The 61,855-nt window shown below is 42.7% G+C and overlaps 1 protein-coding gene across 1 annotated transcript; it reads right to left on the bottom strand.

Annotated features, from left to right (window-relative positions):
- Positions 1 to 2,132: 2,132 nt before the first annotated feature.
- Positions 2,133 to 37,239, bottom strand: Satl1 (spermidine/spermine N1-acetyl transferase like 1). Its single transcript, XM_075958511.1, has 8 exons — positions 36,261 to 37,239; positions 35,571 to 36,155; positions 35,200 to 35,525; positions 24,359 to 24,410; positions 4,264 to 4,344; positions 3,775 to 3,876; positions 3,071 to 3,111; positions 2,133 to 2,303 (listed from the first exon to the last, which is right to left on the bottom strand). The coding sequence occupies exons 1-8, from the start codon at positions 37,237 to 37,239 to the stop codon at positions 2,133 to 2,135; spliced, it is 2,337 nt and encodes a 778-aa protein (XP_075814626.1).
- Positions 37,240 to 61,855: the final 24,616 nt, after the last annotated feature.

The raw sequence follows: 61,855 nt of genomic DNA, 5'->3' as shown, positions 1-61,855 counted from the left end.
TATTCAGTAATAAGCATGAGCCATCAGCCAAGAAATTATAATTAATATTAAGCCTCTGAATTTTATAGATAGCAATGGGGACCAGCAGGTCAGAGAAAAACTGAACCAAGCTAGACAGATAAAAGCTTCTGGCTGCAGATGTAGGTATAATACAGTATTTCCTTAGTGACATCAAGACTTTCCACACTGATCTCCTTAGCATATTTCAGAGTCACAAGATAACTTGTACCTCCAGGGAGCATGTTACATATCCAAAATAGGAAGACATAGGACAGGTGTACAGTGTGCAAAGAGGACACCTGAGTCCTTTTCATCAGATTTCTGTGTATAACTAAACCAGAACCCATATAGTCACAGTCTTCACTATAAGAAGGTAGAAAATGAGTATTTTTACTCGTGGTGAGGAAGGCAGAATATCAAAGTTTAGAAGTGAATGAGTTTGATTTAAATGTATATTCCCTGATTCTTAAAGCTCATCTTTCATTTTGTGACAGTCATCTTTTGACTATTAAGTTGATGTGTCAATGAAAACTTCGGTAGCTTACCATTGCCTATAGAGTCAAATGAAAACTTACTACTATCTTATATTCTAATTCTAATCTTGCTTCTTAGACACCTTCCTTCATATGTACATTTATGACATTCCATTTGTTTAATGAACATGTTTGATCTTTCTGCCTGTGCTATTTTCTCTCAGTACGCCCCTTTGTCTTGTTTCACTCTACATTCTTACATCCTACCTAACTTTCAAGTATAATTTTACTGTCACCTTTTCCATCCTCCAAATAGAATTTATTAAATTCATTGCAACCCCGTGTCCTTGGTATATATAAATATGATAAACCACACAAATTTTTAAATAAGTATTTTCTAATAGGCAAATATCCTTTGTGGGTATGACTGATGTATATCAGGAACTCACCCATTTATGATAGTTCTAGATGGTTACATAATCCCAAAATACTTGGAGCTTTATAAAGCAACTGTACCAGGAAGGATGGAAACATATACAAATAAAAGTGTTGAATGTGATATCTTCTCTAACTATAACCAAAGAGCTCTAGATGTTCAGGTGTTGAAATAAGAGCGGCGGGGCTGCGTTCCCAGCACCCCGGCCACCTGCCAGGCTAGCTCAGTTGGTAGAGCATGAGACTCTTAATCTCAGGGTCGTGGGTTCAAGCCCCACGTTGGGCGCCACTCTGTTGTAGTAGGAGCGGCGGGGCTGCGTCCCCAGCACCCCGCCGCCCACACGGCTAGCTTTACCCGAAATAATTACACGGAAACTGTATTCTTTTAAACAGCGCTTGACCCATTTCTATCTAGCCTCTTCTAGGCTAGCTCTCGCACCTGGATTAGCCCATATCTAATAATCTGCTGTAGCCCATGAGCTGGCTTACCAGGAATGATCTTAACCTGCATCTGCCTGGACTGGGAGAACCATGGCGACTCACTGACTCAGCTCCTTTCTCCCAGCCTTCTGTTCTGTTTACTCCACCCACCTAAGGGTGGGCCTATCAAATGGGCCTAGCAGTTTCTTTATTGCTTAACCAGTGAAATCAACAGATTGATATATGACACTCCCACATCATTCAGGGATGGAATTACTTATGGAACAGTAGCAAAGAGGCAATGGTACTGAATGCTCAAGATAAAGAATCATGCGTTTTTCACAAGTAATGTCTTCAGAACTTAGCATCACTATAGGAAATGAATTGTAAACCTCATACCTACCTATTTCTATTTACATATACCCATACTTCATCACATATAAAACCTAAATCCTTAAGAAAATTCCATTTGAGAATTGTGCTTACCTTAATTTCAATTATGTTAAAATATGAAAATAACACCATTGTACATTTCATGAAATATAGTTACTAAAAACTTCAAGTCCAGTGTAAGTGGTTTTTGAATGATGAAATCAATTAGATTGTTAGAACTTTTACTAGACTTTAGTGTTTAGTTTGGATAATGAAGAATTGAGTGTATCTTGAAAAATCTGTAAAGCCAAATATCTACAAGAGTATTTTGCTCACTTGCTTTATTTCACAACATTTGATGTCAAAGCGATGTTTCTAAGGTGACATTCAAATGTTGAGGCCTATCTTTGGATGAGTTGTTACTAGGTGTTTTCATTCTTCCTCTGCAAGTCCCAGGAGATCCTCGATGTTAAATCTGAACAAATGCCAGCCTTCCTCACACGAAAGGTCTAAAGCCCCTAGGCGACTGTAGTACTCAACAGAATCCTGATTCCAAATGACGACAAGAAATTGCATGGCACTGCAGTGGGTGTTGATGGCTATCTGTTTTAAAACAAATAAATATTGTCCTTATTTGACAATATAGTCATTGTCTACAATATATAATACTATATGTATATAATAATTCAAAATACTATGGGTATTTTAGGACAAGAAGAATCTTTTATACCATTGTGAGTCACATTGTGGGTCTATTTTATGAGTAAAATTGCTTTCTACTCTCCTTCATGCTTACTTCTCCTTGATGGTAAAAAACACATATAGTGTGCACATTATATAGGAATAAAATTTTCCTAAATATAACTTACAGAATCTGATTTTTCAACTTGAAGATCCACTTTAATAAATATTTGAAATGCATCTTGCAAAAATGTTTTGTGTATGTGAATGCACATGTTCATATGGGTTTGGGATGCGTGTGTGTGCATGCATGTGGTGAACGGAGGGCAACTCCAGCTGTTATTCCTCAGGTGCTCTCCACTTTCTGATAGAGGCAAAGTCTCTAACTGGCCTGATATTTCATTAAGTAGCTTAGGGTGGCAGCCAGTGAGCACAAAAGTTCCAAGTCTCTACCTTTCCCCTTGCCATTGCCGACATAAAAGTGTGTATCACCACTCCTGACTTTTTATGTGGGTTCTGAGAATTGAATTCAGATTCTCATGTTTACACGGCAAGCACTTTACCAAATGAACAAGTCCTGGTGTTATACTTAATTAGTTAGATTAGTTACATAATCTTTGCCCTGTTAAAGAACGCTTGATGAAGAAAAGGATAACATGTAGACTATTAATACTAACTATAATACATACCTGACTTAGTTTCTTCAGCATGTCACCCCCAATACCCAGACCTATGAAATAGACATTGTTAAATAAGGCTGTAAATTGAAGTTTTTCACATAAGTAGTCATTTAATTTTAAAGCAATAAAAGATCAAACTCTGTTTATGCTTGCCATATATTGTGCTATATACATAATATCATGTGTTGGAACTGAACTCGTGAATGCTTTAAATTATCTTTTATTTTATTGGAACATGGCGACAATGGTAATACAGAAGAGATTAGCTTTATCTTAAAATCCATGGTGAATAAATAAATCTTTGTCTTTGTATTCTTTCTTCTTCTTGAGAAATGGTTTCACCATCTATTGTTGGATGACTTGGAACTTGAATTCACAGAGATCTACCTTCCTCTACATCTTCTAAATACTGGAATAAAAGGTTTATGTCACCAGGCTGGCCATCACTGCTTTCATAGAACGGGGTATATTTCTTAACTATATCTATTATTACAGATAAAAATAGCAGTTGGAGATAGCATAGCTTACTCGATGAATACTATTGAAGTGCTTTCTAACTTGTAGTTGAGTCTTCACTGTACTAGGATCCTGATCCAGTTCATGAAATAGAAGTTAGTTATCTGAATATCTTAAAATCCTATCTATAGTCTTTATATTAAAATGGAACATAGAAACTTTTAAATGTTTGTAAATACTACTGATTGTAGTCTTACCTTGGTAATCTTCACTGATGTAAAAATCCTCTAGGTGAAGCGTTTTACCAACCCAGGGGTCATATGTGTAGTAGTACATGGCAAATCCAATAGTATTTACTTCTGGGGAGAAGAAAGGGGCAAAAAGGCTAATGCTTTCATTCACAAAAATTTATATGTCTTCAAATAAAATTTAAAAATTTATTTGCTGTTTTAACTATTAAAGCAATAAGTGGTTGCTGGACAAATTATCAGTACATAAATTTATAATGTAGAAAATACTTTTCATATAAAATAGCATTTAAAAGAAAGTATGATTAGATATGCATTCTTATAATTTTTAATGCTTTTATAAGCAGAGTGGCATAACAGTTATTTAAAAGTATACCAGGTTTGCATATTGTACTCCTGTGCTTAATACTATTTACACATTTTGTATTTATTAGCTGTTAATTCTGCTTTCAGATACAGAAAATATATTTTAGATTAAACTGGAGAAAAAATATTTACCCAATTCTGTCTGTTGACTGGGTGCTTCAGCAATTAGGCAGTAGAAAAGTGGATTTTCTCCAAAACCATCCCTGAATAAATCTGAAATATCAATTCACATACAATATGTCAACGTTTATAAGCAAACAAAGATGGGCTGCAAGATAAGAAGCAGCAGGAACATGTCTTCTAGCTGCATAGTAGTTATGTAGCAAAAACCATCTGAAGTGAGTATTTCAATCTTTACAACTTCAGGAGAGTCTGACTAGAATCTGCTGTTAATTTTGGCTAAATGTAGCTATGCATGTGGTGTCAACTAGCTACCTATCTCCCTTTGAGTTTTATAGCAGGCATCTAGAAATTACAGCTTGATTACAGCTTGTGTTTGTTGAAGTAGTTTATTGAAGCCTGGTTGATCAATAACTGTTTTGTCCGTAATGTACTGTGGCTTTATGTTTTAAGTAGACTTCGACTCAGATTGTTGAAATGAAGACATGGAGACTGATTGTTGTTATTCCAACCTCCACCAACTGAAGTGACTTCTTGGAATTTAAGTGAATTTAATTTCCTGTTTTGTGTTTCTATGGGAATATTCTCTCTCTCTCTCTCTCTCTCTCTCTCTCTCTCTCTCTCTCTCTCTCTCTCTCTGTGTGTGTGTGTGTATCCCTCCCTCCCTCCACCCTCTCTTTTTGTGTTTTGAAGGAAAGAGAGAATTTTATTAAATTTCAACTCAGTCTCATAATCCCTGATACAAAGAACCTACAATAATAATATACACTAAATGTTTTTTAGAAAATTAACAAAGTGCAAAAGAAATTAATGAAGGATAAAGAAAGGACATACAAATCCAGAAGTGACTCTTTTGAGTAATTATAAAAAGATTACTCCATTAAAATACAATGTTGAACATAATGGATACTTTTTTTTACATTTTTGCCTTTAGTGTGTGTGTAGAGGGTGGTAGTCAGAGGACACCTGGCAAGAGTCAGTTCTTTCCTTCCACCATGTGGGTCCTAGGAATCAAACTCAAGTTAGGTCTTTACTCACAGCTCCATCTTCCAGACCCGAATACACTAAAAAAAATTAGTTATAATTTTTACAAGAAATACTTTGGATTTAAAGAAACAAGAAGGTTAAAAAAATGAAGTGTTAGAAAAGATTCCATGTCAATGTAGGTAAAAGAAAGCTTGGTTAGCTATACTATTGTAAAATTATATATTACTTAAGGAGATAGAGGAATTGTGTAATTATAACAATTTAAATCACTTAGAAGATAGAGCAGGCAATATACAGCAAGCCAACAGCCAACATCAAACTAAATGGAGAGAAACTCCTAACGATTCCACTGAAATCAGGAACAAGACAAGTTTGTCCACTCTCTCCATATCTATTCAATATAGTGTCTGAGGTCCTAGCTAGAGCAACAAGACCACAAAATAAGATCAAGGGGATACAAATCAGAAAAGAAGTCAAACTCTCACTGTTTGCTGATGATATGGTAGTTTACGTAAGCAATCCCAAAAATTCTACCAAGAAACTTCTACAACTCATATACACTTTCAGTAATGTAGCAGGATACAATATTAACTCAAAAATATCAGTAGCTCTCCTGTATAAAATAGATGATAAAAGGGCTGGGAAAGAATCAGACAAATAACACCCTTCACAATAGCCACAAATAGCATAAAATATCTCGGAGTAACTTTAACCAAACAAGTGGAAGACTTGTATGACCAGAATTTTAAATCTTTGAAGAAAGAAATTGAAGAAGACACTAGAAAGTGGAAAGATCTTCCATGCTCTTGGGTAGGCAGAAGTAACAGAATAAAAATGGCAGTTTTACCAAAAGCAATCTACAGATTGAATGCAATGCCCATCAAAATCCTAGCAAAACTCTTCACAGACCTTGAAATAACAGTACGCAACTTCATATGGGAAGTGGCAGCAGCGTGGCAGGAGCATGGCAGGGAGCATGACAGAAGTGTGGCAGGAGGATGGCAGGAGGACGGAAAGAGCATGGCAGGGAGCATGGCAGTAGTGTGGCAGAAACATGGCAGGAGGACGGAAAGAGCATGGCAAGGAGCATGACAGAAGTGTGGCAGGAGGATGGCAGGAGGATGGAAAGAGCATGGCAGGGAGCATGACAGAAGTGTGGCAGAAACATGGCAGGAGGATGGAAAGAGCATGGCAGGGAGCATGACAGAAGTGTGGCAGAAACATGGCAGGAGGACGGAAAGAGCATGGCAGGGAGCATGACAGAAGTGTGGCAGGAGGATGGCAGGAGGACGGAAAGAGCATGGCAGGGAGCATGGCAGTAGTGTGGCAGAAACATGGCAGGAGGACGGAAAGAGCATGGCAGGGAGCATGACAGAAGTGTGGCAGGAGGATGGCAGGAGGACGGAAAGAGCATGGCAGGGAGCATGGCAGTAGTGTGGCAGAAACATGGCAGGAGGACGGAAAGAGCATGGCAGGGAGCATGACAGAAGTGTGGCAGGAGGATGGCAGGAGGACGGAAAGAGCATGGCAGGGAGCATGGCAGTAGTGTGGCAGAAACATGGCAGGAGGATGGAAAGAGCATGGCAGGGAGCATGACAGAAGTGTGGCAGAAACATGGCAGGAGGATGGAAAGAGCATGGCAGGGAGCATGACAGAAGTGTGGCAGAAACATGGCAGGAGGATGGAAAGAGCATGGCAGGGAGCATGACAGAAGTGTGGCAGGAGGATGGCAGGAGGATGGAAAGAGCATGGCAGGGAGCATGACAGAAGTGTGGCAGAAACATGGCAGGAGGATGGAAAGAGCATGGCAGGGAGCATGACAGAAGTGTGGCAGAAACATGGCAGGAGGACGGAAAGAGCATGGCAGGGAGCATGACAGAAGTGTGGCAGGAGGATGGCAGGAGGATGGAAAGAGCATGGCAGGGAGCATGGCAGTAGTGTGGCAGGAGGATGGCAGGAGGATGGAAAGAGCATGGCAGGGAGCATGACAGAAGTGTGGCAGAAACATGGCAGGAGGACGGAAAGAGCATGGCAGGGAGCATGACAGAAGTGTGGCAGAAACATGGCAGGAGGATGGAAAGAGCATGGCAGGGAGCATGACAGAAGTGTGGCAGAAACATGGCAGGAGGACGGAAAGAGCATGGCAGGGAGCATGACAGAAGTGTGGCAGAAACATGGCAGGAGGATGGAAAGAGCATGGCAGGGAGCATGACAGAAGTGTGGCAGAAACATGGCAGGAGGATGGAAAGAGCATGGCAAGGAGCATGGCAGTAGTGTGGCAGGAGGATGGCAAGAGTATGGCAGGAGAGGGGTGGGAGAGTGGCAATAGCATGGCAGGGAATGTGGCAGGGAAAGTGGCCGGAGTATAGCAAGTGCATGGCAAGAGTGTGGCCGGGAGCATGTCAAGATCGTGTTAAGATCGTGGCAGGAAACATGGCAGGAGTATACTAAGAGCATGACAGGGAATGTGGCAAGACTGTGGCAGGGAATGTGGTAAGGAGCATGGCAGGAGTATACCAGGAGCATGGAAGATACTGTGGCAGAGAACATGGCAAGAGCATGGAGGGGGCCATGGCAAGATGATGGCAAGATTGTGGCAGGGGCATGGCAAGAGCATGGCAGGGAGTGTGGCAGGACTATAGCAAGTTAGTGGCAGGAAGCATAGCAAGATCATGGCAGGGAGCTTGGTAGGGAACGTGGCAGGGAACATGGCAAGAACATGGCAGGGAATATGGCAAGATCGTGGCCAGTTCGTGTCAAGATCATGGCAGGGAGCTTGGTAGGGAACGTGGCAGGGAACATGGCAAGAGCATGGCAGGGAATATGGCAAGATCGTGGCCAGTTAGTGTCAAGAGAGTGGCAGGGACATGGAAGCTGAGTGGCAGGTATCATGGCAAGAGCATGGTAGGAAGCATGGCAAGGAGTGTAGCAGAAGAATAGCAAGAGCACAGTGGGAGCATGGCAGGACAATAGCTAGTGCGTGGCAGGTAGCATGGCTGGAAATGTGGCAAGGGTATACCAAGAGCATGGCAGGAAACATGGCAAGAGTGTGCCTGGGAGTATGTCAAGATTATGGCAGGAGTATGGCAAGATCATGGCAAGATCATGGCAGGAGCATGGCAGGAGCATGGCAGGAGCGAGGCAGGAGTATTGCAAGACTGTGGCAAGAGCATAGCAGAGTGTGACAGTATAGTAAGAGCATGGCAGTATTATAGCAAGTATGTGGCATGGAATGTGGCAAAAGCATGGCAGGGAACGTGGTAAGGAGTGTGGATAGAGTACAGTAAGAATATAGTGGAAGCATGGCAGGGAACGTGGGAAGGAGTGTGGATAGAGTACAGTAAGAATATAGTGGAAGCATGGCAGGGAACGTGGGAAGGAGTGTGGATAGAGTATAGCAAGAATATAGTGGAAGCATGGCAGGGAACGTGGTAAGGAGTGTGGATAGAGTACAGTAAGAATATAGTGGAAGCATGGCAGGGAACGTGGGAAGGAGTGTGGATAGAGTACAGTAAGAATATAGTGGAAGCATGGCAGGGAACGTGGTAAGGAGTGTGGATAGAGTATAGCAAGAATATAGTGGAAGCATGGCAGGGAACGTGGGAAGGAGTGTGGATAGAGTACAGTAAGAATATAGTGGAAGCATGGCAGGGAACGTGGTAAGGAGTGTGGATAGAGTACAGTAAGAATATAGTGGAAGCATGGCAGGGAACGTGGGAAGGAGTGTGGATAGAGTACAGTAAGAATATAGTGGAAGCATGGCAGGGAACGTGGGAAGGAGTGTGGATAGAGTACAGCAAGAATATAGTGGAAGCATGGCAGGGAACGTGGGAAGGAGTGTGGATAGAGTACAGTAAGAATATAGTGGAAGCATGGCAGGGAACGTGGTAAGGAGTGTGGATAGAGTACAGTAAGAATATAGTGGAAGCATGGCAGGGAACGTGGGAAGGAGTGTGGATAGAGTACAGTAAGAATATAGTGGAAGCATGGCAGGGAACGTGGTAAGGAGTGTGGATAGAGTACAGTAAGAATATAGTGGAAGCATGGCAGGGAACGTGGGAAGGAGTGTGGATAGAGTACAGTAAGAATATAGTGGAAGCATGGCAGGGAACGTGGGAAGGAGTGTGGATAGAGTACAGTAAGAATATAGTGGAAGCATGGCAGGGAACGTGGGAAGGAGTGTGGATAGAGTACAGTAAGAATATAGTGGAAGCATGGCAGGGAACGTGGGAAGGAGTGTGGATAGAGTACAGTAAGAATATAGTGGAAGCATGGCAGGGAACGTGGGAAGGAGTGTGGATAGAGTACAGTAAGAATATAGTGGAAGCATGGCAGGGAACGTGGGAAGGAGTGTGGATAGAGTACAGTAAGAATATAGTGGAAGCATGGCAGGGAACGTGGCAAAGAGCATGGCAGGGAAAGTGGCAGGGAACGTGGCAAAGAGCATGACAAGATCATGAAAAGGAATGTTTCCAGAGCATGGCAGGGAACGTGGTAAGGAGCACGGCAGGAGTATAGCAAGAGCGTGGAAGAGAACATTTTGAAGAATGTGGCAGGAGCATAGAAAGAGCCTGGCAGGGAACGTGGTGAGGAGCGTGGCAGTAGTATAGCAAGGGTGTGGCAGGGAACGTGGTAAGAATTGTGGCAAGAGTATAGCAAGAGTGTGGCAGGAAACGTGGCAGGGAGCATGATGAGGAGCGTGGCAGTAGTATAGCAAGAGCGTGGCAGGGCCCATGGCAGGGAAAGTGGTATGGAGAGTGGCAAGAGTATAGCAAGAGCGTGGCAGGGAATGTGGAAGGGAATTTGGTCTGGATTGTGGCAGGAGTATAGCAAGATTGTGGCAGGAAACATGGCAAAGAGCGTGGCAGTAATATAGCAAGTACGTGGCATGGAACGTGGCAAAAGCATGGCAGGGAACATGGTAAGGAGCATGACTAGTGTATGGCAAGAGCATGGTGGGAGCTTGGCAGGGAACATGGCAAAGAGTGTGCCAGGGAACGTGGCAAGGAGCATGAAAGTAGCATACTAATTGTGTGTCAGGGAATGTTGAAAGGAGCATATCAGGAGTATACCAAGAATTTGGGAGGGAACGTAGTAGGGAATGTGTGTGTGTGTGACAGGGAATGTGTCAGGGATCACGGCAAGGAGTGTGGCAGGAGTATACCAAATCATGGCAGGGAAGGTGGCAGGAATCGTGGTAACAAGCATGGCAGGAGTATAGCAAGAGGGTGGCGGGAGTGTGGCCTGGAACATGGTAAAGAGCACGGCAGGGAATGTGGTAAGGAATATAACAGAAGTATAGCAAGTGTGTGGCAGGGAACATATCAAGAGCTTGGTAGGGAACATGGTGAGGAGCATGGCAGGATTATAGCAAGAGTGTGGCCAGGAATGTGGCAAACAGCATGGCAGGGAATGTGGCAGGAATGTGTGTGTGGCAGGGAATGTGGCAAACAGCATGGCAGGGAATGTGGCAGGGAATGTGGCAAGGAACGTGGAAGGAGTATACCAAGAGCTTGGCAGGGACGTGGCAGAGAGCATGGCAAGATCGTGAAAAGGAGTGTGGTGGGAGCGTGGTAATAGCATGGCAAGAAATGTGGCAAAGAACACGGCAGGGAATGTGTGCATGGCAGGGAACGTGGTAGGGAATGTGGCTAGAACCGTAGCAGTAGTATACCAAGAACATGGCAGGGAAAGTGGCAAAGAGCATGGCAGGGAACATAGTAAGGAGCATGGCAGGAGTATAGAAAGAGGGTGGTGGGAGTGTGGCAGAGAGAGTAGAAGGGAACGTGGCAAGGAGCATGGCAGGGAATGTGGCAAGAGTATAGCTGGGAGCATGGCAGAGAGCGTGTAAAGATCGTGAAAAGGAGTGTGGCAGAAGCATGGCAAGAGCATGACAGGGAACGTGGCAAGGAGCATGGCAAGCACGGTGGCGGGGAACGTGGTAAGTAGCATTGGAGGAGTATAGCAAGAGCATGGCAGGGAACATGGCAGTGATTGTGGTAAGGAGTGTGGCAGAATAGCAAGAGCATGGCAGGGAAAGTGGCAAGAGTGTTGCAGGAAACATGGTAAAAAACATGGCAGGAGTATAGCAAGAGCATGGCAGAAGCCTGACAGGGAACGTGGCAAAGAGTGTGGCAGGGAACATGGCAAGAGAATAGCAGGGAGCATGGCAGAGAACATGACAAGATCATTTTTATTGCCACAACTCTATAAAGTTTCTAGGTCCATACTATCACTAGACAAAAAGGCAACCCACTGACTGGGAGAAGATCTTCACCAACCCCGCAACAGACAAAGGTCTGATCTCCAAAATATATAAAGAACTCAAGAAACTAGACTTTAAAATGCTAATTAACCCAATTAAAAAATGGGGCAATGAGCTGGGGAGATAAGTGGGATCTTGGGGGTGGGGTGGGATGAGGGTTAGGGGAGATGGGGAGAGAAAAGGTAGAAGGGAAGGAGGGGGGACTTGGGGTAACAGGAGGATCGGGATAAAGGAAGGTTGGATAGGGGAGCACGGAACCACAATTCTTAGTTAAGGGACCCACTTTAGGGTGGGCAGGAGACTTGACTCTAGAGGGGCTCCCAGGTGCCCAAGCTGAGGTCCCCAGTTAGTTCCCTGGGCAGCTGAGGATAGGGAACCTGAAATGACCCTACCCTAGAGCAATACTGACGAATATATTGCATATCATCCTAGAACTCGCATCTGGCGATGGATGGAGATAGAGACAGAGACCCACACTGGAGCACTGGACTGAGCTCCCAAGGTCCCAATGAGGAGCAGAAGGAGTGAGAACATGAGCAAAGAAGTCGGGACCACGAGGGGTGCACCCACCCACTGAGACAGTGGAGATGATCTACTGGGAGCTCACCAAGGCCAGCTGGACTGTTACCAGTAAAAGCATGGGATAAAACTGGACTCTCGGAACATGGCGAACAATGAGGGCTGATGAGACGCCAAGGACATTGGCATGCGGTTTTGATCCTACACAATGTGCTGGCTTGGTGGGAGCCTAGCCAGTCTGGATGTTCACCTTCCTAGATATGGATGGAGGGGGGAGGACCTAGGACTTACCACAGGGCAGGGAACCCTGACAGCTCTTTGGACTGGAAAGGGAGGGGGAGAAGAGTGGGGGGAAGGGGAGAGGGGTGGGAGGAGGGGGAGAAGAGTGGGAGGAGGGGGAGAAGAGTGGGAGGAGGGGGAGGGAAATGGGAGGCTGGTGGGAGGAGGTGGAAATTTGTTTTTTTTTCTTTTCTTTATCCTCCTTTTATCAATAAAAAAAGATATATTTTATTTATAAAAAAAAATTAAAACATAGAAGGCACAAATTAGGAGAGACTGATTGTGGACTGTTAATGACTTTCAAAGACTGTTAAGAGATATTTCCAGTCTTCCACCAGCTGTTGGAATAACACCTAATTTAATAATGCATTTAAACAAAACCTTATATGGTGACAATAATTTAAATAGTTGCAAAAAAAATTAACAGCTAAAGCAAAAAAAATTGATGATTGTTTAAAAAATTACAGGAGATACATGTCGATAGGGTAAATCTAAATCTTAATTGTATTCTAGTCATATTGTCTTCCAAAATTCTCCTACAGAAATTTTAATGCAAAAAGGATATTATTTTAAAATGTATCTTTTTTACCACATAAACCAAGTAAAATATTAACCCTCTAAAAAAAAATGGGGCAATGAACTGAACAGAGAATTCTCAACAGAAGAAGTTTAAATGGCCAAAGGACACTTAAGATCATGCTCAACTTCCTTAGCGATCAGGGAAAAGCAAATCAAGACAACTTTAAGATACCATCTTACACCTGTCAGAATGGCTAAAATCAAAAACACCAATGATAGCCTTTGCTGGAGAGGTTGTGGAGAAAGGGGTACACTCATCCATTGCTTTTGGGAATGCAAACTTGTGCAACCACTTTGGAAATCAGTGTGGCGGTTTCTCAGGAAATTCCGGATCAGCCTATCCCAGGACCCAGCAATACCACTCTTTGGAATATATGCAAGAGATGCCCTATCATCCTACAAATGTATTTGTTCAACTATGTTCATAGCAGCATTATTTATAATATCCAGAACATGGAAACAACCTAGAAGCCCTTCAATGGAAGAATGGATGAAGAAAGTTTGGAATATATACACATTAGAGTACTACTCAGTGGCAAAAAAAACAATGACATCTTGAATTTTGCATGCAAATGGATGGAAATAGAAAACACTATCCTGAGTGAGGTAACCCAGACTCAAAAAGATGAACATGGCATGTACTCACTTATAACTGATTTCTAGCCATAAATAAAGGACATTGAGCCTATAATTCGTGATCCTAGAGAAGCTAAATAAGAAAGTGAACCCAAAGAAAAACATATCCTCCTGGATATTGGAAGTAGACAAGATTGCTGTTCAAAATTTGGGAACTTAGGGGTGGGGAAGGATGGGGGAGAGGGGAGATGGGGAGAGAAAAGTGAGAAGGGGAGGATGGGGAGAGTTTGGGGAAAGATGTTTGGGATAAAGGAAGGGTGGATATGGGAGCAGGGAAGTATATATCTTAATTTAGGCAGCCATTTTAGGGTTGGCAAGAGTCTTGACTCTATAGGTGTTACCAGGGGTCCAGAGAGATGTCCACAGCCAGGTCCTTGAGCAGCAGAGGAGAAAGAGCCTGAAATGGCCCGATCCTATAGCCATACTAATGAATATCTTGCATATCACCATAGAACCTTCATCTGGCAATGGATGGAGATAGAGACAGAGACCCACACTGGAGCACTGGACTGAGCTCCCAAGGTCCAAATGAGGAGCAGAAGGAGGGAGGACATGAGCAAGGAAGTCAGGACCGCGAGGGGTGCACCCACCCACTGAGACGGTGGGGCTGATCTATTGAGAGCTCACCAAGGCCGGCTGGACTGTGACTGAAAAACATGGGATAAAACTGGACTCTCTGAACATAGCCGACAATGAAGGCTGCTGAGAAGCCAAGGAAAATGGCATTGGGTTTTGATCCTACTGCATGTACTGGCTTTGTGGGAGCCTAGCCTGTTTGGATGCTCACCTTCCTAGACCTGGATGGAAGGGGGAGGACCTTGGACTTCCCACAGGGCAGGGAACCCTGACTGCTCTTTGGACTGAAGGGGAAAGGAAGGGGAGTGGGGGGTGGGGAGTGGGGGGGGGGGAAGGAGGCAGGGAGGAGGCAGAAATTTTTAATAAAAAATTACTCATATATGAAAAAATAAAGTGGAGGGAAATAACATATATTGAAGGTAGACTCAGCAGCATGAAACTAGCATGTCTTATCTATTCGTTCTTCATTTTGCCTGATGTAAAAATAGTTCTTTAAACCCATACTGAGATTATTATTTTTAATATTCAGTAAGCAGCTTTCAGTTAGCCTTTCATTCATTTTTAAAATTGTCAAAGTTGTTCAATCATAATTTTCTCAAAAATAAATCTCTTTTAAGATCCCCTTAAAAAAATCATGAAAAGGAGTGTGACGGGAGCACGGCGATCACGTGGCAGGGAAGGTGGCAGGAAATGTAGTAAGGAGCATTGCAGGAGTATAGCAAGAGCGTGGTGGGAGCGTGGCAGGACTTTACCTAGTGTGTGCCATGGAGCATGGCATGGAACATGGTCATGAGCATGGCAGGGAGTGTGGCAAGAATGTGGCAAGAGCATGGCAGGGAGCATGATTGGACTGTGGCAGGACTATAGCTAGTGTGTGGAAGGGAGTGTGGCAAGATCATGGCAGGAGCATGGCAAGAGTGTGGCAATAGCATGGCCGGAACATTGCAAAAACGTGGCAAAGAGTGTGGCAAGAAGTATGGCAAGAGAGCAGCAGGGAGCATGGCAGGAGTATAGTGAATGCATGGCAAGAATGTGGCAAGAGCAGGGCAGGAGCGTGGCAAGGAGTGTGGCAGGTAGCGTGGCAATAGCATTGCAGGAATATGGCAAGAGCATGGCAGGGAACATGGCAGGTGAGTGCAGGGAGCATGGCAAGATCATGGCAGGGGACGTGGCAGGAGTATAGCAATGAGTGGCAAGAGAATGGCAGGGAGTGTGGCAGGGAGTGTGGCAGGAGTGTGGCAGGAGTGTGGCAGGAGTGTGGCAGGGAGTGTGGCAGGAGTGTGGCAGGGAGTGTGGCAGGAGTATAGCAATGAGTGGCAAGAGAATGGCAGGGAGTGTGGCAGGGAGTGTGGCAGGAGTGTGGCAGGAGTGTGGCAGGAGTGTGGCAGGGAGTGTGGCAGGAGTGTGGCAGGGAGTGTGGCAGGAGTATAGCAATGAGTGGCAAGAGAATGGCAGGGAGTGTGGCAGGGAGTGTGGCAGGAGTGTGGCAGGAGTGTGGCAGGAGTGTGGCAGGGAGTGTGGCAGGAGTGTGGCAGGGAGTGTGGCAGGAGTATAGCAATGAGTGGCAAGAGAATGGCAGGGAGTGTGGCAGGGAGTGTGGCAGGAGTGTAGCAGGAGTGTGGCAGGAGTGTGGCAGGGAGTGTGGCAGGAGTATAGCAATGAGTGGCAAGAGAATGGCAGGGAGTGTGGCAGGGAGTGTGGCAGGAGTGTGGCAGGAGTGTGGCAGGGAGTGTGGCAGGGAGTGTGGCAGGAGTGTGGCAGGAGTGTGGCAGGAGTGTGGCAGGGAGTGTGGCAGGGAGTGTGGCAGGAGTGTGGCAGGAGTGTGGCAGGAAGTGGCAGGAGTGTGGCAGGAGTGTGGCAGGAGTGTGGCAGGAGTGTGGCAGGGAGTGTGGCAGGAGTGTGGCAGGGAGTGTGGCAGGAGTGTGGCAGGGAGTGTGGCAGGAGTGTGGCAGGGAGTGTGGCAGGAGTGTGGCAGGGAGTGTGGCAGGAGTGTGGCAGGGAGTGTGGCAGGAGTGTGGCAGGAGTGTGGCAGGCAGTGTGGCAGGAGTGTGGCAGGAGTGTGGCAGGGAGTGTGGCAGGGAGTGTGGCAGGGAGTGTGGCAGGAGTGTGGCAGGAGTGTGGCAGGGAGTGTGGCAGGAGTGTGGCAGGGAGTGTGGCAGGAGTGTGGCAGGGAGTGTGGCAGGAGTGTGGCAGGAGTGTGGCAGGGAGTGTGGCAGGAGTGTGGCAGGGAGTGTGGCAGGAGTGTGGCAGGGAGTGTGGCAGGAGTGTGGCAGGAGTGTGGCAGGGAGTGTGGCAGGATGTGGCAGGGAGTGTGGCAGGAGTGTGGCAGGGAGTGTGGCAGGAGTGTGGCAGGGAGTGTGGCAGGAGTGTGGCAGGGAGTGTGGAAGGGAGTGTGGCAGGAGTGTGGCAGGGAGTGTGGCAGGAGTGTGGCAGGGAGTGTGGCAGGAGTGTGGCAGGGAGTGTGGCAGGAGTGTGGCAGGAGTGTGGCAGGAGTGTGGCAGGAGTGTGGCAGGGAGTGTGGCAGGAGTGTGGCAGGGAGTGTGGCAGGAGTGTGGCAGGGAGTGTGGCAGGAGTGTGGCAGGGAGTGTGGCAGGAGTGTGGCAGGAGTGTGGCAGGAGTGTGGCAGGAGTGTGGCAGGGAGTGTGGCAGGGAGTGTGGCAGGAGTGTGGCAGGAGTGTGGCAGGAGTGTGGCAGGAGTGTGGCAGGGAGTGTGGCAGGGAGTGTGGCAGGGAGTGTGGCAGGGAATGTGGCAGGAGTGTGGCAGGGAGTGTGGCAGGGAGTGTGGCAGGAGTGTGGCAGGGAGTGTGGCAGGAGTGTGGCAGGAGTGTGGCAGGAGTGTGGCAGGGAGTGTGGCAGGGAGTGTGGCAGGAGTGTGGCAGGGAGTGTGGCAGGAGTGTGGCAGGAGTGTGGCAGGGAGTGTGGCAGGAGTGTGGCAGGGAGTGTGGCAGGGAGTGTGGCAGGGAGTGTGGCAGGAGTGTGGCAGGAGTGTGGCAGGAGTGTGGCAGGGAGTGTGGCAGGAGTGTGGCAGGAGTGTGGCAGGGAGTGTGGCAGGGAGTGTGGCAGGGAGTGTGGCAGGAGTGTGGCAGGAGTGTGGCAGGAGTGTGGCAGGAGTGTGGCAGGGAGTGTGGCAGGAGTGTGGCAGGGAGTGTGGCAGGGAGTGTGGCAGGAGTGTGGCAGGAGTGTGGCAGGGAGTGTGGAAGGGAGTGTGGCAGGGAGTGTGGCAGGAGTGTGGCAGGAGTGTGGCAGGAGTGTGGCAGGAGTGTGGCAGGAGTGTGGCAGGAGTGTGGCAGGAGTGTGGCAGGGAGTGTGGCAGGAGTGTGGCAGGAGTGTGGCAGGAGTGTGGCAGGAGTGTGGCAGGCAGTGTGGCAGGAGTGTGGCAGGGAGTGTGGCAGGGAGTGTGGCAGGAGTGTGGCAGGAGTGTGGCAGGGAGTGTGGCAGGGAGTGTGGCAGGAGTGTGGCAGGGAGTGTGGCAGGAGTGTGGCAGGGAGTGTGGCAGGGAGTGTGGCAGGGAGTGTGGCAGGAGTGTGGCAGGGAGTGTGGCAGGGAGTGTGGCAGGAGTGTGGCAGGAGTGTGGCAGGAGTGTGGCAGGAGTGTGGCAGGAGTGTGGCAGGGAGTGTGGCAGGAGTGTGGCAGGAGTGTGGCAGGAGTGTGGCAGGAGTGTGGCAGGGAGTGTGGCAGGAGTGTGGCAGGGAGTGTGGCAGGGAGTGTGGCAGGAGTGTGGCAGGGAGTGTGGCAGGAGTGTGGCAGGGAGTGTGGCAGGAGTGTGGCAGGGAGTGTGGCAGGGAGTGTGGCAGGAGTGTGGCAGGGAGTGTGGCAGGAGTGTGGCAGGGAGTGTGGCAGGGAGTGTGGCAGGAGTGTGGCAGGAGTGTGGCAGGAGTGTGGCAGGAGTGTGGCAGGAGTGTGGCAGGGAGTGTGGCAGGAGTGTGGCAGGAGTGTGGCAGGAGTGTGGCAGGAGTGTGGCAGGCAGTGTGGCAGGAGTGTGGCAGGGAGTGTGGCAGGGAGTGTGGCAGGGAGTGTGGCAGGGAGTGTGGCAGGGAGTGTGGCAGGGAGTGTGGCAGGAGTGTGGCAGGAGTGTGGCAGGAGTGTGGCAGGGAGTGTGGCAGGAGTGTGGCAGGGAGTGTGGCAGGAGTGTGGCAGGGAGTGTGGCAGGAGTGTGGCAGGGAGTGTGGCAGGAGTGTGGCAGGGAGTGTGGCAGGGAGTGTGGCAGGAGTGTGGCAGGAGTGTGGCAGGAGTGTGGCAGGAGTGTGGCAGGGAGTGTGGCAGGAGTGTGGCAGGGAGTGTGGCAGGGAGTGTGGCAGGAGTGTGGCAGGGAGTGTGGCAGGAGTGTGGCAGGAGTGTGGCAGGGAGTGTGGCAGGAGTGTGGCAGGGAGTGTGGCAGGGAGTGTGGCAGGGAGTGTGGCAGGAGTGTGGCAGGAGTGTGGCAGGAGTGTGGCAGGGAGTGTGGCAGGAGTGTGGCAGGAGTGTGGCAGGGAGTGTGGCAGGGAGTGTGGCAGGGAGTGTGGCAGGAGTGTGGCAGGAGTGTGGCAGGAGTGTGGCAGGAGTGTGGCAGGGAGTGTGGCAGGAGTGTGGCAGGGAGTGTGGCAGGGAGTGTGGCAGGAGTGTGGCAGGAGTGTGGCAGGGAGTGTGGCAGGGAGTGTGGCAGGGAGTGTGGCAGGAGTGTGGCAGGAGTGTGGCAGGAGTGTGGCAGGAGTGTGGCAGGAGTGTGGCAGGAGTGTGGCAGGAGTGTGGCAGGGAGTGTGGCAGGAGTGTGGCAGGAGTGTGGCAGGAGTGTGGCAGGCAGTGTGGCAGGAGTGTGGCAGGGAGTGTGGCAGGGAGTGTGGCAGGAGTGTGGCAGGAGTGTGGCAGGGAGTGTGGCAGGGAGTGTGGCAGGAGTGTGGCAGGGAGTGTGGCAGGAGTGTGGCAGGGAGTGTGGCAGGGAGTGTGGCAGGGAGTGTGGCAGGAGTGTGGCAGGGAGTGTGGCAGGGAGTGTGGCAGGAGTGTGGCAGGAGTGTGGCAGGAGTGTGGCAGGAGTGTGGCAGGAGTGTGGCAGGGAGTGTGGCAGGAGTGTGGCAGGGAGTGTGGCAGGAGTGTGGCAGGAGTGTGGCAGGGAGTGTGGCAGGGAGTGTGGCAGGAGTGTGGCAGGGAGTGTGGCAGGAGTGTGGCAGGGAGTGTGGCAGGAGTGTGGCAGGGAGTGTGGCAGGGAGTGTGGCAGGAGTGTGGCAGGGAGTGTGGCAGGAGTGTGGCAGGGAGTGTGGCAGGAGTGTGGCAGGGAGTGTGGCAGGGAGTGTGGCAGGAGTGTGGCAGGAGTGTGGCAGGAGTGTGGCAGGGAGTGTGGCAGGAGTGTGGCAGGAGTGTGGCAGGAGTGTGGCAGGAGTGTGGCAGGCAGTGTGGCAGGAGTGTGGCAGGCAGTGTGGCAGGCAGTGTGGCAGGAGTGTGGCAGGAGTGTGGCAGGGAGTGTGGCAGGGAGTGTGGCAGGGAGTGTGGCAGGGAGTGTGGCAGGAGTGTGGCAGGAGTGTGGCAGGAGTGTGGCAGGGAGTGTGGCAGGAGTGTGGCAGGGAGTGTGGCAGGAGTGTGGCAGGGAGTGTGGCAGGAGTGTGGCAGGGAGTGTGGCAGGGAGTGTGGCAGGAGTGGGGCAGGGAATGTGGCAGGGAGTGTGGCAGGAGTGTGGCAGGGAGTGTGACAGGAGTGTGGCAGGAGTGTGGCAGGAGTGTGGCAGGAGTGTGGCAGGAGTGTGGCAGGAGTGTGGCAGGGAGTGTGGCAGGAGTGTGGCAGGGAGTGTGGCAGGAGTGTGGCAGGGAGTGTGGCAGGAGTGTGGCAGGGAGTGTGGCAGGGAGTGTGGCAGGAGTGTGGCAGGGAGTGTGGCAGGAGTGTGGCAGGCAGTGTGGCAGGAGTGTGGCAGGGAGTGTGGCAGGAGTGTGGCAGGAGTGTGGCAGGGAGTGTGGCAGGAGTGTGGCAGAGAGTGTGGCAGGAGTGTGGCAGGGAGTGTGGCAGGGAGTGTGGCAGGGAGTGTGGCAGGAGTGTGGCAGGAGTGTGGCAGGAGTGTGGCAGGGAGTGTGGCAGGAGTGTGGCAGGAGTGTGGCAGGAGTGTGGCAGGGAGTGTGGCAGGGAGTGTGGCAGGAGTGTGGCAGGGAGTGTGGCAGGAGCGTGGCAGGAGTGTGGCAGGAGTGTGGCAGGGAGTGTGGCAGGAGTGTGGCAGGGAGTGTGGCAGGAGTGTGGCAGGAGCGTGGCAGGAGTGTGGCAGGGCGTGTGGCAGGAGTGTGGCAGGGAGTGTGGCAGGAGTGTGGCAGGGAGTGTGGCAGGAGTGTGGCAGGGAGTGTGGCAGGGAGTGTGGCAGGAGTGTGGCAGGGAGTGTGGCAGGAGTGTGGCAGGCAGTGTGGCAGGAGTGTGGCAGGGAGTGTGGCAGGAGTGTGGCAGGAGTGTGGCAGGGAGTGTGGCAGGAGTGTGGCAGGGAGTGTGGCAGGAGTGTGGCAGGGAGTGTGGCAGGAAGTGTGGCAGGGAGTGTGGCAGGAGTGTGGCAGGAGTGTGGCAGGAGTGTGGCAGGAGTGTGGCAGGGAGTGTGGCAGGAGTGTGGCAGGAGTGTGGCAGGAGTGTGGCAGGGAGTGTGGCAGGAGTGTGGCAGGAGTGTGGCAGGAGTGTGGCAGGAGTGTGGCAGGGAGTGTGGCAGGGAGTGTGGCAGGGAGTGTGGCAGGAGTGTGGCAGGGAGTGTGGCAGGAGTGTGGCAGGAGTGTGGCAGGGAGTGTGGCAGGAGTGTGGCAGGAGTGTGGCAGGGAGTGTGGCAGGGAGTGTGGCAGGAGTGTGGCAGGGAGTGTGGCAGGAGTGTGGCAGGGAGTGTGGCAGGAGTGTGGCAGGGAGTGTGGCAGGAGTGTGGCAGGCAATGTGGCAGGAGTGTGGCAGGGAGTGTGGCAGGAGTGTGGCAGGAGTGTGGCAGGAGTGTGGCAGGGAGTGTGGCAGGAGTGTGGCAGGGAGTGTGGCAGGAGTGTGGCAGGAGTGTGGCAGGAGTGTGGCAGGGAGTGTGGCAGGAGTGTGGCAGGGAGTGTGGCAGGAGTGTGGCAGGGAGTGTGGCAGGAGTGTGGCAGGGAGTGTGGCAGGGAGTGTGGCAGGAGTGTGGCAGGGAGTGTGGCAGGAGTGTGGCAGGCAGTGTGGCAGGAGTGTGGCAGGGAGTGTGGCAGGGAGTGTGGCAGGAGTGTGGCAGGGAGTGTGGCAGGGAGTGTGGCAGGAGTGTGGCAGGGAGTGTGGCAGGGAGTGTGGCAGGAGTGTGGCAGGGAGTGTGGCAGGAGTGTGGCAGGGAGTGTGGCAGGAGTCTGGCAGGGAGTGTGGCAGGTAGTGTGGCAGGGAGTGTGGCAGGAGTGTGGCAGGGAGTGTGGCAGGGAGTGTGGCAGGAGTGTGGCAGGAGTGTGGCAGGAGTGTGGCAGGGAGTGTGGCAGGGAGTGTGGCAGGAGTGTGGCAGGGAGTGTGGCAGGAGTGTGGCAGGAGTGTGGCAGGGAGTGTGGCAGGGAGTGTGGCAGGAGTGTGGCAGGGAGTGTGGCAGGGAGTGTGGCAGGAGTGTGGCAGGGAGTGTGGCAGGAGTGTGGCAGGGAGTGTGGCAGGAGTGTGGCAGGGAGTGTGGCAGGGAGTGTGGCAGGGAGTGTGGCAGGAGTGTGGCAGGGAGTGTGGCAGGAGTGTGGCAGGGAGTGTGGCAGGAGTGTGGCAGGGAGTGTGGCAGGAGTGTGGCAGGGAGTGTGGCAGGAGTGTGGCAGGGAGTGTGGCAGGAGTGTGGCAGGAGTGTGGCAGGAGTGTGGCAGGGAGTGTGGCAGGGAGTGTGGCAGGGAGTGTGGCAGGAGTGTGGCAGGAGTGTGGCAGGGAGTGTGGCAGGGAGTGTGGCAGGAGTGTGGCAGGGAGTGTGGCAGGGAGTGTGGCAGGAGTGTGGCAGGGAGTGTGGCAGGAGTGTGGCAGGGAGTGTGGCAGGAGTGTGGCAGGGAGTGTGGCAGGGAGTGTGGCAGGGAGTGTGGCAGGAGTGTGGCAGGGAGTGTGGCAGGAGTGTGGCAGGGAGTGTGGCAGGAGTGTGGCAGGGAGTGTGGCAGGAGTGTGGCAGGGAGTGTGGCAGGAGTGTGGCAGGGAGTGTGGCAGGAGTGTGGCAGGGAGTGTGGCAGGGAGTGTGGCAGGAGTGTGGCAGGGAGCATGGCAGAGAGCATGGCACATAAGATAGGTGATGCTGGAGCAATAGCTGAGAGCTACATCCTGATCCTCAGGCTGATAGGGACAGAGAAAGACATAGAGTTAGGGAGATGGAGAGTGAGAAGGGAGAGAAAGGGGAAGAGAAAAGGAGAAAGTGGAGGAGAGGAGGAAGAAGGAAGGAGAGGAGAGAGAAAAGAGACTCGTCTTGGCTTGGGCTTTTGAATCCTCAAGGCCCATTCCCAGTGATATTCTTCCTCCAAGACCACACCTCCTGATCTTTTTAATCCTTTAAAATATTGCCACTCACTGGTGACTAAACACTAAGCATTTAAATATATGATCTTATGGGGGTCATTTTTATTCAATGTACTAAAGTCCCACTTAAAACATTCAACAACTTTTCTCATTCAAAGTCCCAGAATATTCCATATTCTTCTAAACAACAGTGAGCTCAGGACTATCCCAGAAATGATCGAGTGCCTGGCAACTTCTGTTTTAGATACTGTTTTATTGCTGTGAAGAAATATCATGACCAAGGCAACTCTTACAAAAGAAAGCATTTAATTGAGAATTTAGAAGATTAGTCCATGATCATAATGGTGGGAAGTAGACAGGCATGTCACTGGGCACTGGACTCTGGAGCAGTAGCAGAGAAATTTAATTCTGATCCACAGGCAGCAAGCAGAGAGAGAAAAAGAGTCACTGAGTCTGGCATGCGCTTTTGAAATCTCAAAGCCCATCCCCAGTGACACACCTCCTCAAAAAAGGCCTTATCTCCTAATCATTCCTAAACAGTTCATAAACTAGAGGCCACTTTCATTCAAATGACCATATCCACCATCCTTTTTCTTAAATTGATACAGATTCCAAAGAACTCCAAATATCCAAAACAACTTTAAAAGAGAAGAATAAAGTTGGAGAATATGCACTGCTTAATTTTGAAATTCACTATAATGTTATAGTAATTAAAACAGTATGATATTGAAAAGAGGCCTGATATATAGACCCACCAAGCAGAAACAGGGTCTTAAATACAAATATAGCCGGGCGGTGGTGGTTCATGCTTTTAATCCCAGCACTCGGGAGTCAGAGGCAGGCAAATCTCTGTGAGTTCGAGGCCAACCTGGTCTACAAGAGCTAGTTCCAGGACAGGCTCCAAAGCTACAGAGAAACCCTGTCTTGAAAAACCAAGAAAGAAAAAGAAAGAAAAAAATAAATACAAACTTATTAGGATAATCAATTTATTATCAAGGTACCAAAACCATTAGTTAAGGAAAAGACTGACTTTCCAATAAATCATCTTATGAAAACTATATTTCCATATATAAGATAACAAAGTTGGAACCTTATTTTTATCATATTCAGAATATAGCTTGAAATAGATCAAAACCACCAGTGTAGATGTAAAAGTAGAAAATTGTCAGAAGAAAATGTAGAAAATCATTTTATTTGGCAATGCTTTCTTAATCTGACAACAAAAGCATAATAAAAGAAAAAGTAAAAGGAAAAATAAAGAAACTAAACCTCAACAAAAATAACATACTATAAGAGTAGTAAAAAATATCTCCAAAGAGTATAAAAAATTCTTTTGTGGAGAGTTCGTAATAGATTATGTACATTCTTAAATATTCAACTTTAAATGGCTATCCTTCAGTAGATTCTTATAGTGTTTAATAAATGACATTCTTTCTTTCATCTTTGCCAAACATGATGCTTCACCATCTTTTAGCCTTCCTATTATTATGTAAAAAGTTCGAATTCATGACAATTTTCTACATTATCTATTAATATTTTGTTATCAAATATAACATAAATAACTTTTTTCAAAGCTCTTACTAACATATTGCATGTTAAATAATACTTTTTGACCAGTCATACATATTTTATATTTTGAAATGCATTTACAGTCTATGGTATCTGCAAAGGATGAGCCATTATGTATTCATTTATGCTAAAAAGAGGGAAAACGAAAAGTAGTGAACATTGAAAAGGCCATGAAATTTGTGTATTGTGTATTTCACTATTACTAAAAGGATCACTTTTTGTAACAATTGCAGCAGCTTCTGTGTATTTATTCTGTGTGCATGCATTCACAGTTTTTATCTGCTCGAAAATTAGCAGAAAACATCTTACCCATTTCTGTTAATGTTACTTCTCTTTGCATACCTTCATAGGAAGCCAATTCCTGTCAAAGTAGAAAAAACTTTCAGCTGATGATTTAGTAAATCTTATAATATTTAAAATATTTATTGAACATTATAACACAGGTATCCTGTGATGTGTTACAAAAGAAGTCAGACTTGATCGTAGTTATCTACAAATTAAAATATGAAGCAGCAATGCATCACAAATTAGGTAGATAAGTAGTTGGCAGCTAGATGATAGTCGACTTATAGAGAGACAACAGACATATGATAAATTTGATATCTCAGTTTTGTGAAGGTTAACTTTCTGGGTTACTAGCTTTGGGTCCAGTAGGAACCTGTAAAGGAAAGAAAAACTTGTTTTCTGGGCAGTCAAAATCACAATGTTTATTTTTATTATTTTACAGAAAAATTCGTGACATGCTTTTGCCTAACTTTTGCTAGTGTAACTTCAGAATTTTAAAATTATGCCATGTATTATTATTATTATTATTAACATTATTATCATACATCCAAATTATTTCTTTTGTGATATTCATCTCATGCTTGAAAAGTAATAAAATATTCTTGTTCTTCTTTGTTTATTTTTGTTGAGGACATTAATTTTACAAAGTTCTGGGTTTTATCGTCTTACATTCTTACTAATTGCTTTGTGTGTATACTTTTGTGACTGTAAACACTGAGACAGAATGTCACCATCAAATCTACTCTGTCAATCCCATGCCATTAGTTGAAAAACCCCTCCTTTTTTCTGTGATTTGAAATTCCCCTTATTTCAACTACCACAGTCTCACAGGTACTGTAGAGAACTTCTAGACTCTAAATTTCAGTGTGTGAGACAGAGACTACACAGAGTAGACCAAGAGATGAGTGACCAGCTTCCCAGCTGGATAGCCCAGACTTTGGGCCCTAGGCCCTGGGACAAAACCCTGGGCCTCTCCCCCACTCATCTCAGCGGCACTAGCCAATAAGCCGGCAAGGCTCCTATGGGCAGACTGTCCCCACCACCCCCACATCTGGCCCTGTAACCTACAAGTCCCACTCCATCCCCAAACCCATGTGACCTCAGTGCTCCCTGAGACAGAGACAGCCGCTGCACTGATCCCTCCAAGAGAGGATTCCTGAGACACAAACACTGACTGCAACAATCTGACCAAGAGACAAAGATACTGCCTGCACTGATTGGAGGAAGAGGTGAGAAGACCCCAATGCAAGAATACATTCAACAACCTAAAGAGCAATATAATAGCATGAGAACCTAGTGGTCATATAACACAAAGACCTGAACATGCCAACACAGAAGAAGCAGAAGAAACTGACCTTAAAGATCACTTTATGAAGATGATAGATATCCTCAAAAACAGAATGAAAAATTCTTTTAAAGAAATAGAGGACAAAAATAGGAAGAAATCAATAAATCTCTCAAAGAAAGCCAAAAAAATAAACATCAAACAAATGAAGGGAATAGTTCAAGACTTGAAAATTGAAATAGAAGCAACAAAGAAAACACACCAAGGGAATTCTAGAAATGAAAAATCTGGGTAAATGAAAAAGAACTATAGGTGCAAGCATAACCAACAGAATGCAACAGATGGAGGAGAGAATCTCAGGTATTGAAGATATGATAAACAAAATAGATTCATTGTAAGACTTTAAGACAATTCTAAAGCCATTTTTGACAATTCTGAATCCTCTTAGCCTCTGTGCCACAGTGCTTCCCCTCCTTCCCTGGGAACCAAGGACCTAACAGCTACACATGCACATACTCAGTTCCTGAACAATTACCCATATACGTATGTTTTGATTCAGTCCCCTGGGAAACGGGGTCAAAATGACCTCTTACCTCATCTGATCTGGCAACAGCTCTCCAGCCAATTATTGATAATAGCCCTTTTGAATATTAAAAGTAGCCTGTGCCAGCTATTTGAGGTCTCTTGGCTTTCCGAATGCTGAGGGACCCTATCATGACAGAATAAATAAAATCTGCATGCTTTTGCATTGGCTGTGGTGTGTGAGGTGGTCTCTGGGGGTGACTCCTCCTCGGTGTTTGGATGCTAGAGTCCAACACATCAGTCAAAGAAAACATTAAAGCCAACAAAGTCATAACACATAACATCCACAAAATCTGGGACACCATGCAAAAACCAAGCCTAAGAATAATAGGGGTAGAAATAGGAGAATATACTAGCTCAAAGGCACAGAAAACATATTCAACAAAATCATAGAAGAAAACTTTCCCCACATAAAGAAATAAATGTCTATGAAAGTACAAGAAATTTACAGAACATCAAATAGGCTAGACTCCCCCAAATCCCCTCACCACATAATAATAAAAACAAAAAATACACATAATAAAGAAAGAATATTAAGAGCTACAAAGGAAAAAGGTCAAGTAATATCTAAAAACAGGCTCATCAGAATAACATCCAATTTCTCAGTAAAGACTCTGAGAGCCAGAAGGCCCCAGACAAATGTTCTGCAGACACCAAGAGACCATGGATGCCAACCTAGACAACTATAGCCAAAATAACTTTTAGTCACCATAGATGGAGAAAACAAGATATTCCATGACAAAACCAGATTTAAACAATACCAATTTGTAACATAAATTCTAGATGGTCTTCATAATAAAAACCCAGAGTCAGATATAAGTGTTAATGCTGAAGATAAGAGAAGCAGAGAGGCCAACCATCAGAGAGTTCTTTTACCTCCACCAATGCTGTCCTCAGACTGGATCTGTTTCCACCAAACCTCAGACTCACTACTCTCCTTGTCTCCTTCCACCTTATACTCTTCTCTTCACCCAGCCATATTAGTCCTGTCTCCACTTTCCTAGTACTGGGATTAAAAGTGTGTAATCCCAAGTGCTGGGATCACCTTTGATTGATCTGTTTCTCTTTTAGACAAATTCAATCTTGTAAAGCCCAGGATGGCCTTGAACTAACAGAGATCCCTCTGCCTGTCTCCCGAGTCCCTGGATTAAAGGTGTATGATATCACTTCCTGGCCTCTAGTGGCTTAGTTCTGCACTCTAATTTTCATGCAAACTTTGTTAAAACATAAATAAAATATCACTACACCTATCCACAAATCAAGCCCTACAGAAAGCCCTAGAAGGAAAACTCCAACCCAAGATAGTTCTACACACAAAATGCACAGGCAATAGATAATCCCACACCAGCAAATCCTAAAGAAGGGAAATATGCACACACTACCACCAAGGAATATCAGGAATTAACAATCACTGGTCATTAATATCCCTTAATATCACTAGAATTAACTCACCTATAAAAAGACACAGGCTAATAGAACAGATATGAAAACATGATCCATCCTTCTGCTGCATACAAAAACACACCTCAACTTCAAAGTGTGATGCTCAAATTTGAACTAAACTAAGACCACCCATCTGATGCCCTCTTTGTGATCCCAAGTTCCCAAAATGAGTTGAACTCCATTGTGTGTATGACTGATGTGGGTATTATTGATGACAGTCACTAACAACATGGCTAGTAAAAGCTACTAACCACATGCCTTAACCATGCCGGTTGTATTTTTTACTACTGTACAATTCTATACTTTTCCTTGCCACAACCAATCAGGTTAAGTGTCAGCTACCTCAAAACCTTCTGACAAGGCTTGGGATCCACTTGTGGTTTTCCTTTGTGATTATTCCCTTTATAAACCCTACCCTTTAAATGCTCAGGACTGTTCTCAGTCTCCTGAGTGCTGAGTTGCTGCCCAAGGCTGAACTTGCTTCAATAAACCCTTTGTGTTTGCATCAGATACTGGCTCTGGGGCGGTATTGTTTCGGGGCCTTGTGACACAGGCACAACAAAAGATGAATAGTTTCTCAGAGTAAAAGGTTGGGGAAAGACTTTACAACCAAACAGACCTAAGAAGCAAGCTCACGTAGCTATTTGATTAGCTAACAATTTAGACTGCAAAATAAAGGTAAAAGAGATGAAGAAGGATGTTTCATCATCATTATAAAAAAATCCATTAAAAGGAAGTCTCAATCCTGAACATTTATGTCTCAAATAATAGGGCACCCAAATTTGTAAAAGAAACATTACTAAAACTTAAAATTCCACGTCAAACTAAGACTCAAATGTACTTAACAGATATCTACAGAACCTTTCACCCAAACACCAAAGAATATACTTCCTTCTCAGCACCTTATGGAACCTTCTCTAAAATTGACCACATAATCAGTCACAAAGCAAATCTCAAAAGATATAAGAAATTGGAAAAGCCTGAGTGTCTTATCAGATCACCATGGCTTAAACACAAATTCCAGAAAACTTACAAACCCATGGAAACTGAATAATGCTCAATTGAATCATCCTTGGTTCAAGGAAGAAATAAAGAAAGAAGTAAAATATTTTGTAGGTTTCAATGAAAATGCAGTTACAACATACCCAAACTTATGGGACACTATGAAAACAGTACAATGAGAAAAGTTCATAATACTTAATGCCTACTTAAAAAGTTGGAGAAATCTCACAATATCAAATTAACAGAACACCAGAAATCTCTAGAGCAAAAAGAAGCAAACTAAACCCATGAGGAGTAGATGAGGGCCAATATTAATAAATTAGAACAAAGAGAAAACTACAAAGAAACAAAGAGTTAATTCTTTTAGAAAATCAAGACAGGCAAACACTTATCCAAACTAACCAAAAGGCAGAGAGAGAACATCAGAATTAACAAAATCAGAAATGAAAAGGGGGATACAACAAACAGACACTGAGGAAATCCATGGAATGATTGGGTCATACTTTAAAAACCGGTATTCCACAAAATTGGAAAAGCTAAAAATTTCTGGACAATTTTCTGGAAAGGGACCACATACCAAAATTAAATTAAGAACAGATAAATAAACAATTTATTTCCCTAAGGAAATAGAAGTTGTCATTAAAGGTCTTCCAACCAAATAAAGTCCAGGACCAGAAAGCTTCAGTGCAGAATTATACAAGAATTAAAAGAAGAGCTAATTCCAATAATCCTCAAATTTATCCACACAATATAAACAGAAGAGAAACATTGTCAAACTCCTTATATGAGGCTGCAGTTACATGAACACCCAAATCACACAAAGATGCAGCATAGAAAGAGAACTACAGACCAATCTCCCTGGTGAACATTGATGCAAAAAATACTCAATAAAATACTGGCAAACAAAATCCACAAACATATCAAAAAAATCGTGCACCATGACCAAATAGACTTCATCCCAAGATGGACGTTTGGTTCAATATATATAAATATGTCAATGTAATCCATCATATGAACAAACTGAAAGAAAAAACACATGATCATCTCATTAGATGTTGAAAAAGCCTTTGACAAAACTTAACTCCCCTTCACAATAAAGGTCTTAGAGATACTGGGTATACAAGGAACATATCTAACCATAATAAAAACAATATTATACCTTGCAGAAGTCAACATCAAACTGTAGATGGAAGTTTCTGTACCACCCAGTTTTCAGGCCATTGAGTCTCAAGGAAACACACAAGAGGCCTAATTAATTATAAACTGTTTGGCCTGTTACATGAGACTTACTATTAATTAGCTCTTACAACTTAAATTAACTCTCAGTTCTTATGTATGTTTAGTCACATGGCTTAGTACCTTACTCAGTGAAGTATTGTCATCTTGCTTCCTCTACATTTGACTAATGACTGACTCTCTGCCTTTTCTCTTCCCAAAATTCTCCTTGTCTTGTTGCCCCGCCTATATTTACTACCTGGCTACTGGCCAACCAGCGCTTAATTAAACTGATGCAAGTGATAAATCTTTACAGTGTACAAGAGCATTGTTCCCACAGAATTTCCTGTTTTTTTTTTCAAAACAAGAACTCTGAATCTAATTTTCTTTGTTTACCTTTTTATCTTGATCATTATCCATAAGAACTGTAATCAACACTCAAAACAAAGACAAACATCCCTAATCCATTTTTGGGAATGTGGGCATAATTTTCTAGGCTACTTTTTGCTGATTGGGGACACTGATAATCTTATGGGGACCCAAAGAAATTTAGGATTATTGTCAAGTCCTGACTGGAGTATTCTATAAGTCTGGATCCTTTCAGCCAGCAGGCTTAAAGCTGTTCTGGATGCAGAACTTAGAAGAAATTGCAACAGTGGTGCTCTGAGACATTGTGTCATCTGGACCATCTGCTCCTATCAGCTTTTTCAGGGGGTTTTCCTTTATCAAACCTGATTTTTTAAATCCAGAATGAATCCACATTTCTGGTGGAAATAAAAGCAGAATCTCTTTCCCAAAGAAACGTATCTTCTGACTTAAATTTTGAATTCAAGGCATTTTCAAAATATACAAGTTGGATAAATCAAGAATTTCTAATCAAATGTTTTTGAGGAGCTGTTGTTCCTTCCTCAGCAGTCAATTCCAAGACAACACAATAACATACAATATCAAGATGCTCTGTGTATTTTCCATCTTTATATGTTTCTTTACTCTATTTCTTTTATTTTTATTTTTAATTTTTGGTTTTTTGAGACAGGGTTTTTCTGTGTATCTTTGGCTGTCCTGGAACTCCATAGGCCTCAAACTCAGATAGGTCCATCTACTTCTGCCTCTCAAGTGATGGTATTAAAGCTGTGAAGAACCACACCTAACTACTCTATTTCTTTTTCTTAAGAACGTTCTCTATTCTTTTTCTTTTCTCTTCCAAGCTTTGTGTGTGTGTGTATATATATATATAAACCATTTAGAGGAATTTTAGTCTGAATCAGACTTTACTGTATATCTTTTTCTGAATATATCTCTTTTTCTGACCACATGAATCTTTAATCTGCTAAGTGATATGGCTAGGATTAAAGCTGTGCCTTTGTGGCAGACTCCACCCAATTCCTTAGCTTTTTGAGAGCCTAGCTTCATGGTGGAGATATTGGCCAGAGCCATATTTATTGCCACAAGTCTTTGGAGTTTCAAGGTCTATACCATCACCAAGAAGCTGGCTGCCAGCAGCTCATAAATACCATTTAAGTGTTTGGTAGCAGAGCCTCTTAAAAGAGTTGCAAGGATTTTGCCACTAATACTGAGTCAGAAAGTCTCTCTTATATGAGCTACACCTCTTGTTACTACCACAAAACAGAGCCTAATGGAAAATAGATGATTACCAAGAACCTGTGTTTCTCGTCTGTCTAAAACCCTTTCTTATTTTTTAAACTTTCTCGGGACTTATGTGCCAAACGTTTGGGTGCCATTTGTACATGGATGTTTCTGTCCAGCCTGGTCCCACAGCCATTTAGTTCCAAATAAACACACTGAGGCTTATATTAATTTTAAACCTTTGGCCTATTATCTCAGGCTTATTATAAACTAGCTCTTACAAGTTAAATTAGCCCATAATTCTTGTCTATGTTTAGCCATGGGGCTTGGTACCTTTTCTCAGGAAGGCATTCTCAGCCTACTTCCTCTGCATTTGACTGGTGACTGCCTCTCTGCCTTTCTTCTTCCCAGAATATTCCTAATCTTGTTGCTCTGCCTATATCAAACTAAGTGGAGAGAAACTCAAAGCAATTCCACTAAAATCAGGAACAAGAAAAGGCTGTCCACTCTCTCCATATCTATTCAAAATAGTACTAGTTCTAGTTCTAGCTAGAGTAATAAGTATGAGAGGAACTTTAAATCTCTAAAGAAAGAAATTTAAGAATTACCAGAAAGTTGAAGGAGCTTCCATACTCTTGAATAGGAAGGATCAACATAATAACAATGACAATCTTATACATATTTAATGCAACATCAAAATCCGAACAAAATTCTTCACAGACATTGAAAGAACAATACTAAACTCAAACGGAAAGACAAAAAAAACCCCTAGAATGGCTAAAATAATTCCATATAATAAAAGAAGGCTTCCCCATACCTGACTCCAAACTCTATTACAGAGATATAGTAATAAAAACAGCTTCATATTGGCATAAAAACACACAGACAGATCAATGGAATACAATCAAACACTAACATTAATCCACACACCTATGAACATCTGATTGCTGACAAAGAAGCCAAAATAGTGCAATGGAAAAAGAAAAGCATCTTTAACAAAAGGTACTGGCATAACTGGATGTCAACATGTAGAAGATTGCAAATAGGTTCATATCTATCTGTCATATCCAGGGGATGAGAACATGAGGTAATAGGATAGTTGAGGTGGGGAGGGATGGAGTGGGAGAGCAATGAAAGGGATATCTTGATAGGGAGAGTCACTATGTGGTTAAGGAGAAATCTGTTGCTTGGGAAATTCCCATGACTCCACAAGGATGACACTAGCTAAGGCTCCTAGCAGTAATGGAGAGGTTGGCTGAACTGGACTTCTGTAATCAGATTGGTGAATATCCCAGGTATCATCATAGAGCATTCATTCAATAATTGATGGAACAGGATGCAGAAATCCACAACCAAGCACCAGGTCGAGCTCCGGGAATCCAATTGAAGAGAAGGAAGAGGGAATGTATGATCAAGAAAGGTAAAGATCATGATGGAGAAATCTACAGAGAGAGCTCAATCAAGCTGGTGGAAAATCATGAACTCTAGACTGACAGCTGTGGAGCCTCAATGGGACTGACCTAGGCCCTCCATATGTGGGAGACAGTGGTGAAGCTTGAACTATCTGAGGGGCCCCTGGCATGAGCTATTTATTCCTGGTGCATGAGCTAGCTTGTTGAAGCCTATTCCCTATGGTGGGATTCCATGATCGGCTTTAATGCAGAGGGGAGGATTTGATCCTGCCCCAACTTAATGTGCTAGATTTTGTTGTATCTCCATAGGAGCCCTTACCTGTTGGGGGGAGTGGATAAGAGGTGGGCTGGGGGAAGAAGTTAAGGGGGAGGGTGGGAAGAAAGGTGGGAGGAAGAACTGTAGCTAGAATTTAAAATGAAATTAAAATAAAATAAAATGTTAAAATTATTTATTAAAAACTAAAGAACTCCATTGTTCTTGAAATAGCTACAGAAGTTTGCTTCTCATATTTACACACTATCTTGCTTTTGGCAAATTCCAGGTAATTAAACTCACAGAGCATTTTTTTTCTGGAGATAAACCATATATGTCAATCCAATATAAATCATTATTAATGTTTCATACTTTGAATAATAAATTTATATTTGCTATGAATTTGGTTAATATTTCTTATCAAAAGTTTCATTGTGCTAGCTCTGAAAATTTTATGAAAACAGTTTTCGTTTATTTTTGAGATTATACTATATTTACATCATTTCTCCCTCTATTCCCTCCCATATATTTTTTGCTTACTTAGCAATGTCAGAAGTTACAGTCATAAATTCTCGCCAAAATGACTGCCTAGACATGAACTGAACAAATGCAACAATAAAATCTTACATGTTTATGCATCAATTTTCAATTTACAATGCCAAATCCAATCATGTCAGTCACATGAAAATACATATGTGCTTATACATTAAAGAATTTAAAAACTTTTCTTATACTATTATGATTTTTAAACAATTAAAATTTTTTTATACTATTATGATTTTGTTATATTATTTTGTATTCAAACTTTAATTGACATTATTTTTTAATTTACATTATTTTATTTGTCCAGGAAAGCCAGAGTTATATTTTGCATTCACAAAAACTGAAAATATTACATCTTCCCATATTATAGTATAAGAATACAACAGAATATTTCTACCCCTGAATAGGTCTTACTGATGTATAAAACTGAAATAAGTTTAAGTTCTTCAAAATAAAGCAATATGCTAGACCATATTGTGTCAATTTGATACAGATTAGAATCATTTGAGAGGACAGAACCTCAATTGAGACAATGCCTTCATAAGATCAGACTACAGGCATTTTAAGACTGTACATAATCAATTACATATAAGCCTATAGAGCATTTCCTTAATTACTGATGGATGTGGGAGGGACCAAACTATTGTGGGTGGTGCCATCCCTGGACTGGTGGTCCTGGCTTCTATAAGAAAGCAGGCTGAGCAAGACATGAGGAGCAAGCCAGTAAGCAGTACTCCTCTACTGTCTTTGCATCAGCTCCTGTCTTCAGGTTCCCGCTCTGTTTGAGTTCCTGTCCTGATTTTCTTCAGTGGATTATGGCTTGGGATATGTAATACAAATAAACCCTTTCATTCTCAAGTTGCTTTTGGTCATGGTGTTTCATAACAGCAATAGTAGCCCTAAATAAGACAAAAGGACTATTAATTTTTTTCCAAAAATTCCAGACATAAGAATATAACTTCATTATTAGCATCCTACCATGTCCATATTATATCATTTCCATAACAGTTAGTACACATTTATAAAGATGTGTTCTTTATATGGTCTTGGTCAGTTGGAACAGAGCACGAAAAGCAACAGTTCAGGAAAAAACATACTTTTGCAACATTTCAACTATGTGGTAACAATACTATATGCATAAGAGTTCATTCTGATCAACATTGTCACCTTTACTGTACTGGTATGGTTTCTAGGAAAGACATTAAAATGAACAGGTGCATAAGAAAGTTTTCTCTCTGTTCTTTAGACTCATGGGATATATCTGTGAACAGACTTCTGGATATGCTTTACCAATGAAGCTATATTCCCAAGTCCAAATCTCATATTTTTTTAAATTTGTATTCTGGATATAAAGAAAACATCACAACAATCTCTTGTAGCGATTATTATAATTTTGATTTATATGAAAAATGAAGATTGTAAAGGTTTATGGATCATAAATAACAGAGCTAGATTCAAATTTAGACTTTCATTTAAGTTTTGCAATCATTTTGTTCTATCAGCCCTGCACTTATTTCTAAGAATTAAGAAAATACAGGCTTACTTTGATCAGTCGCAGAATATCTGGGCAGTCTTGAGGCTTAGCAGGTCTTATTTTGAAAGGAACAGAGTTTGTCTTTCTCATGGGTAATTGGAGCATTCCTTCTTGATTTTTACTTAAATCACTCGTGCTTGATTCACTTGGCTGTAATTGACTTTTACTTGGTTGACTATCGCTTCCTTTAATTGATTCTGATTGGCTGGTAGTGTCTGATGGGCTGGCTTTTGTCTCTGGCTGACTTGGACTTGGCTCTGATGTATCTGATGGTGTCATTTCTCCTAGGCCTGGTTGGGTGGTGTCTGGTTGACTTTTATCTAATTGAGTGGTTTCTGGTTGACTTGTCTCATATGGTTCCATGCCTTCTTGCCATGTACCCAGTTGGCTGGCGCTTGTCTTCAATTGCCTTGGTATTGGTTCCCAAATATCTGTTTGTCTCATGTCTGGGTTGCTGGGACCCAGGTGCCATTTTTCTGATTGTCTTGTGTTTGAGCAACTGGGGCTTGGCTGCCATGTATATAATTGTCTTACACCAGGGAAGTTGGGACTTGATTGCCATGTATCAAATTGTTTCATGCCAGGGTGGCTTGGGCATGTTTGCCATGCATCTGATTGTCTTGTGCCTGACTGGCTTGGTTGCCATAAATCTGAGTGTCTCATTGCTGAGTGGCATGGACCCCATGGACATGAGTCTGAATATCTCATGCTCAGTTGGCTTGGGCCTGATTGCCATGATTCCAATTGTCTCATACCTAGAGGGCTGGGCCCTGCTGGCCATTTGCCTGATTGTTTTCTGCTTGGGGAGTTGGGACTCCATTGCCATGAATCCAACTGTTTAATGCCATGTTGATTGGTGCCTGATTGCCATGTGTCCAACTCTTTCATGCCTGATTGGCTAAGGCCTGATTGACAAGTGTCAGGTTTTGCCATGGCTGGTGGACTGAGGCTTGATTGTCGTGTATCTAAAATTTTTACACTTAGATGGCTGTGGCCAAGTTGCTTCATGTCTAATTGTGTTGTATCTGGTATTTTAGGGCCTGGTTGTTGTGTATCTGACCATTCCATACCTGGATGAGTAGGCCCTAGTTGATATGTGTCAGATTGTCTCATGCCTGGTTGGCTAAGGCCCAATGGCCATGTGCCTGACAATCTCTTGCCTAGTGAGCTGGGGCCTGGTTGCCAAGGACTAAACTGTTTCATGCCTTGTTGGTTCTGGCTTGATTGCCATGTGTCATATTGTCTCATATCTGGTTGGCTGGGACCTGGCAGTTTCATACCTGGTTGTGCTGTGTCAAGTTGTTTCGTACCGCGTTCGGTTGGACTTGGTTCTTTGAATTCTAAATGTTTGATGACTGGGTGATGTAGGCCTGTTTGCCATGAATTTGAATGTTTTTTGCTTAAGTGGCTTGGGTTCCATTGATATGCATCTGTTTGTCTCAAGCTTGGAGAACCTGGCTCCCATTGCCATGGTTCTGTTTGTTTCATTCCTGGATAACTTGGATCTGTTTTCCATGTATCAGGTTGTCTCTGTCCTGCATTGCTTGTGTCTCGTTGGACAATGTCTGATTGTCTCATTTCCTGATTGCTTTGGTCTATTTGCCACATTTCTGGTGATTTCCTGCCTGGATATGCTGAACCCAATTGTCGTGAGTTCATTTGTTTTATGTTGGGAGGAGGAGGGCCTGGCTGCCATATGCCTGCTTGGCTCAGGCCTGATTGACTCATGCCTGGTTGGCCTGTGCCTGGATGTTTCATATGCAGTTGGCTTGGGTCTGGCTGTCTCAAACCTTGTTGACTCACGTCTGGTTTGCTCACGACTGGCTGGTCCATGCTTGGCCCTGGTTGGTTCATATCTGGTTGCCTTGCATCTGGTCTTGTCACATCTGGTTTGTTCATGTCTTGTTGGCTCATGCTTGGCTGGTTGATGTTTGCTTGGCTTGGCCCTGGTTCTTTTGTATTGTATGGACTTTCATCTGGTGGGCTCATACCTGCTTGATTCATGTCTGTTTTGCTTTGGCCTGCTTGTCTTATGCCTGGTTGGTCCATGACTCTTTGGCAGATGATAGCTTAGTAAACAACTGACTGGCCTGTAAGAGTCTTGATAGACAAGATCTTTTGACTTACAATGCTGTGATGAAAAGTTGTCAGCTGTTTCCAGTTTGTCGCAACTCACACTTGGAAACAGTCCTCTGTCATGGTGGAATAGGAAACAGAGATGACTACCTGAGGAAGGTGATTGAATCCTCTGACTTTCTGGAGTTGACTTCACTAGAGACTGCAACTACAAGCTTAGTTGGATTTCAGCCTGCCATCTGGCCTTTCCCTGCCAAAAGGCCAGAAAAGAGGGAGAACAAAATGATCCTTGAAGACTATTACCACCTTACTTCTCCCCTGGTCCACACAGGACGGCATCATAATGACGAAGTCACAATGCCAATGTCTGTGCCTATGTGCTGCTCTTCTAAGTGGTGATGTAGGGGCAGGGCATGGGCTGCTTGATTACAGCTTCATTGCTCTTTAAAGAGCAAGTACCTGCTTTTCCATTCTCACCACTGCACTGTAGCAGTATGCTTGCAAGTACCCCTCCTCCCACCCTACCTCCATTCTCTGTGAACTTTGCTGAAACTTGGTATGGACATAGCTTTCCCTCTTCCTGCGGACCCTCTCAACCCCTTTCTAGTCCATTCTCATTTCTTTGTGTGAGCCAGGGATATTGAGATGCATCTCTATCTGGGATCTCCAGTGACCACACCAGACCTGGGTTCAGATAGGGGATTTTTACTCTGCTTCATTTCCATTATTACAGTCTCTTCATCCTCACCCCCATCCTTGTACTAGTCTGATTGTAGGCACAGTACTTCCTACCTCATCTCCATTTACTGCAAATTACAACTCTGAATACAGACTGAGAATTCCCTTGGTCTTTGATCCCTGTCTTTGCAGATGATTCATTGGCTTACTGCAACCTACTGAAGAAGAATAGACCAGTAAATCAAAAGAAGGGGGAAAGCCCACACTGTATAAATCAAAAGAAGGGGGAAAGCCCACACTATAACAACAAAATAACAGGAATCAAGAAGTTCTAGTAATTGATAGCTCTCAATATTAATGGTCTTCATTCCTTTATAAAAACAGAGTAACAAACTGGATTAGAAAACAGGATCTATATTTCTGTAAACAACCTTACTATTAAGGAAAGACATGCTCAGGTAAATGGATGGAGAAAGGTATTTTAAGCAAATGACCTAAGAATAAAGCAGGTGAAACTATGATAATATCTAAAGAACTTCAATCCAAAACTATTTAAAAGACACAGAGAAGTCTGTCATTGGACTAAACATATATTTTTTGCCTTGATCCCTAAATGAACTAAAAACAACAAAATTGGTCAATAAATATCTAGACTGAGGATGAAAATAGAGAAAATTTTACTAAATGCTCATCAAAGGACAAATCCACCAAGAGAATATTGTAATTCTAAACAATTATACAGCAAATGCACAGGCATATAAGTTCATAAAAGAGAAACTACTACACCTGAAATTACACATTGTCCTTCACATAGTGATAGTAGGTAACTTCAATACCCCACCCCACTCTTGCCAATAGACAGGTCATTCCAGACAAAGACATAACAGAGAAAGGCTGGATCTAAATTATATCATAAATCTAGTCCATATTTACAAAATATCTCACACTCACATAAAAGAATATACTCTCTTCTCAGCATCTCATGGAAAATCTTCCAAAACTGACGATATACTTGAATACAAAGCAAGTCTCAAAAGATGTAGGAAAATTGAAGCAACATCTTATATCCTAACTTGCCACCATAGATTAAATCTAGATGTTAACAACAGTGGAACCAATAGAAATTTTATAAAATCATGCAAACTGAATAACTTATTATTGAATGAATGATGGTTCAAGACAGAACTAAGATAGAAATTAAAAAGTTATTAGAATTGAATGAAAAGGAAAAAAAAGATAACAAAACCTAGGGGACAAAATGAAGTCAATTCTAAGAGGCAAGTTTATATAGCTCTTAGTGACTATATAAAAATGAGGGATCTCATATTAGTAACTCAATGGCATATGTGAGAGTTCTAGAAAAGGATAAAATAACACTCCAAAGAACTGACAGAAAGAAATAATCAAACCTGGAATAGAAAGCAGTAAAATAGGAACAAACCTCCACCACCATCACCACCACCCCACCACCAAAAAAGAAAAAAAAAGATAAAAAGAATAGTTGGTTTTCTGAGAAAACTAATGAGACTTATAAAGACTTAGCTAAATTAATTCAAAGATGGAAAGAGAAGTTCCAAATTAATAAAATTAGAAAAGGAGGATTTCACAACAGCCACCAAGGAAATCCAGAGAATCATAATGACATGTTTTAAAAATCTATACCCTATCAAACTGGAAAATTTAAAAGAAATAAATTTCTTTTTTTTTTTGAGCTTGAACCTGACTTCATTTGGTCATACTTAAACCTAAGGACCATACACAAAAATTAACTTAAAATGAATAAAAGACCTAAAATGCTTAAAACTCTGAGCCTCCTGACAGTGATTTCTGCAACCAAAGGCACATAAGAAAAAAAAAAAAACACAATCAAACCTCATGAAAACCAAACAATTTTGTGCTTCAAAAAATTTATCACCTTATCAAAGTGGCAACCCATGGAGTCAGGGAATGTATTTTCAAATTACATATCTGGTAAGAGATAATATCCACAATACACAGAGAATTCCTAAAATCCAGCAAAAGAAACCAAATACCTTGATTAAAAATATATTCAATGGCCTTAAATAGACATTTCTTCAAAGAAAATGTAAAGATGACCAGTAAAATATGCAAAACATGGTTGATTTCATTAATCAGAGAAGTGCAAAGCCAAGCCCAGTGTTGGGTGGGAAGAGGACTATATGAGCAGAGTTCTTGCTGTCCAGCGTGAGCACCTACCTGTGTCTGGAACCCAGAAAACAGTTAAGACAAAGGCATCTGTAATCCCAGCACCAGGGGAAGTCGGGGTGGACAAGGAGATCCATGGGGCTCTCTGGCCAGCCAGTTCAACCCAAACAGAGGGCTCCAGATTAAGTAAGAGACCATGGCTCAATGAATAAGGGAGAGGGTGATAGAGGAAGATCCCCAATGTGTGGCCTCTCACCTCTGCATGCTTGGGCATGGAGGTGCTCACATGTGAACATATTGTACTAGTTTTATATCTATGGCTATTAGGGTTTATTGCTGTGAAGAAATTCCATGACCACAGCAGCTCTTACGAGGAAGACATTTAATTGATGGCAGATTACAAGTTCAGAGCGTTAGTGCATTATTTTCATGGTGGGGACCATGGATGCATTCAGGCAAATATGATGCTGGAGAAGTAGCGAAGAGTTGTACATCCAGATTAGCAGGCTGTAAGAGAGACACATGGGGGGCCTGGCTTGGACATCTGAAATCTCAAAGTCCACCCCTGTGACACACTTCCTCCAACAAGCCCACACCTCCCAACAGTGCTTGCAGTAATTTTTGGGGGAGAGATCAGCAACAAATATCCCCAACACAAGAGAATTCAGTTTATGTAAAAGAACTAATTGGAGAACGCGGCGGATGCGGGATAGTCCAAGCATGAAACAGCGAAGCCCACACTGAGAGCAGATCGCCCCACTACAATTAAATCAAGTAGGTTCTTTGGGGCCTGGACTGCAGAGTGGTAGGCCTTTTATTGGCAAGGTCCACAGGCGAACGGAGAGCCTGGTCCTGTCCCTGAAGACCCTCCTGAGTGGGGAGGGTGTTCTTGGCCCACAGCGGGACACAGGAAACGGAGCGGGGGCATTCCCTGACCCCCTTGATCCCCCGGTAAGTCTGCAAGGGCTGGTCCCCTCTGCTGGGGCTGCTCCTCCTCTGCTGCGACCTCTCTCTCCCTGGACCATCCTAGCTTGTGCCCAGGGGCCTCCTTCACTCCCCCTATCTTCCTCAGGGTAGCGGGATCACCCAGTTTAGCCTGTTGGGGCACTGGGTTGGGAGCTAGGGGTAGAGGGCAGCGGGAGTTTCTCTGTTTTGGTGGCTGGCCTGCAGAGTGGTCCATGGCGAACGGTGAGCCTGGTCCTGGTACTGAAGACCCATCTGAGTGGTGAGAGGGATCTTGCCCCGTGGCAGGAGCCAGGAAACAGAGCGAGGGCGTTTTGTAAATGGGGCACCTGGCCAGCAGGGAAACCTGATCCTGTTTTAAAAGACCCATTAGATAGCATTGATAGGAAGAGATGGGCAGGCACCAAGGCAAGAATTCACCCAACAATATGAAAAACAACATGAAAACACCAGAACCCAATGATCTTACAACAGAAGGACTTGAACACCCTAACACAGAAGAAGTGGAAAAAATTGACTTTATGAAAGCAATAAAATTCCTTAAACAACATGTAAAAAAATGCCCTTATAGAAATGGATGAGAAGTATAACAAAAAGTTTGAGGAAATGAGTAAATACGTACATGATACCGTGGGAAACCAAGAAAAAACGATCAAACAGGTAATGGAAACAGTTCAAGAATTGAAAACTGAAATGGAAGCAAGGAAGAAAACACACAGTGAGGACCAGCTGGATATGGAAAGTCTATGTCAATGAGCAGAGACTACAGAAACAAGCATAATCAATAGAATACAAGAGATAGAAGAAAGACTCTCAGATTCTGAGGACACCATAGAGAAAATAAATGCACTGATCAAAGAAAACAGAAAAGCCAACAAATTCTCATCACAAAACATTCAGGAAATATGGGACACCATAAAAAGACCAAACCTAAGAATAATAGGAATAGAAGAAGGAGAAGAGGCACAGCTCAAAGGCCCAGAAAATATTTTTAACAAAATTATGGAAGAAAACTTTCCCAACATAAGGAATGATATTCCTTTGAATATTCAAGAAGCATACAGAACACCAAAAAGACTGGATCAAAAAAAAATCCCCTTGCCATATAATAATCAAAACACAAAATATACAGATTTTGTGTATATTAAGAATATTAAGAGCTGCAAAGGAAAAAGGCCAAATAACTTATAAAGGTAAACCGATCAGACTTACACCTGACTTCTCTATGGAAATCATGAAAGCCAGAAGGTCCTAGAGAGGTTCTTCAGAAACTAAGAGACCATGCATGCAAACCCAAACTACTATACCCAGGCAAGCTATTGTTCACTATCAATGGAGGAAACAAGATACTCCAGGATAAGAACAAATTTAAACAATACGTAGCCACAAATCCAGCCCTACAGAAAGGAATAGAAGGAAAATCACAACCCAAGGAATCCAACATTGCTAACACTGCCTACAATAACTCAGGCATCTAGCGACCCTTCACCAGCACAACTTAAAGAAGGGAGACACACAAACTCTATTACCAAACACAATAAGAATAACCGGAGTAAACAACCACTGGTCATTAATATCACTTAATATCAATAGTCTCAATTCACCTATAAAAAGGCACAGGCTAAGAGATTGGATACGAAAACAAGATCCAACATTCTGCTGTTTGCAAGAAACACATCTCAACCACAAAGACAGGCATCTACTCAGAGTAAAGGGTTCGGAAAAGGAGTTTCAAGCAAATGGTCCTAAGAAAAAAGCAGGTTTGGCCTTACTAATTTCTAACAAAACTGACTTCAAACTAAAATCAATCAGAAGAGATAGAGATGGACACTTTATACTCATAGCAGTAACAATTCCTCAGGATGAAGTCTCAATCCTGAATATCTATGCCCCTAATATAAAAGCACCCACTTATGTAAAAGAAATATTAATAGAACTCAAGGCAGACATCAAACCACACACTCTAGTAGTAGGAGAATTCAATACACCTCTCTCACCAATGGACAGGTCAATCAGACAGAAACCTAATAGAGAATTAAGAGAATTGTTGGAGGTGATGAAGCAAATGGACTTAACAGACATCTATAGAACACTCCACCCAAATAGGAAAGAATATACCTTCTTCTCTGCAGCTCATGGAACCTTCTCGAAAATTGACCACATACTCGGTAACAAAGGAAACCTCCACAGATACAAAAAAAAATATCAGTGTCCACCTGTGTCTTATCAGATCAACACGGATTAAAATTAGAAGGCAACAACAATGCTACCCACAGAAAGCCAACAAACTCATGGAAACTGAACAGTCAACTGCTGAACCACACCTGGGTCAAGGAAGAAATTAAGAAAGAAATTAACATCTTCCTTGAATTTAATGAAAATAAAGAGACAACATACTCGAACCTATGGGACACGATGAAAGCAGTGCTAAGAGGAAAGTTCATAGCACTAAGTGCCCACTTAAAGAAAACAGAGAAAGCATACATTAGGGACTTAACAGCACACTTTAGAAAAAAAAGAAGCAGACACGCCCAGGAGGAGTAGAAGACTGGAAATAATCAAACTGAGGGCTGAAATCAACAAAATAGAAACACAGAAAACAGTCCAAAGAATCAATGAAACAAAAAGTTGGTTCTTTGAGAAATTCAACAATATCGACAAAACCCTATCAAAACTAATTAAACAACAGAAAGAGAACAGACAAATAAATAAGATCAGAAATGAAAAGGGGTACATAACCACAGACACAGAGGAAATTCAGAGAATCATTAGATCTTACTACAAAAGACTGTATGCCACAAAACTGGAAAATGCAAAAGAAATGGACATTTTTTTTGGATAAGTACCATATACCAAAGCTAAACCAAGACCAGGTGAATGATCTAAATAGACCTGTTACTCGCGATGAAATAGAAACTATTATCAAAAATCTCCCTTCCAAAAAAAGCCCAGGACCAGATGGTTTCAATGCAGAATTCTACCAGAACTTCCAAGAAGAGCTAATACCTATACTCCTTAATGTATTTCACAATATAAAAAAACCCAGAAGATTCATTGCCTAATTCCTTTTATGAAGCTACAGTTACCCTGATACCAAAACCACACAAAGACCCAACCAAGAAAGAGAACTACAGGCCTATCTCACTCATGAATATCGACGCAAAAATTCTCAATAAAATACTGGCAAATATAATCCAAGAATACATTAGAAAAATTATCGATTATGATCAAGTAGGCTTCATCCCAGAGATGCAGGACTGGTTCAAAATACACAAATCTATCAATGTTATACACCGTATAAATAAACTGAAAGAAAAAAACCCTGTGATCATTTCATTAGATGCTGAAAAAGCATTCGACAAAATTCAACACCCCTTTATGATAAAGGTCTTGGAGAGATTAGGGATACAAGGGTCACACCCAAATATAATAAAAGCTATTAACAGCAAGCCAACAGCTAACATCAAATTAAATGGAGAAAAACTCAAAACCATCCCACTAAAATTAGGAACACGAAAAGGATGTCCACTCTCTCCATACCTCTTCAATATAGTGCTTGAAGGTCTAGCAATAGCAATAAGACAACATAATGGGATCAAGGGGATTTGTATTGGAAAGGAAGAAGTAAAGCTTTCGTTATTTGCAGATGATATGATAGTATACATAAGTGACCCCAAAAACTCTACCAAAGAACTCCTACAGCTGATAAACTCCTTTAGTAATGTGGCAGGATACAACATCAGCTCCAAAAAATCAATGGCCTTCCTATACACTAAAAATAAGGAAACAGAGATGGAAATCAGGAAACATCACCTTTCATGATTGCCACAAATAGCATAAAATATCTTGGGGTAACTCTAACCAAGGAAGTGAAAGATCCATATGACAAGAACTTTATGTCTTTGAAGAAAGAAATTGAAGAGGATACCAGAAAATGGAAAGATCTCGCCTGCTCTTGGAATGGGAGGATTAACACAGTAAAAATGGCAATTCTACCAAAAGCACTCTATAAATTCAATGAAATCCCCATCAAAATCCCATCAAAATTCTTCAAAGATCTGGAGAAGACAATAATCAACTTTATACAGAAAAACAAAAAACCCAGGGTAGCCAAAACAATCTTATACAATAAAGGATCGTCTGGAAGCATTACCATACGACTTCAAACTCTATTACAGAGCTACAGTATTGAAAACAGCTTGGTATTTTTCATAAAAACAGAGAAGTCGACCAATGGAATCGAATAGAAGACCCTGACATTAACCCACAAACTTATGAACACCTTATTTTCGATAAAGGAGCTAAATGTATACAATGGAAAAAAAGAGAGCATCTTCAACAAATTGTGCTGGCAAAACTGGATGTCAACCTGTAGAAGAATGAAAATAAACCCATATCTATCACCATGCACAAAACTCAAGTCCAAATGGATTAAAGATCTCAATATCAGTCTGAACACAATGAACCTGATAAGAGGAGAAACTGGGAAGTACTCTAAAACACGTGGGCATAGGAGACTGCTTCCTATGTTTAACCCCAGCAGCACAGACATTAAGGGCATCATTTAATTAATGGGACCTCCTGAGACTGAGAAGCTTCTGTAAAGCAAAGGACACTGTCACTAAGACACAAATGCAACCCACTGACTGGGAGAAGATCTTCACCAACCCCGCAACTGACAAAGGTCTGATATCCAAAATATATAAAGAACTCAAGAAACTAGACCGTAAAAGGCTAATCAACCCAATTATAAAATGGGGCAATGAACTGAACAGAGAATTCTCAACAGAAGAAGTTTAAATGGCCAAAGGACACTTAAGATCATGCTCAACTTCCTTAGCGATCAGGGAAATGCAAATCAAGACAACTTTAAGATACCATCTTACACCTGTCAGAATGGCTAAAATCAAAAACACCAATGATAGCCTTTGCTGGAGAGGTTGTGGAGAAAGGGGTACACTCATCCATTGCTTTTGGGAATGCAAACTTGTGCAATCACTTTGGAAATCAGTGTGGCGGTTTCTCAGGAAATTCCGGATCAGCCTACCCCAGGACCCAGCAATACCACTCTTGGGAATATACCCAAGAGATGCGCTATCATACAACAAAAGTATATGCTCAACTATGTTCATAGCAGCACTGTTTGTAATAGCCAGAACCTGGAAACAACCTAGATGCCCTTCAATGGAAGAATGGATAAAGAAAATATGGAATATATACATATTAGAGTACTACTCAGCAGTAAAAAACAAAGACTTCTTGAATTTTGCATACAAATGGACAGAAATAGAAAACACTATCTGGGCCGGGAAGTGGTGTTGCACGCCTGCAATCCCAGCACTCAGGAGGCAGAGGCAGGCAGATGTCTGTGAGTTCAAGCCCAGCCTGGTCTACAAAAGGAGTTCCAGGACAGGCTCCAAAGCTACAGAGAAACCCTGTCTCAAATACCCCCCCAAAAAAAAAACCAACAAAACTGCTGAAAACACTATACTGATTGAGGTAAGCCAGACCCAAAAAGAGAAACATCGGATGTACTCACTCATATTTGGTTTTTAGCCATAAATTAAGGCCATTGAACCTATAATTCGTGATCCTAGAGAAGCTAAATAAGAAGGTGAACCCAAGGAAAAACATATAGTCATCATCCTGAATATTAACCTTTAACAGGCAATGAAAGGAGACAGAGACAGAGACCCAAATTGGAGCACAGGACTGAAATCTCAAGGTCCAAATCAGGAGCAGAAGGAGAGAGAGCACGAGCAAGGAACTCAGGATGCGAGGGGTGCACCCACACACTGAGACAATGGGGATGTTCTATGGGGAACTTACCAAGGCCAGCTGGCCTGGGTCTGAAATATCCTGCTATAAAACCAGACTCACTGAACATAGCAGACAATGAGGACTACTGAGAACTCAAGAACAATGGCAATGGGATTTTGATCCTACTGCACATACTGGCTTTGTGGGAGTCTAGGCAGTTTGGATGCTCACCTTTCTAGACCTGGATGGAGGTGGGTGGTCCTTGGACTTCCCACATTGCAGGGAACCCTGATTGCTCTTTGGGCTGATGAGGGACGGGGACTTGATGTGGGAGGGGAGGGAAATGGGAGGTGGTGGCGGGGAGGCAGAAATCTTTAATAAATAAATAAAAATAAACAAATTAATTAAAAAAAGAATTGGATTCTCCCTTGTATAGTAAAAGGGAGACCAATTTCTGGAGCCCTCACATTCTATACTTATGCAAATAAATCTGGGAAAGTAGGTTATATCAGGAAGAATAAGTAAAGTGGCTCAAAGCCCATATGATTCAGTTAAAAAGTCAGAGCTATAGGCAATTCTTATGGTATTATTAGATTTTCCTGTGTCTCTTAATATAGTTATGAACTCTCAATATGCAGAAAGTGTTGTTTTACATATGAAACTGATCAACGTATTCTGAATGATTCAGAATTATTTTCACTATTTATTCAACTAAAGTAATCAGAAATAGAAATCATCCCTTGTATATAACACATATCAGGTCCCATACAGATCTACCAGGCCAATTGATGAAATTGATCAGTTATTGATAGGAAATGTGTTAGAAGCCCCAGAATTTCATAAGAAACACCATATTAATAACAAAAGTTGGAAGAAACATTTTTCTATCACTTGGCAACAAGCCAAGGAAATTATAACAAAATGTCCTGCTTCTTTTTTGTATAACCAACTCTATTATCTGCAGAAAGTAACCCAAAATGTACCCAAAGAAGTGATATTTAACAAATGGATGTGTTTAATTTTGCTTAGTTTGGAAAATTAACATATGAACCCTGTAGTAGCATCTCATTTGTATTTTAATAAACAAAGCCTTCCTGAAGATCTGAAAAGCAAAGCAGCCAGCCATTGGCTCTTACCTCAACTCAGCTCGAAATGGCAATTCTGCCTCCAGGAATCTCAGAATGAGACTGAGACTGAGAGCTGTGTCTTCCCACCTAGGACTGAGATGATAAAAGGTGTGCACCACTGGGATTAAAGGCATGCACAGCCCAGTTTCTAAGGCATCTAGTGTGGCTGCTGGGATTAAAGGTGTGTGTTACCAAAGCCTGGCTATAAGGCTGACCAGTGGGGCTGTTTTAATCTCTGATCTCAGGCAAGCCCTATTTATTTATTAAAATACAAATGAAATGCCAATAAAGTATGCTATACCATAGATACATATTCAGTATTTTATTTATTATTATTATTATTACAAATTTTCACCTCCTCCCATTTCCCTCCCCCTCCCCCACTCCCCCTCCCGCTCCCTCTCCAGTCCAAAGAGCAGTCAGGGTTCCCTGCCCTGTGGAAAGTCCAAGGTCCTCCCCCCTCCATCCAGGTCTAGGAAGGTGAGCATCTAAACAGACTAGGTTCCCACAAAGCCAGTACATGCAGGGGAATCGAAACCCAGTGCCATTGTCCTTGGCTTCTCAGTCAGCCCTCCTTGTCAGCCACGTTCAGAAAATCCAGTTTGATCACATGCTCCATCAGTCCCTGTCCAGTTGGCCTTGGTGAGTTCCCATTAGATCAGCCCCACCATCACAGTGGGTGGGTGCACCCCTCTTAGTTCTGACTTCCTTGCTCATGTTCTCCGTCCTTCTGCTCCTCATTTGGACCTTGGGAGCTCAGTCCAGTGCTCCAATGTGAGTCTCTGTCTCTATCTCCATCCATCGCCAGATGAAGATTCTATGGTGATATGTCAGCTATTCATCAGTGTGTGTTGAAATAGGAGCAGCAGGGCTACTTTCCTGGCACCCGGCCTCCCGCATGGCTAGTTTATACATGAAATAATTACACAGAAACTGTATTCTTTTAAATACTGCCTGGCCCATTAGTTCCAGCCTCTTATTGGCTAGCTCTTACATATCGATCTAACCCATTTCTAATATCCCTGTAACACCACGAGGTGTCTTACCAGGGAAGATCTTACCCTGCGTCTGTGTCCGGTAGGAGAATCATGGCGACTCCTTGACTCAGCTTCTTTCTTCCAGGATTCTGTTCTGTTTACTCTGCCTACCTAATTTTCTGTCCTATTAAAGGGCCAGGGCAGTCTCTTTATTTAACCAATGAAATTAATACAAAACAGAAGACTCTCCCCCATCATTTCCCCTTTTTCTGTTTAAACAAATAAGAAAGGCTTTAACTTTAACATAGTAAGATTACATATAACAAAACAGATATTAAGCAAGAATTACAGTTACAATATTTATATCTATTTTATTTTTATCATAACTAAGGAAAACTATAACTATAACTAACCATTCTTCAACTCCATCAAAGACTCCAGAAGGATATATTATTACCTAAGCAAACAAGAAATCCAAAGTTCTAGAAATGACAGAAACATCTCGCTGCCTGTACAGTCACCCAAAGTTCTTCTGTACCGTTGGGGCATCCATCTTCAGCCTTCAGGCCCATAGTTTTGAGCAGACATTTCCATGAAGCAGGAAATTTCAAAGACAGTTCAGTCACTATCTGCTGTGTCCTGCAGAATGTCTCGCAGACTCTTTCATGAATCAGGAACCCCAAAAGACCGTCTCACCTTTAGGCAAGTTCAGCAGTCCTCTCTGCGGGTTCTCTGTGTCCATTTTATGCAACAGTCCAGGCAAGAGCAGTTTCTTGCCCAAATGGCTATCAAACTCCATAAGGATCCTCTTTGATGCCCATCTTCCTCTCAAAGTAGATTGGTGCCACCAGGAGCAGACATGTCTCATTGTCATGAAAAGTCCTAAGTTATTAAAATATTTTAAATGGCATATTCTGCAGCCTTTGAGAATTACGAAGAATGCCTATCTGAAATATATCTCTATATAGCTAGAAAATCTAACTAACATGACTACAAGCTTGACTATTATTGATGATTATCCATTAACAACCTATATTACTTAATTATACAGTACATTTTTAAATGAACTACACAATCACAATATCTTAATCAAGATCAAGAAATACATATAACAAAATTGACCTTAAAATCCATACCAATGTAAATTATTTATAGCTATATCATATCCCCCTTTAAATGTAAAAGAACATTTATAAACAATATTTTGGGAACATGGGCACAGTTTTTTCTCTCCATACTGCTTCCTGCTGAATGGGGGCGCTGTTATTCAGCTCTTTTATGGGATAACCTGTCTGCTAGGTTCATCTCAGTTGGCAGCTGAGCAAAGTATTTTTTGTGGGTGTTCACAGCAACCTTTCAGGAAGTCGTGGTCTACCATACCATATAGGGATAGAATCAATCAACAAGGTCTCATCCTCTGTGAAAACAAAGAAGAAACTCTTTTCCAAAGCATCATGTTCTTAGATCCAAATTCTGAAATCATACCCTTATGATATCCATTCTGGTTCCACTTGGCAGCCCATATAATGAAATATCTCTCTGTACTTAGCTCCTTCACAGTCAAAAATTTTAAAGAAAACACAATAATACAAAGAATCCAGACTCTTTGTGAATTTTCCATTTTTTCGTGGCTTATCTATCACTTTACTTTATTCTGTCTCTTTAAAGACTTTACCCTTTTTTTAAACCATTAACTTTATTTTCTATATTCTTTTTCTTCTCTCTCTCAATCCTATGTACAGTCATCCAACTTTGTGATTTATTTACAGGTCTGAATCTGTCCTATTGTGAATCTGTAATTCTTTACTATCCAGGAGCACTTTCTTTTGCGCTTTTAAATCGTTAAGCATTTAGAATATAAGCTGTGACATTCCTAGGTCAAAAACAGGTACTGCCTGCTTGCTCCGCCCATTCCAACATGGGGAAGCAGCTTGTGACTGAATCAGTTGTGTCTCTGAGCTGCAGAGCAGAGGGCTGCTGTGGATGTTGGCTCCACCTCTCTCTAATATCAAAATGAAGGACGTACCATTTTCTACTAGCTCTGGGGCTGCCAGATAGGAGCCGCACTCAGCACTTTAACTCTGAGACTGAGTGTGCAGCACAGAAACTCTTTTCATCCAAGTTACAGCCAAATCTGACACGCAGAGCACTGCGCAGTCTGAAAACACTTCTCTGTATGGCGGCAGGAATCCGCCATGCTCTCCCGCCTGCCTATGCCTGATTCTGCAGTCTGTCCAGGTGCAGGCGGTGAGTGCTGAGCCATCGGCATGGTCTCGGAGCACTCTCCTTCCAATCCCAAGCAGGAACACAAACATTCAGTGCCAAATGCTTTAAAGCCAGAGTTTACACTGGCAGCACAGCCCCAAGAAGCTGCGCTTTGAAATGACACAGTTTTTTTCTGCTGCTGTTGCCGAATCAGGAAATATCTCTACAGTACACCACCAACAAACAGTAAAAATCTGTGTTAAACTCTCTCTCCCTTATTTTTAAGCCTTCTCAGGTTTTTAAGTGTATTTATTCCATCATGTCGGGTGCCACGTTGGGCGCCAGGTGAAGGCGTAAATCACAAACAATGCCACACCAGTTTGGAATTATGATTAATAGGGTGGTATTTATTTAAAGGGGAAAAAACTTACAGATCACCGTCCCAGACGACAGCCCTCTGTGCAACCAGGAAGGAGTCTAATCGCCAGTGGAGCAGGAAGTGAAGAGAGAGAGGAGAGGGAAGTGGCCGCTTTTTTTAAAGGGGAGAGACCACGCCCCAATGGGCTGGTATCTCAGCGGCTATAGGCTGGAGGAGCAGAAGGACCTCCCGCAACAAGTATGGCTATAGGATAGGGCCAGTTCCGGTGCCTTCTCCTCAGCTGCTCAAGGAACAAGCTAGGGACATCTCCTTGGACACCTGGGAACCCCTGTAGAGTCCAGTCTTTTTGCCAACCCTCAAATGGCTCTCTTAATTAAGATATATACTCCCCTGCTCCCATATCCACTCTTCCTCCTTCCCCCAAGCTCTCCCCATCCTCCCCTTCTCACATCTCTCTCCCCATCTCCCGTTACCCCCGCCACACTCCCACCCCCACCCCCAAGCTCTCAATTTTTGCTTGGCAGTCTTGTCTACTTCCAATATCCAGGAGGATAACTACATGTTTTTCTTTGGGTTCACTTTCCTATTTAGCTTCTCTAGGATCATGAATTATAGGCTCAATGTCTTTTATTTATGGCTAGAATCCACTAATGAGTGAGTGCATACGATATTCATTGTTTTGGGTCTGGGTTACCTCACTCAGGTGATGTAGGAGGGTCATCTGTCTATGTGTTATTTTCATTGGTTAATAAAGAGACTGCCTTGGCCCTTTGTTAGGACAGAAAATTAGGTAGGCAGAGTAAACAGAACAGGATGCTGGGTAGAAGGCAGTGAGGTAGACACTATAGCTCTCCTCTCCAAGATGGACACAGGTTAAGATCTTCCAGAGAAGCCACAACCTCGTGGTGCTACACAGATTATTAGAAATGGGTTAATCAAGATGTGAGAATTAGCCAATAAGAAGCTACAGATAATGGGCCAGGCAGTATTTAGAAGAATACAGTTTCTGTGTAATTATTTCAGATAAAGCTAGCCGGCGGCCAGAGGCTGGGTAGCGGGAAGCAGCTTGCCCCTCCATCAACACTCAGGATAGTATTTTCTATTTCCATCCATTTGCATGCAAAATTCAAGATGTCATTGTTTGTTTGTTTTTTTTATCACTGAGTAGTACTCTAATGCATATATATTCCACATTTTTTCATCTATTCTTAAATTGAGGGGCATCTAGGTTGTTTCCAGGTTCTGGCTAGTACAAATAAGGCTGCTATGAACATAGTTGAACAAATGTTTTTGTAGTATGATAGGGCATCTCTTGTGTATAGTCCCATAAGTGGTATTGCTGGGTCCTGGGGTAGGTTGATCCGGAATTTCCTGAGAAAGCGCCACACTGATTTCCAAAGTGGTTGCACAAGTTTGCATTCCCACCAGCAATGGATGAGTGTTCCTCTTACTCCATATCCTCTCCAGCATAGGCTATCATTGGTGTTCTTGATTTTAGCCATTCTGACAGGTGTAAGATGGTATCACAGAGTTGTCTTGATTTGCATTTCCCTGATCGCTAAGGAGGCTCAGCATGACCTTGAGTGTATTTTGGCTATTTGAACTTCATCTGTTGAGAATTCTCTGTTCAGTTCAGTACACCATTTATTAATTGGGTTAAGTAGCATTTTAAAGTCTAGTTTCTTAAGTTCTTTATATATTTTGGAGATCAGACCTTTGTCTATTGGGGGTTGGTGAAGATCTTCTCCCAATCAGTAGGTTGCCTTTTTGTCTTAATGACAGTGTCCTTTGCTTTACAGAAGCTTCTCAGTTTATTCAATGTTGCTCTTATTGTCTGTGCTACTGGGGTTATATGTACAAGGTGGTCTCCTGTGCCCATATGTTGCAGTCTACTTTTCACTTTCTCTTCTATCAGGTTCAGTGTAGTCTGATTTATATTGAGGTCTTTAATCCATTTTTACTTGAGTTTTGTGCATGGTGATAGATATGGATCTATTTTCATTCTTCTACAGGTTGAGATCCAGTTATGCCAGCACCATTTGTTGAAGATGATTTCTTTCTTCTATCATATACTTTTAGCTCCTTTGTTGAATATCAGGTGTTCATAGGTTTTCGGGTTAATATCCGGGTCTTCTATTCAATTCCATTGGACAACTTCTCTGTTTTTATGCCAGTACCAAGCTGTTTTCATTATTGTAGCTCTGTAATAGAGTTTGAAATCAGGGATAGTAATGCCTCTAGAAGTTCCTTTTTTGTATAAGATTGTTTTGGCTATCCTTGGTTTTTTGTTTTTCCATATGAAGTTGATTATTGTTCTCTCAAGGTCTGTGAAGAATTTTGTTAGGATTTTAATGGGGATTGCATTGAATTTATAGATTGCCTTTGGTAGAATTGCCATTTTTATGATGTTGATCCTACCCATTCAAACGCATGGGATGTCTTTCCATTTTCTGGTTTCCTTGTAAATTTCTTTCTCCAATGCTTAAAGTTCTTGTCAACTAGATCTTTCACTTCCTTGGTTAGAGTTACCCCAAGATACTTTATGCAATTTGTGGCTATTTAAAATGTGATGTTTCTCTGAATTCCCTCTGTGCTTCTCTATCCTTTGTGTATAGGAGGGCTACTGATTTTTTTTTAGTTGATCTTGTAACCTGCCACTTCACTGAAGTTATTTGTCAGCTGTAGGAGTTCTTTGGTAGATGTTTGGGGGTCATTAATGTACATTATGATATCATCTGCAAATAACAAAAGTTTGACTTTTTCCTTTTCGATTCGAATCCCCTTGATCTCTTTATGTTGTCTTGTTTTATTGCTAGAACCTCAAGAAGTATGTTGAAGAGATATGGTGAGAGTGGACAGCCTTGTCTTGTTCCTGATTTTAGTGGAATGGCTTTGAGTTTCTCTCCATTTAATTTGATATTAGCCGTAAGCTTGCTATATATTGCTTTTATTATATTTAGGTATGATCCTTGTATTCCTAACCTCTCCAAAACCTTTATCATAAAGGGGTGTTGAATTTTGTCAATTGCTTTTTCTGCATCTAATGAAATGATCATATGATTTTGTTTTTTCAGTGTATTTATATGATGGATTACATGGATATATTTTCATATGTTGAGCCAGCCCTGCATCTCAGGGATGAAGCCTACTTGATCATAATGGATAATTTTTTAATGTGTTCATGGATTATGTTTGGCAGAATTTTATTGAGAATCTTTGCATCGATGTTCCTGCTATTAATTCTCTTATGTGAACTTTCTCCATTTTTTTAATGTGGGCGCTTAAGAGCTATGAACTTTCCTCTTAGCACTGATTTCATAGTGTCCCATAGGTTTGGGCATGTTGTGTCTTTATTTTCACTGAATTCAAGGAAGCCTTTAATTTGTTTCTTTATTTCTTCCCTGACCCAGGTATGGTTCAGTAGTTGACTGTTCAATTTCCATGAGTTTGTAGGCTTTCTGGGGGTATCATTATTGTTAAATTCTAATTTTATTCCATGGTGATTCAATAAGACACAGGTGGTTACTAATATTTTTTTGTATCTGTGAAAGTTTGCTTTGTTACCGAGTATGTGATCAATTTTCGAGACGGTTCCATGAGCTACAGAGAAGAAGGTATATTCTTTTCTATTTGGGTGGAATGTTCTATAGATATCTGTTAAGTCCATTTGATTCATTATCTCCATTAATTCTCTTATTTCTCTGTTAGGTTTCTGTCTGATTGACCTGTCCATTGGTGAGAGAGGAGTGTTGAAGTTTCTTACTATTAGTGTGTGTGGTTTGATGTCTGCCTTGAGTTCTAGTAATGTTTCTTTTACATAAGTGGATGCTTTTATATTAGGGGCATAGATATTTAGGATTGAGACTTCATCCTGATGAATTGTTCCTGTTATGAATATAAAATGTGCATCTCGATCTCTTCTGATAGATTTTAGTTCAAAGTCAATTTTGTTAGAAATTAGTATGGCCACACCTGCTTGTTTCTTAGGTCCATTTGCTTGAAAAACCTTTTCCCAACCTTTTACTCTGAGTAGATGTCTGTCTTTGTGGTTGAGGTGTGTTTCTTGTAAACAGCAGAATGTTGGATCCTGTTTTCGTATCCAATCTCTTAGCCTGTGTCTTTTTATAGGTGAATTGAGTCCATTGATATTAATGACCAGAGGTTGTTAATTCCAGGGTTTTTTTGGTAGTAGAGTTTGTGTGTTTCCCTTTTTTGAGTTGTGCTGGTAAGGGTCACTAGATGTCTGACTTATTGTGGGCAATGTTGGATTTCTCGGGTTGTGATTTTCCTTCTATTACTTTCTGTAATGCTGGATTTGTGGCTACATATTGTATTAATATATTTTTATCCTGGCATATTTTGTTTTCTCCATTAATAGTGAACAAAAGCTTGGCTGAGTATAGTAGTCTGGACTAGCACCCATGGTCTCTGTGTCTGCAGTACATCTATCCAGGACCTTCTGCCTTTCATAGTTTCCATAGAGAAGTCAGGAGTAATTCTGATAGGTTTACCTTTATAAGTTACTTGACCTTATTTTTTGTAGCTCTTAATATTCTTTCTTTATTCTGTATGTTTTGTGTTTTGATTATTATATGGTAAGGGGATTTTTTTTGATCCAGTCTATTCGGTGTTCTGTATGTTTCTTGAACCTTCATAGGAATATCTCTTTTTAGGTTGGGAAAGTTTTCTTGTATAATTTTGTTGAATATATTTTCTGGGCCTTTGAGCTGTAATTCTTCTCCTTCTTCTATCCCTATTATTTTAAGGTTTGCTCTTTTTATTGTGTCCCAGATTTCCTGAATGTTTTGTGATGAGAATTTCCTGGATTTGCTATTTTCTTTGATCAGTGCATTTATTTTCTCTATGGTGTCTTCAGCATCTGAGATTCTTTCTTCTATCTCTTGTATTCTGATGGTTATGCTTGTTTCTGTAGTCTCTGTTTGTTTACCTAGATTTTCCATATCCAGCCGGCCCTTGGTTTGTGTTTTCTTCATTGCCTCCATTTCAGTTTTCAAGTCTTGAACTGTTTCCATTATCTGATTGCTTTTTTCTTGGTTTCCTATGGTATCTTTTACGGATTTACTCATTTCTTCAAACTTTTTTTTATCCTTCCCTTCTCATCCATTTCTTTATGAGAGTTTTTCACATCCTGTTTAAGGGACTTTATCACTTTCATAATGTCAGTTTTTCCTACTTCTTCTGGATTAAAGTGTTCAAGCCCTCCTGTTGTATGTTTGCTGGGTTCTGTTGTTTTCATGTTGTTTTTCAGATTGTTGAAGGAATTCTTGCATTGGCACCTTTCAATCTCTTCTTTCAAATGCTCTCTTATGGATCTTCTGGTACAGGATCAGTTCCCCTTGCTGGCCAAGGATTTTGCAAACAAAAGGCCTACCTTGCTGCCAGCAAGCTATTGAAACAAAGGAACTCCCGCTTAGTTGCACTCACTACCCTGTCCCAGCACCCAAACAGGCTGAGCTAGGGGATCTTATGGCCCCAAAGAGGGGGAGGAAGTAGGGAGGGGGTGCCTGGGCGCAAGTTGGGATGGGATAGGAAGAGAGAGGCAGTAGCCTGGGAAAGAAGCCCCTGCAGAATAACCAGAAAGTTTAGGAGGTTGAGGAATGTCTGTGCCCCATTTCCTGGGCTTCTGTCGTGGGTCAGGAACTCACTCACCCCTCTGATGGATCTTCTGGCACCTAAATTTCTTGATATATATCACTTATCCAGTTAAATCAAGATCAGAATCAGTGAAGCAACTTAAACAGACCTGCAACCTCAAGTGAAACAGAAGCAGTAATTAAGTCTCCCAACAAAGCCCTGCCTACTGCCTAATAGGTTCAGTTCAGTATTATATCAGACCTTCCAAAACATCAATGACACTATGTTTCAAATTATTACACAAATTAAAAGGAAGTAACATTGTTTAATGATTTTTATAAGGCTACAATTACTATAATATCCAAACCTGAGGCCCAACAAAGAAAAAAAATTACAGGCTAATTTCTTTTATGAACATAGATGCAAAGTACTCAATAAAATACGTGCAAAATGAATCCAAAAACATATCAAAAATATCATCCACCATGATCAAGTAGACTTCATCTCAGAGATGTAGGATGAATCAACATATGCAAATCAATAAATGTAATCAACCACATAAGCATACTGAATGACAAAAGTCACATGATATCATTAGAAAAGGCTTTTGACGAAATCTAACACCCCTTCATGATAAAAGTCTTGGAGAGATCAGGGACTTGGAGAGACAAGGGACATGCCTAAACATATTAAAGGCAATATAGCCAACATCAAATTAAATGAAGAGGAACTCAAAGCATTTCCACTGAAATCAGGAACAAGACAAGGGTGTCCACTCCCTCCCTCCCTCAATCCCTCTTTAATATAACATTTGAAGTTTTAACTAAAGCAATTGAACAACTGTAGCTACCTGTCCACTGGGGCTTGGCCTTTTATACTATTTATGCCCATGTAGAGCATGCGTCCAGCCTCTTTTCAGGCTGCAGGATTCGGTTTTTGTTTTCCATTCAAACAGAAGATTGTGATTTGTGAGTCTAACCCCTGAATAAATAACCACATACTTCTCAATTCTGAGCTAGTGTAGGACTTCTTTTAAGCATCCTTCTTCAATTAAGAGACAAAAACAGAAAATGAAGAAGTCAAAATATCTTGATTTGCAGATGATATGATTTTATACATAGAAGACACACAAAACTTCATCAGAAAACATCTACAGCTGATAAACACTTTTAGCAATGTAGCAGGAACAAATTAACATTCAAAAATCACTAGCCTTTCTATATACAGACAACAAATAGACTAAAAATGAAATACGGAAAACAATTCCATTCACAATAGCATCAAAAATATCTCGTGATAACTCTATCCAAACAAATAAAATTTTATAATAATAATTAAAAAAAACTTTAAGACATTGAAGAAATAAATCAAAGAAGGTATCAGAGAATGGAAACTGCTCCCATGCTTATACATAGTCACTACTACTACAGTGAAAATGGCCATGTTAGCAAAAGCAATATGGAAATTCAATGCAATCCCCATCAAAAACCCAAAACAATTCCTTACAGAATTTTGAAGGACAATTTGAAGCTACATTTGGAAAAATGAAGAACCCAGAATAGTTAAAACAATCCTGAATATGCTGGACTTATCACCATCCCCAATCTCTAATTGTACTACGGAGCTATAGTAATAAAACCAGCATAGTATTGGCATAAAAACAGACATGTTGGTTAGTGGAATTGAGTTGGAGACCCAGGCATAAGTCTTCACACATATGGGCACCTGATTTTTGATGAGGAAGCCAAAATTAAACACTGGAAATAAAGACAGCATCTTCAAAAATTGGTGCTGATCAAACTTAATGACTGCATGTAAAGGAATCTAAATAGATTCATGCCCGTCTTTTTAATTTTTAATTTAATTTATTTTACATCCTGAGCCCAGTTTCCCCTCCCTCCTCTCTTCCCACTCCCCCACCACCTCTCCTCTGTCCGCCTCAAGCCATCACTGCTCCATATCCACTCAGAAAGGGGAAAGCCTCTCATGGACATTAGCAAAGCATGGCATATCAAGCTGCCTTAAGATAAGCACATTCCCCTGTATTCAGCCTAGGCGAGGTAATCCAGCGTGACAAACAGGTTCCCAAGAGACAGCCAAAACACCAGGGGCAGCCCTGCCACCATTGCCAGAAGTCCCACAAATAGAATAATCTGCACAACCGTCACATACATGCAGAGGGCCTCCATCAGTCCCATACAGACTCCCTGGTTGTTGTTTCAGACTCTGTGAGTTCCCATCAGCAAAGCTAGCCATTTCTGTGCATTTTCTTGAGATGTCTCTGACCACTGCCTGTCTTCCTAACAATCCTTTCTCCCTCTTCTCAGCAAGAATTTTTAAGCTCAGCGCAATGTTTGGCCATGGGTCTCTGAATCTGCCACCATCAGTCACTGGATGAATTTTCCCCAATGACAACCAGGGTAGTCACAAATCCATTCACAGGGATGGCCAGTTCAGTCTATGTATCCACTACTGCCTATAGTATTACCTGGGACTATCCTTGTAGACTCCTGAAAGTTTCTCTTACATCAGTCCAGCTTCTATGGGACTCCCAGTAAAAGCTTCATTTCTAGTCATCTCTCAGCATTCTCCCTAGGGATCCCAACCCAGTCCCACAAGTTACCATGCCCACCTGCCCCAAATCTACCCAGGAGATCTCTATTTCCCCTTCCCAGTGATATCTATGTATCCACCCTTGTTACCCAGCCTCTCTGGGGTTTGTGGATTGTACTATGGCTATCCTTTACTTTATAGTTAATATCCACTTATGAGTAAGTGCCATGTTTGTCTTTCTGGGTCTGAGTTACCTCAATCAGGATGATTGTTTTTTAAATTTTTGTCCATTTGCCTTCAAATTTCCTGATTTCATTTTTTTTTTATCACTGAGTAACACGCCATTGTGTAAATGTGCCATATTTTCTCCATCCATTCCATAGTTGATGGGCAGCCAGGTTGTTTCCATGTTCTCACTATATCAAATAAATCTGCTATGAACATAGTTGAGGAAGTGTCTTCTAGTATGATTGGGCACCTTTGGGTATATGGCCGAGACTGGTATTGATGGATCTTGATTTAGATTGATTCCCAAATTTCTGAGAAACCGCCATATTAATTAATTTCCAAAATGGCTGCACAAGTTTTCACTCGCACCAGCAGTGGAAGACTGTTCCTCTTGCTCCACATCTCCAGCATAAACTGTCATTTGTCTTTTTAATCTTATCCATTTTGACAGGTGTAAGATGGAATTTCAGAGTTATTTTAAATTGCATTTCCCTGATGGTTAGGGATATTGTATATTTAAGTGCTTTTCAGCCATTTGAGATTCTTCTTTTGAGAATTCTCTGTATTATGAATTTAAAGTTAAAAATTTAAAAATTCCATTTTAAACTGGATTTTTTTTTGATGTATAGTTTCTTGAGTTCTTTATATAGTTTGGAGGTCAGCCCTCTATCTGATGTGGGGATGCAGAAGATCTTTTCCCATTCTGGAGGCTACTGTTTTGTCCTGCTGAGAGTGTTCTTTGCCTTACTGAAGCTTTTCAGTTTCATGAGGTCCCATTTATTAATTGTTGATCTTTGTGTCTGTGCTACCGGTGTTCTACTCATGAAGTTGTCTCTTGTACCAATGCATTCATGCCTATCCCCCACTTTCTCTTCTATCAGGTTCAGTGTAGCTGGGTTTATGTTGAGGTCCTCGATCGACTTGGACTTGTTTTGTGCATACTTCTACATACTGACATCGAGTTATGTCAGCCCCATTTGTTGAAGACACTTTCCTTTCTCCATTGTGTGGTTCTGGTTTTTTCAAAAATTAAGTGTCTATAGGTCTGTATATATATGTCTGGACCTTCAATTCAATTCCACTGGTCAATGTATCTCTTTTTGCACCAATACCATGTTCTAAAGTAGATCTTAAGATCAGGGATGGTGATCCCTCCAGCAGTTCTTATATTGTACAGGATTGTTTTAGCTATCTTGGGTTTTTTTGTTGTTGTTGTTTTTCCATATGAAGTTGAGTATTGTTCTTTAAAGGTCTGAAAAGTATTGTCTTGGAATTTTGGTGGGGATTACACTGAATCTGTCAATTACTTTTGGTAAGATGACAATTTTTACTATGTTAATCCTAATTGTTGATCTATGAGCATAGGAGATCTTTCCATCTTCCGATCTCCTTTTATCTTACTATATCCCCTTAATCTCCCTTTGTTGTCTTATTGTTCTAGCTAGAATTTCAAGTACTATGTTGAATAGATATAGAGAGAGTGGACAGCCTTGTCTTGTTCTTGATTTTAGTGGGATTGCTTTGAGTTTCTCTTTATTTAGTTTGATGTTGTCCATCAGCTTGCTGTATATTGCTTTTATTATATTTTGGTATGATCTAAATATTGTATTACTGATCTCTCCAAGACTCTTATCATGAAGGAGTGCTGGATTTGTCAAAGGCTTTGTCAGTACCTAATGAAGTGATCATTTTTTTTTCTTCCAGTTTGTTTATATGTTGGATTACTTTGACATGTTTATGTATGTTGAACCATCCCTGCATCTCTGGGATGAAGCCCACTTAATCACAGCAGATGATGTTTTTGAAGTAGTCTTGGATTTGGCTTGCCAGTATTTTATTGCATATTTTTGCATCAATTTTCATGAGGGATATTGGTCTGTAATTCTCTTTCTTTGCTGCATCTTTATGTAGTTTGGGTATCAGGGTAACTGTAACCTCATAAAAAGAATTTGGCAATG

The sequence above is a fragment of the Microtus pennsylvanicus genome, chromosome X (genome assembly GCF_037038515.1).
Source record: "Microtus pennsylvanicus isolate mMicPen1 chromosome X, mMicPen1.hap1, whole genome shotgun sequence".
In the NCBI taxonomy this organism is placed as follows: Eukaryota; Metazoa; Chordata; class Mammalia; order Rodentia; family Cricetidae; genus Microtus; species Microtus pennsylvanicus.
Note: the sequence above shows the minus strand (reverse complement) of the source record. Positions and strands in the feature narration are given on the sequence as shown.

Excerpts from the sequence above, each read along its gene's own strand:
- Satl1 (XM_075958511.1), bottom strand. The coding sequence starts at position 37,239 with ATGGACCAACCAGGCATAAGACAAGCAGGCCAAAGCAAAACAGACATG. Across the intron at positions 35,526-35,570 it reads GACAAGCGCCAGCCAACTGG|AAACCACTCAATTAGATAAA; the intron begins GTACATGGCAAG and ends CAAGTCAACCAG. Across the intron at positions 24,411-35,199 it reads ATATTCTGCGACTGATCAAA|GAATTGGCTTCCTATGAAGG; the intron begins GTAAGCCTGTAT and ends CTACTTTGACAG.